A 70,171-nucleotide genomic window follows, 5' to 3' on the forward strand; every position below is an offset into this window, starting at 1 on the left:
GTGAGCTTGTGCATGTGTAGGAGGGTGTACACCCATGTGAATGTGAGTGTCTCTGTGTGTGTGTGCGCACGTGTGTGTGTGTGTGTGTGTGTGTGTGTGTGTGTGTGTGTGTGTGTTTAGAAGATACATAAGATCCTCAGTTCTCAGCTTCCTTGAAATGCCCATGATCCTCAACTCCTGAGGCTTCTGTTTCTGTCTGTCAACCTTTGACAGCACCAACCAAGGACATGAGACCCAAAGTGATGTTTTTTTTGGGGGGGAGGGGCTATATCCCAGAAAAGAAGGGACAAGAAACCATGAGGCCCCACAAGCAGATCAGCCTCTGCAAGGGAAGGTGATATAGGAATTCCAGGTAGCTGTCACCAACAATAACATCCCTGTCCTGGCAAATGAACTGCTTATCCAAAAGCAGCAAGAGCGAGGACTGTCTTTGTATGATGCCACCCCAACACAGCTATCCCAGAAAACGAAGCAGCAGCTGGCCTTGATGGTGGCCAAGGATGGAGAAAGCAGCTGGCTTGTGCATGTCCTACTTGATATTGGAACCTGCATCATAGCCCTTCACTCATGGAGTCAGGCTCAGACCTGGGGCAAGATGCTCACAAGTGACTCTAAAAGTGACTGGGCGGGCTGGGAGGCAGGGATACAGGTCCAGGCCTGGTGGCTCCTCATCGCTGCATCCCCTCACCTTTCAGCGATCATCTGGAGGTAGGGTTCAGGTCTTGGAGAACCCTGCTAGAGGCCCTGTGAACAGCACCCAGCATATCGTGGCTGTGTTTTGGATTGTGTATCAGTTACTTGTCTTATTGATATGAAAAAATACCCTGGCAAAAAGCAGCTTAAGGGAGGGTCCATTTTGGTTCACAGTTCCAGGGTAGAGTCCATCATGATGGGGAGGAAGTCATGGTGGCAGGACGCTGTTTCCATAGTCAGAAAGCTTGCTCTCTTCTCTGCATGTAGTCCAGGACTCCAGCCCATAGAACAGCATTGCCCATATTTAAGGTATACTTTCCCACCTCAGCTAACCTAATCTACACAGTCCCTCACAGACGAGTCCAGAGACATATTTCCACAATGACACTAAATCTCATCAAGTTGGCAGTCAAGATTAACCACCACAAACTGTATCGAGCCTCTCTGGAGTCTTGATTCTCTAGCATTTCCAGAGACCCCCATGTCGCAACACTAAGACCCTTAGACCTCCTTTTCCTCCACACCAAGCAGATCAAAAGCTTGGTCCACCCTGAAGGCCCTGTTACTCATCTCCTGGGACCTCCTGGCCACTCACAGAAGGGTGACCCAAGCTGTTGGTCACTTCAGTCACATCTGTCAGTGTGGAGGTCTGAAAAGACTCAGGAAATGTGAAGTTCTCCCTCTTCTGGGGTGATGCTATTCTTGGCTGTCAACTTGACTATGTCTGGAATGAACTACAACCGAGAAATGGAGGGCACGCCTTTGATCTGCATCTTGAAGCAGGAAGACCCAGGCTTTTGATCCAGATCTTGAGGCTGGATGACACACACCTCTAATCCAGACCTTGATGTGGGAAGGCACACCTTTAATCTGGGCCACACCTCCTGCTGGAAGCCTATGTAAGGAAGTGGAAGAAGGAAGAGTTTGCTTGTTCTTCGCCTTGTCAGCACATCCGTTCCTTCACTGACATTGGAACCTCCCTCTACAGGACTCCAGCATTTACAGAAGGCCAACGAAACACCCAGCCTCGTGAGACTGAGCAACTGCTGGATTCTTTCCATTCACAGCTAGCCATTGTTGGACTGCAGCCTGTAAGTCATTCCAATAAATTCATATACATACACACACACACACACACACACACACACACACACACACACACACACACATATATATATATAAGAGAGAGATCTTCTACAAGTTCTGTGACTCTAGAGAACCCTGATTAATACAACTAGCATTATTTTATTTATTTATTTACTTCCTTACTTAGTTACTTTTGGTTTTTTTGAGACAGGGTTTCTCTGTGTAGCCCTGGCTGTCATGGAACTCACTCTGTAGACCAGGCTGACCCCGAACTCCACCTGCCTTCTGCCTCCCGAGTGCTGGGATTAAAGGTGTGTGCCACCACTGCCTGGCTCATTTTATTTTTTAAATACTTGTTCTTTCTTCCTTTCAAGGCTTTGCTCTCCCCACCCCCACAGTCCTGCGCTGCTTCTTCCTACTGTAGCAGCCCAGTGGCCTTACCTGGGGGTCAGCCTTGGGGACCTGGGTCTATCGGTGACTCACTCTCAGGAGCCAGTCTCCCCCAGGGGTGGGTGCCAGCCCCTCCTGACTCCTGACTCTTTGAATACCCTGAGAGTCTTCCCTGAGGAGAAGGTTTCAAAGGCCTAACCCCTTCACGGGGTCCTGTCTCCCTTCCCAGTCCATCCTAATTTCAGTCCTCCCTCCCTCCCTCCCTCCCTCCCTCCCTCCCTCCCTCCCTCCCTCCCTCCCACACAGCTGTGCCAGGGAGAACGGAGGAACTCCCATCATCTTATCCCAGCACTCGAAGCCCGGGTCAGACCAGGTGCTATCCATAGGCCACATACCTGGGGCCCTTTGCAGAGTCAGGGGTGACCTGGATGCCAGAAAGAGCAATCTCGGATAGAAGCACACCTGGGAAATGGAAGCGTTCTAAGCCGTGTTCCAGCTTCTTCCTCAGGCTGAGGGGTTCATTTAGTGCACACACACGGTCTGCTTGGGGCTCCCGCTCAGGCCGTAGCCTCGGTGGATCTCCCCGTTCACATCCGTTTCCCTCGGCTCGTGCGGAGCCTTGCTGTAACGTAAAGCTCCCTTTCATGCCTCAAAGGCAGCACAAAACCTGGCCCTCGCTTCTGGATTCTCTCAGCTTCCGGGGCCTCAGACTGGTACTTCTCTCCCTGGGGGTCAATATGGGAGCTCAGGGAGCCCTGGCCCATGGCACTGACAGTTCTCATCTGCCCCAGCCTGGCACAAGTGGCAGGAAGATGCTACTCCTCAGATGGTGTAGGTGGTGCCTGCCGCCTGGCGCTGCCGCTGAGAGGCACATGGGCTGTGATGAGGTTGGTGGGGGCTGGGGCTGCCGATCGAAGGCGGAGGAGGGCGAGGAGGAGCGAGGCAGGAGGAGTGACAGGTGGGAAGCGGATGGAAGATTTGGAAACAAATCAAATTTCCAGTCGCCAGGAAATATATCCCCAGCCACAGGTAGTCTGCGGAAGAGAGTCGGCTGCCTCCCAACTGGCACCTCAAGGGGCAGGCGGGGCGCCTCTCACAGCTGCCTCACAAAGCTGGCAGCTGTGCTGCTGTGCCATGTGGAAGGAGCCAGTCCCTGGGAGCCACCCACGCCAAGCTGGTGTCAGCTGCAGGAACCCACATATGTGGCACTTGGATATTTTTGCCCTGTGAGGCCTGGCATTCATGGCTTCATGGGAAAGGCGTTCTGGCAGGATTGGGGTCTCAACATGCCCATGCCAGGGTCTCCAACCCCAAGTCAGTCCCACACGGTGCCCTGTCTACCACATGGCCCTGTAGGGCTGCTTTGTTTACTCACACCTCAGAAGAGGCCGGCCATGTGCTGTATGTACTGGAGTAAATGTAGTGTCAGGCCCTCTGTGGGTTCCTGGAACATGCCCAGAACCTTCTCCAAGCCCAGGCAATGGGGTTGTGTAGAGGAAGTATAGACAATGTGGACAGAGGGGATGTGTAGATGAGGTGTAGACATGGACAGAGAGGCTGTGTGAGTGAGGTCTTTACATGGGCAGTGGGCCTTGTGGGCTAGGCATGGATAGAGAGAGAGGAGCCAAAAATGGAAATAGTCAGAGCGTGGTCCGTGCTTCCAACCGCCTGGCTTTAAATCCTGGCTTCTGACTAGCCAGTTCAGTCAGTTTGCTGAAGCTGCTCATAGAACTCAAGGAAATGTCTACTGGTTTATTTAAAAGGAAGTAAATCTGGATAAGAAGGCCAGCTAGACAAGAGAGATAGATAGGGAAAGGGCTGGCAGTGTCCCTGATGCAGAACTTCGGACTCTACAGTTTGGGTATGCCAACCTCCAGGGTGTTCAGTTGCCCACAGGCTCCCCTCTCCTCTCCTCCTGGGCTTTTATACAGACATCATAGTCTGGGCATGACAGAACCATGGGCATGTGGAGGTGTGGCTGGGCAAAGGGAGAGCTAACCCCTGTGCCCAGCTGGGGATACTCAGCAAGGCTTGTCTATCTAGATGCTTCTTGGGGACTTGAGCTTCTGTGACCTGCTTGAAGAAGAGAAATTCTAATCTCTAATTTCTATGACTTGTTAAAGAGGTGGCTATGAGTCAGGGACCACAAACAAACCCAAAATATAGACATCTTATCCGAGTTCCCATTGCTCAGGACACTGACAAGTGCGTTAGGAATCCCACACCAAACCCAACACCAAAATCCTCAGCTTCATGACGGTGTGAACGAGTTTGAATTCGGTAGAAACTGTAGATTTTAGATACTGATCTCTCCCTAGACCAGTCACTTGAAGCATGATGCTCCCTCAAGATGCTGCAAAGCAGCGACGAGCCACGGCCAGGAGAGAGACCACACGGCACCGCTGTGTCCTACCGCTAAGCCACCGTATTTTTAGGTTGTGTGCATGAAGTCTTTTTTGCTAAGACTTTTTTGGAGACAGGGTTTATGTAGCCCATGAGTGGGCCCCAAACTCATGATCCTCCTGTTTCAGCCTCTCAAGTGTTAGGATACAAGTGTGCACCACCAAGCTCAACATGTGGTGCACGCGCGAGCATATGTGTGTGTGTGTGTGTGTGTGTGTGTGTGTGTGTGTGTGTGTGTGTGTATGTGTCATTATCCACACCAGAGGAGGGAATTGGGTATCCTTTATTGTTCTCCACTCATCCCCTTGAGACAGGGTCTCTCACTGAAGTCCACAGAGTTTTCAGCTTAGATGACAACCAGTTTACTGGGGTTACAGGCACACATAACCATGCCCAGTTTTTTTTTTTTACAAGGGTGCTGGGGATCCAAACTCAGAACCCCATGGTTGTGCAGCAAACACTCACATCCTCTGAGCTATCTCCCCAGCCCCCACCCCATCACGCCCACCTAAAATGCTTTATGGACTTCCAAGGGGTTCACTAAGATGTAATCCCACCCTAAGTCAAGGAACCTATCAGTAGCTCTGAGCAGGGGCTGGGGACTTGGATTAAGGTGTCCATTACTTATTGCACAGTAGGAACCAGGTCATGGGTGGCAGCTGCCTTTTGAGTCCTGTGATTTCTTCTCTCCTCACCCTTTGGGCTCATCTGTCATGACCTCCTTGAGTCTGCTTCCCAGCTGGAGCAACCATCGGCTTCAGGATGACCCTGGAGCACCAGTGTCCTCAGGCTGATACCATCATGAACTACATGGTCATCCAAAGTTCTGATCTCCAACCCATCGCCTCTGCCTATTTCCTCCTCCACTTCCTCAGCAAACCCCACGTATCTGCCTCATGGGCTCAGGGTTACCTCACCATGATGAGTCAGAGCCTCAAGGCCCTGGCTATAGCCCATAGTGACTCTCCAGCAGACCTGATTCCCTCCAATTGGTTACTAGTCTCTTTAATTCTAGAAGTTTCCTCTGACCCCCACACCCCCACAGCCTCCCATCCTGTGTACCATCCAGGCACCCTCAAATGAGCACCTTGGCTTCCCTGACACACTGACCTTGTCCTGCCATCCCTTTTGCTAAACATGCTCCTCCTAGCTCCCCATGTCTCTATACTGCTGGCCTTTGGGGAATCAATCCGTCACTTTTCAAATACAGCCTTTCTTGAAGCCTGATTCTTGAACCAAATTGTGTGAGTCCTTACTGCTCTGTGATATCGATTTATAAAGATGATTTGTAACAGAATGGTGCCTGTCTAGTGTTTGCTCTTCTGGTACTGTGTCCTACGTGGGATTCTTTATCCAGGAAGTTCATCTGCCAACACACACAGCCCTCACTGATGGAAGTCTTGCATTACTCCTCTATTGCTGTGTTCACACTGCCTCAGAATGTCACTGCTTACAGGGTTAGGGATATGGCTCAGGTGGTAAAGCTCTTAGCCAGCATGCTGGGTTCAATCCCCAGCACCCCATAAACTGGGTATGGTAGCACATGAAAGTAATCCGAGAGCTTGAACAACAGAGACAGAAGGAGCAGGAGTCCAAGGTCATCCTTATCTTCAGCTACATAATGAGTTTGAGGGCGGCCTGGAATATATGACACCATGTCTTCATATATATGAGACCAAAACTTCATGGGTGAAAATAACAAAGTTATCCTATACAGTTAGAAGCATCAGGAATCCAGGATAACATAGAAGGGCACTGCTTAAGCCTCCCACAAGGTGGTTGTAGGTGGCCTTCAGAGTCCACAGGTGGTGTGGGATTTGCTGGCCAGCAGGCTCTTCATGGAGTGGTGTGCAGAAGCCTCTGGTTTTTGCCAGGCAGACCCTCCACAGGCTGTCCCCGAGTCTTCATGTCATGGATGCTGGATTCCCTAGGCACATATCGATCAATCAAGGGAACAAGAAGGCTATGGTCCCTTCCAGACCTCCCTGGAAGCACACATAACCACTGGCAGTGTCTAGCTATAGATTCAGGTCAGCCCCGTTCCACGTAGGCTGGACCAGCCTGGACACAGAAAGCCCGCAACAGGTCAGAGTCTGTCATGGCCTCTTCTCTTAGTCACCAGGTGCAGGTGTCCCCGGTGCTCCTAGGGCCGGGTTTACCAGGCCACCCGTGCAGTCTCCCCCAGAACAGGCGACAGCGGCTCCCAGAGCCGCCTGCAGAAGGTAATGTGTTCACAGCTTGCGGAAGTTCCCCTCATGAACAAACCCCTGCCAGCCACATCCATGTTGTGCTTCAATCAAGTGAGAAGGTGTGACCCAGGCGCCCCCAGCAGCTTGTGCTCATTAAGCTGGAGGTGCAAAGGACTGAGGGGGAGGGGCTGAGTCCCCTTCCAAGATGCTCCAGCTATGAGATTTCCTTTTCTGGGGAAGGGCAGGTATATGTATGTGGGGGGACAGCAGGTGTCTGGAGTATTGGAGGCATGTGATATGGGGAATGTCTGAGGTCTGGTGTCTGAGGTGTGAGGGGTGCTGTAGAATTACAGAGTCATCTTGACCACCTGAACCCAAGGTGAAAAAAGAGGCTGCATCTTGAGTTGAGCTGAAATTGTCACGTGGCTCAGCCACCTCCTCGGAGGGCGGGGAGGGGGGCAGGTGGGAACTGGCTTCCTGCCCAAGGCTGCAGGTGCTGCTGTCTGGCTAACTCCCATTTATCTCACAGCTGTGGGTAGGTACCGGCCCTGAACCACGGTGGGGAGCCGGTGACGGAGATGACACTTTTCAGCAGCAGTAAGTGTTCTGGTTCCTTGTGATCACAGCCACCCGGGGGTGGGGTTGGGGGGGGGCAATTGCTACATTCCCCACTCTTTCATTTGCTAAGTTGAAGTGGCCATTTAATCCACTGTCCCAGGCCCTCGGTGACCTTGTCTCTGCTGGCTCTTTTGAATTTCTCTCATGAGTTCTCTTGTTCTGTCTCTTCTACTTTCCCTTCCAGAAACCTCAAATCCTTCCCCAGCAGGCCCACCCAGTCTCTTCACTTTGTGTGACCACCTCAGCCTTTTGTCCAGATAGTTCCTTGTTTCCAATCCTCCAGTGGGGAATTATGCTTGGCCACTGGTGTTCCTAGGCATCAGGTCTTAGGGAAGCTCTCTGTTGGAGAATCTTGCTCTTGGTCTTGTGGGACCTTGTACCTCAGCTTTGATGACAGTGGCAGGGGTTGCTTTGGAGTAGTCCTCACGTGGCCATCCCTGTTCTCCGCATTTGCTTTCTGATGGTGTTAGCCTACGTCTCTCATGTAAGTGGCTATCTGGCTAACCCCAAATGACTGTTCATTCCTGACAGCTTGTGCTGTGGTCACTGAAATGTTAATCAGAAGCTTGGGCGATGGGTGGACCTGGACTGTCAGGCTTCCCCTGCAGAGTGACCACTGAGACTCACTACCACCACCATCCTTACCAGTGTGTGTGTGTGTGTGTGTGTGTGTGTGTGTGTGTGTGTGTGTGTGTGTATCTATCGAGGACTATGGGGGTCCAGCCCCTCGATAGTCCCCTCCCAGGGTCCGGGAAGAATCTACAACCAGCTGATAATTAAACTTTGATGAAAAGAAATGAATCTATGTACACGAAACTCCTTAGTCCATATACTTTATTATTCTGTGACAGTTATAAGCTTATATTCTGCTCTCATATTTAGGTCATCTTTAGCCTGATTTCTCTCTACACTTGTCTACGATCCCCTCTAGGTTCTATCTTAATTTCTTCATCTAGTTCTGCCCCTTCTAGGTTCTCATCCACTTTGTTCCTTCCCATATCATCTCCCCTCCTGTCTCCTCTCTCCTCTTCTCGTTCTACTTCATCTTGTTCTTCCCCATCTGGCTCTTTCTCATCTTCCATCTCGTTCCTCTAGTACTCTCCTGTAGCCCTTCAATCTACTTCTTCCCCATCTCAGTTTGTTCCTCTCAAGTTCTTACCCATCTAGTTCTTCCATTCTCTTTTCTCTTCTCCTCTTGTGCCCTGGAAGTCCTGGTATATAAAAGGGAGGGTCTGAGCTAAATTGTGTAAAGCTATTAACGTCCACCTCTCCTAGGCAGTGTACCCTTGTGGAATTTACCGTAAGTCAGGAGACTTGCACGTGGGCTGTTACCATTGTTAGTCCACCTGGGACTAACAATGGGCGCCCACCTGGGTGGTGTTTCCTATAGTCCTTGAAAGTGGCCAAGGGAGATAGATAATCTGATTCCAGAGAAAGCCTTTCCTGAGGCTGTTCTCCAAATACCTGGAATGTGTATGTCCAGAGAGTGATCAGTTTACACTGTTAGTCCTTCTTAGGGGAAAGTCAATTGGAAAAACTATGAAGGCACACATGATTTTCATAACAGAAGACAGCTGATCTATAACAAGCCAAGTAACACCAAAAACTCCTTGGGATTTGGCTTCCTCTGGAGGAATTCCCTGATTCCTCCAGGTAGTGACTTTGCCATAACCAGCTGAGTTCTTATGATATTCCTGCGGCCCGCAGCATGAATCTACAGAAGCAGGATCTCCCTGGAGCTAGAGTGGCAGGCAATTGTGAACTACCTGGTATAAGTGCTTGGAATCAAACCCAGATCTTCTGGGAGAGGGATAGATGCTCTTGACTGCTGAGCCATCTCTCCATCCCGTCTGTCACTCCTGTTTCATTTTTGAGACAATCTTGTGTAACCCAACCTCAAATTCCTAATCCTTTTGCTTCCACATCCCAGGTGCTGGGATTATAGGCATTCACCACCAATCTTGGCTCATACAGGGCTGGGAATCAAACCCAGGGTTTATGCTAACGACTGGGCCATTCCAAACCCAAATCCAGATTCTTGTCAGTCCCCAAGATCCAGGGGTTACAGAAGCTGACTCACATCTCAAGGTCATGTCTAGGTTTCTGCTTTGGAAGTAGACATTTAAGCATAGAAGTCCTGGGGCCTAGGGTGCAAATTCCAATACAATTTCAGAAGCCACCTGAATTGTGTATATGGCTATTGTAAAGACACTGTGTGCTCTCCTCAGAAGTCCACATCCATACTTGGGTGTATACCATCCTTGCCCTAAATCAGTTCTCCCACCAATCAGTCTGTCTGAATGTCTATGCTTAAAACTATGCTAAAACTATGGCTTAACAACCCCAACTCTGCTTCACAGTGGCATCCTGAAGGTCAAGAATCCCCATTTGACTGACATGGAGGTCTGTGAAGCTTCTCGGGCTGCTGCAGGTGGTGGAGCTGTCTCTGGCTTTTCTGCCACTGACAAAAGGACTCAGTTCTAACATTCAGTGTTTTCCTTTACTGTACAGAAAGTGTAAGATTCTACCCTAAAGCTGGCTGTGGTGGCACAGACCTGTAATCCCAATATTCAAGATGCTGAGGCAGGGGGATTGTAATGAGTTTGATGCCAGCCTATGCTATATAGAGAGACCTTGTCTCAAAATAAAGAACAATAAAAGACCCTGCCACAGTTCCTGCGAGGAGGAATTCTCACACAATGTGTGACAAATTCAAAAATCACCTTTAAAATGCAGGCTCCCAGCTGCAAGCCAGGGAGCCCCTCTTCAGGGACCAAGGGATCCACTTATATTCTATTTGGAGAAGATGTTGTCCACAGCTGTATAGTCCTTCCTGCTGCGGCAATGATGGTGCCTATTAAAATAAACATTGAGGGTTGAGAATATAGCTCAGAGTTGTTGGAGTGCATGTGTGAAGACCTGGGTTTGATCCTCACCACTACATAAGCCAGATGTGGTGAGACAAGCTTGTCATTAATCAGCACTCAAGGGGGTAGAGGCAGTTCATCCTTGGCTACATAATGAGTTCAAAGCCAGCTTGGGCTACATGAGACCCTGTCTTAAAAAATAAAAGTTAAAGCTGACACAATGCAAGCAACCCACAGCACTTAATCTATCAGGACAATGGATCCAGAGGTCTGGTGACGACTGTCAGGCACCTGAAGGCCACCCTCTGGCAGTCCTGCACAGACCAGTCTTGGTATGTGAATAAACCGGAACGCTCGAGCCCGGAACTCATTACCCAGGCTATGCACACAGGGACAGATTAGGGAAACGGACACATTTCGCCTGCGGACATTTTTAGGTGTAGGACTCATTCCGGGCTGATCCACCCTCCTGGCTTCTCAGGCCCGTGCCCCACCCCCCAGTGACCCCCATCTGACCCCAGGTGAGCGTGTTGCAGAGAACAAGAAAGGGGGTGTCGAGGTGAGCTGGAGCTGATCGGGGATAGTGGGAGCTGTTGGGCAGCTGTCTGTCATCGCGCGCGAGAAACTTCTGCTGTGTGTTAAACTCATGCCCTTCTCCCAGAGCTGAAGTCTTAGCGGAGCTTCTCCCTTTGATTTGTTTACGCGGAGCACCACGTGGGATGCAAGTTCCCAGAGGCATGGCTCCGAAAGGCAAATGGGTCCCGAAAGCAGACTATGGCGGCGTGGGCAGGACAAGTGTGCCTTCAAGGAAGGCTGCTGGACTTGGAAGCGGGACGGGGAATTTCTCTAAAAGAAAAGTTGTTTTGATTTTCATCCCGGGAGGGAACTTGTTTGTGGCCGACCACTAAGACTTGTGGGAGGCTCCAGATGTTGCTGCAGGAGCACAGGTGAGCCTGTGCTGTCCCTCAAGGGAGTAACTGTAAACGTGAGTGTTCTAAGTGTTCTCCCCAAGGCCAACGTGATTATTGTGAAACAGGTCTCCCTGCTGTTCTTGGACTTGAGATGGATGTAAACATACCTTTCCATGGCGTCATTTTGAAATTTTAGGGGCGCCGGGCGGTGGTGGCGCACGCCTTTAATCCCAGCACTCGGGAGGCAGAGGCAGGCGGATCTCTGTGAGTTCGAGGCCAGCCTGGGCTACAGAGCGAGATCCAGGACAGGCTCCAAAGCTGCACAGAGAAACCCTGTCTTGAAAAACAAAAAACAAACAAACAAAATTTAGGGACAGGGTCTCTTGTATCCAAGCTGGCCTTGAACTTACTATTTAGCCAAGAGTAACCTTGAACTTCTGAACCTCCTGCCTCCACTTTGCCCATTTTAGGTGGTACTGGCAAATGAGGGCTTCCTGCATTCGAGGCAAAAGCACTTAGCAATACACCCCCAGCTCCCAGATGTCTTTTTTAAATGATAGTTTATTATGTAGAATGGATATAGGTTTTAACATCTTTTTTCCTTTTGGTTTTTTTTTTGTTTGTTTGTGTTTTGTTTTAATTTGTGAATGCTACTTTAAAATTGTAGTTTTGACAGTCCTTAAGCCACAGGTATGACATGGCATTCTCTGGCATCCCTGGACCTGCAGGGGATCGGAGGACCATGCACAGCCAGGTGCTCTCAATAGACAGACTTTGTTTTGCTCTGAAGAGCTGGCTCTGATGGGGTGAGCTGGGAGTATGTATCAGTGCTTGGACCAGGCTCGTGCCTGAAGACCAAAGCAGCTTTGGAGGCCTGGGCCAGTCCCATTTCCACGTATGGGAGAGTAAGGCAGTGCCTCAGAGGGGACACGGTAGAACTTATAACAATTGAAGGTGGTCCAGCAATGCCTCCCAGCATGTGCACAGCTGCCCATACAGGGTTCAGTTTGCCCTTTCCCTCTGCCATCCTCCCCGACTGACCCCCCCCCCAGGGTCGGGGTATCCTCCTCATGGCTGTCACTGTTCTTCCTGCTGTGGGCATCTTCTCACAGCACTGGGGCCCCATGGGAACTGTAAGTCTGTTCCACAAGGAGCCTGCTTTGACACCTCAGTGTCTGTGCATGGTAGGAATGCCACCAACCTTCAGGGCTGAGGCCTCTGCCCCAGAGGGCAGCGGTGCTGTAAGGGTCCATGCAGGCGTCTGCAGCTGCATAACCAATGCCTGCTCTGAATCTTGGGGCCATGCTGCTATGTTGCTTTTCCTGGTTAGCCGTGTTGACTCAGCCCTACCACCTCACATGATATGGTGGTGTCAAAAGCGGGGTACACAGAGATTAGTGGAAGCCAGCACCCTGTTGGACCTGCATATTTGAATGTCTGTGCACGATCTGCTTTTTCTGAGGACCGTTGGTTAGTTTCAGTTTAACTAATTACCACTTGTGTGAGCATCCTATGTGCACATCTTTTTGCACTAAGGTCATAGTGTTAACATGGGGGAAGGGTTTCAAGTATTGGTGCTGCTGCTGAGAGGGCTTCTCTCTCATGACTCAAGCTCTTGGTCTCCCCAGGTCTAGAGGCCTAGATCAACACTGCTCTCCCATGGCCTTGTATGTTGTTCTCGTGTGCCATAGTCTCTCGGGGCAGCTCTTCATCAGGAACCCGGCCCTCGGGGTTCCTTTGTACAGCTCCCTGGATGCTGATGAGCTCCCACACCTGGGTGAAGGGCAGGGGCTACTTCCCCAGCGCTCGGCTCTCCAGGTGCTTCAGGAGAGTCGTGCCATTTTGGAGGCTGTGGTGTAGAATTGTGGGGGAGGCTCCTGGTGTCTCACACACAGCAGTTCTTCTGTTTGAGTTCCTCTGTTTTCTGTTCCCTTGTGCAGAGACAATGGCCGAATACCAAATGTTTTATCCTTCCCATTCATCCAGAGCATTCTGAGACATCTCACACTCTAACCCACAGGAATCTGGCCACAAGTCTTTAATTCTGAAATTCCACACAGTAGGTCTTCTCTTTGAGTTTCTCTTGGTTTTGGCATCTCCGACTGTAAAACAGATAGAGGAGAATTTGTTGGAGTGAGACTTAAAGCTTCCTCATTTACTTTATGCTCCCTGACTTCTGGAAGCCCACACGGTTGTCAAGTTCTTGGCTTCTCTGGCCTAACCTTGTATAAGTGGAAATCCGGGGTGTGAACAGGCCAGGAGCTCTGAGCCCTTGTGGAGGAGCGCGGAGAGCAGCTGTGGACCCTCGCTGCCTCGGCTAGACTGCAGGTGTTCTCCAGGGGCCAGTGTGCTTGAGAACTGACATGTGCAGAGCCAGTGTGCACAGGGCCTCCAAGCAGCCATGAGCTAGACTCCTGCACAGAGGAGTGAGGCCGAGTTTCCCTGCTCTCTTGACCAGAGTGCCTGGCTAGAGGAGAAAGTATCTAACCCCGGCAAGGAGCCAGGGAAACAAAGTCATACCCAAAGATCTCGAGCACAGAACAAAAGTTAGTTCTAGGAGTATTTATTGATGGAGAATTTGTTTTGTTAGATAAATTATTTAACTATTAAGAGAACAAAGATGTCCTAGTGTGGTGAAAACATACCTTTAATCCCAGCACACTGGAGACAGAGGCAGAGGCAGGCAAATCTGAGTTTGAGGCCAGCCTGGCCTACCGAGAGAGTTCCAGGACAGCTAGAGCTACATAGTGAAACTCTTTGTCTTTAAAAAAAAAAAAAAAAAAAAAAAAAAAAAAAAAAGAATGGGCGGGGTGGTGGTGGCACACGCCTTTAATCCCAGCACTCGGGAGGCAGAGCCAGGCGGATCTCTGTGAGCTCAAGGCCAGCCTGGACTACAGAGTTCCAGGATAGGCACCAGAACTACACAGAGAAACCCTGTCTCAAAACAAACAAACAAAACAACAAAGCTACTTTTAGTACCAGTAGCAGATAATGATGTGTTGGTTTGCCCCAGCAAGTTAATGAACGAGAGAAGCTGTCAGGGTATGTGTCAGAGAGAGCATGCTAATGGAGACAGACCTCACAGAGGGAATGCTACATGAGGTCATTCTGTGAGATGTGGAGGGAACAGAAGGGAGGTGGGGCAAGGTATGGTCATTCTTGCCTTTGTCCTTCTCCTGGGCCTTCTAGGATAGTTCGGGCCTCTACCTTTCACCCCAGAGAGCGCCAGCTGTTATGTCTGTGGGGGAATGTTAGACACATGGCCTGGGACGCTGGCAGAGGTCTCCTCAGCAGGTGTCTTTATTGACCTCTAGCACCGAGTAATGTCTAACATTCCAGCGCCTAGTGCCTCTGTAAGAACAGGTCGCAACACCGTCAGCTCACCATAAACTCGGTGATGAGTCACTTCCTCCGGCTCAGTTACTCCTGCCAAAGCAGGTGTGGCCTCTTGTCTCCTAACTGTGATTGGGGAGGCTGTTCTGATGAAAGCCGCAGTGATTGCTGGGTAGGTGTAGCAGAAGCCAGAGGGCCTCAGTGGAGAGTGATGTGTTCTAACTGCTGGGGGCCAATTAGATTGGGGATGGGGGCTATCTTCTCGCTGCCAGGCGCCTAGGCAGGGATGACATGTGACATGAGGGTTATAGAACCAAAGGAAGGGATCTTGCTACTAGCACTGGGAAGCAGATCTGGAATATTGGGTGGCCTCTGGACCTGTTAGATGCCATATGCAGAGCCAGTGTGGAAGTATGATGGCCCCTCTGTGTTGTCCTGGAATGGACTTCAGGGTCCCCAGAGGTGATAGCCCATGGAGCACCCCAACAGAACTAAGCAGTGACATCTCCCCCTCCCTGGGCACTCTTTTCTGCTTATTTCAGTTGTAATTTAGTAGTGGTTTTTGAGAAGACAGACTGAAGAGTTCTCTTTCAACCTAAAGGGGAGAAAAGAAACAAACTGATACTCCCTGGCCTGTGACCTTGCCTTCCTAAAGCCCTGCTGGGTTGCAGTTCCTGAATGGCTACCCTTTGGGGTGTGCTGGCGAGAAGCGGCAAGGGTGTGTACCAGACTTTTTCTTTTGGGCCACCAACCCGCTCTCAAATCATGACATGGAGACTTCATGTTAATTAAGCATGCTCGGCCTTAGCTCTTATTTTAATCTGTTTTTCTTTATCTATGTTTTGTGTTGGGGCTTTTTTTACCTTTCTTTCTGAATGTCCTGCTTTCCTGCTTCTCACATCTGGCTAGCTGGCGGCTGCCTGGCTTCTGGCCCCAGGCCTGTCCCTCTCTTTCTCCCTCATTCTCTTCTCTCCAGCCTAGATTTCCCCTCCTACTTAGTCTCTCTGCCCACCAGCCCCGCCTCTCCCTCTCTGCCTAGCTATTGGCCATTCACCTTTTTATTAGACCAATCAGATGCCTTAGGCAGACAAAATGAAACAGCAACACAATTTTACATAATTAAACAAAGGCAGCAGAAACAAATGTAACACACCTTTACACAGTTAAAGTAACATTCTCAGCAGAAACAAATGTAACACACCTTTACACAGTTAAATATTGCACAACAAGGGTGCCTTTTGAGTCCCTGTGATACCTGCTTCTACTGACTAGTGATTTTCCAGGCTCAAAATTCCCAAATCTCCTATTCAGGATTTACCTTAAGTATATTTTATTTGGTTTTCCTAACTTAAAATTATTTGGAAATTTTGCATGTTTTTGAAATCTTTAAAGAAACTAAATAAAAAGCTAGACGCTTTTTAAAGATGTTGTATGATTAGGAGTGTTAGCCTCTCTGTTTAGGGGGTGCTACGTTAAGAGTTTCTGCAGCCTTTTGGGGTGTTTGGAGGGTATATTTTAAACCTTGCTGTGGGCAGGGTTTGGGTGACCCCGGCAAACGCTCACACATTGCACTCTCCTCCCCAGCCCAGCCCAGTGGTTTGTTGGTGTGATGCCACCCCTCTTGACGCTGCCCTTCAGGCGTCTCGTCTGGTCCCTGGCCTCCAGTCAGCTGGCTCCCAGAAGACACAGAGGACATAGCCTCCTGCATACAGCTCCAGAGGCCCGCCCAGATGGGAATGCCCCAGTGTTCATCCGCGCCCTGGCCTTTGGGGACAGGATTGCCCTTATTGACAAACATGGCCGTCACACCTACAGGGAGCTTTATGACCGCAGCCTTTGCCTGGCCCAGGAGATCTGCAGGCTTCGGGGTTGTAAGGTTGGGGACCTCCAGGAGGAGAGGATTTCCTTCCTGTGCTCCAATGATGTCTCCTATGTTGTAGCTCAGTGGGCCTCCTGGATGAGTGGTGGGATTGCCGTCCCACTCTACTGGAAGCACCCTGAGGCCCAGCTGGAGTATTTCATCCAGGACTCCCGGAGCTCTGTGCTCGTGGTTGGCCAGGAGCACCTGGAGCGGCTAAGTCCAGTGGCCCAGAGGCTGGGAGTCCCGCTTCTGCCCCTCACGCCTGCCATCTGCCATGGAGCAGCCGAGCAGCTGGTCCAAGAGAGGGATTGGCGTGACCGGGGTGCTATGATCTTCTACACCAGTGGGACCACAGGGAAGCCCAAGGGTGCCCTGAGCACCCACCGTAACTTAGCAGCTGTGGTGAGTGCTGGGTGTGCTCCAGAGGCCTCTGCTTCCTCCCCTCTCACTGTCCCAGCCACCACTGAGTAGGGTCCAGACATGCTTTGCCAAATGACCACCAAGACTATAGAGTCGCATAGTCAGGCTGTGTGATTAGGTTGGGATTTGTAAGAGCACCCTAGAAACAGGAGCAGCTCCTATGTCGGCTCCTGCCTTGTGAATTACCTTGTATTCAGTCACTTCCGGAACCACCTCAGCAAAACCCATCAGTCACTCACTCCTTGTCTGACTCCGCTCACTTTCTGAGAAGTTTGTGTATGTACAGTGAAGTCTTCTGTGCAGTAGAAGCAATAAAGGAACATGAAAGCCAACACACAAGGAAGGCAGCAAGTGATCCCGGGCTCTGGTGCGGCCAGCATCCTCGGATGGTCCAGGGAACACGAAGGAGCCTTGTCCACATGGCTTCTCAGTGAGAGCTGAGGATACGCCTGGACATCTGCCTTGTGACTCCTGTTACAGCTGAGTGGGTGACCAGGGTACAGGGACCACAGGTAGGCAGCTATGCTAGGCTGGTGCAGGTTCAAACCTGAACTCTGCTGCAATCTGTCCTTTGCAGGGGACCCTGCTGTGGGCAGCAGTACCAAAATCCCACCTCTGCCTTCCACAGTGTCTGCAGAGCCTGTTCCTGGGCTTTCTAGGGTCTCTGCAGTCTCGTTAGGTGTCTGTGTTCCCTTCCCGTGAGAAGTGGGAGAACCCAGTTACTTCCCTTCTTCAGAGCCACAGAAAGGAAGGAGCGAAGAACCCTCTTTATTCCCCCTTCTCCCTCAGGATCCCCGGGACCACGTGTCTACCCGTGCCATGCCCACACCCTCTCATCCCTGGTCTTAGGCAGTGCTATTTCCCCACAGGTGACTGGGCTGGTCCATACATGGGCATGGACAAAACATGACACGATCCTTCATGTCCTCCCTCTGCACCACGTCCACGGCGTGGTCAACAAGCTGCTCTGTCCGCTCTGGGTAGGAGCCACCTGTGTGATGCTGCCGGAGTTCAGTGCTCAGCAGGTGAGTCGTGACCCTGGTTTTTTAGCAGCCCAGTGAATTTCTGTGTGCCCCGCGACCAGTGACTACAGGTTGGAGGGTTAAAACAGCATACATTTATTCTCCCAGCTGCCTGGTAGAGCCAAAACCAAGGTATTGGAGGGAGTTCCATCGGAAGGTTCATGGAGGTCTCTGCATCTTTCTTCTTATGGCTTCTGGAGGCACCTGCTCCTGGGCCCGAGGCTGCATCTCCCCATTCAGTGCACCTAACTCTAGTAGTCACCTCTCCTTCATGTCCCCAAATCACTGTGTGTCTAATCAGCATTATTTCCCTGCGTCTAGACCCACAGCTCGATGCCCTCTACAAGTTCAGGGAACAGGACATGAGAAGCAGGCTGTCCTCTGTCACATCTTCTCTGGTTCCACTGCAGAGGAACTCCTGCTGGAGGACCCACAGGAGTCACTCCCCCCCCCTTTCCAGCAGACAGGCATCAGGGACATGGTGTTGGCCCTGTGGAGGGGAAATGACAGTGAGTCCATCATCACTGAGAGTGGCAGTCTCCAGAATAGCAGCTCAAGGACACTGCATTAGAACAGGCTGGGCTCACACTGTTAGTGACTTCCACTCTGGGAACTGGAAGGAGCAAGACTTCACCTTTGTTCTGGCTCTCGGGACCTTGGCCTGTCAGTGTAAGACACCAGAACCTCTGGTCAGTCTCTGCAAGGTGAAGATGGTTGGGAATTGGAGGATTGAGGAATTGACTTTTTGACAATCTGGAATTTTTAATTCATGAGCCAGACTCTGCCCTTGCCTGAGATGATAACATGATACTATTCAGTCCTGTCTTGCATGCCTCATACTGATTATATTGAAATAAAAACCCAACTGGTGAGAAATTTAAATGTTTTTATATGAAATCTGATTAGAAATTTATTAAGGGGTAAAATGGCAAAGTTCAGGTGAAGCTTTTTGGGTAAGTCAACAGACCAGCCTCCTACCTGTGTTGAGCACTGTCCAGATTCCCAAGGCTGCCCCATGGTGTGGCTACAGTTGAGCTAAGGTTGCTTCTGACTGCAGTTGCTTCTGGAATGTTCCTCCTCATAGGCCAGACACAATGTCCCATGGAATGTTTCAGTGTTACAGGAGTCCCTCTGAACTGGAGGCCGCTGATGGCCACATTCATCTCACCCAGGAAACAGCTTCCATCAGTAGGAGAGACCTGAGATGGAGACAGGCTGTGCTGTCTTCTAGCTGCTGAATGCTGCTTCCCTTTTCCCTCTAGGTTTGGGAAAAGTTCTTGAGTTCAGAAACTCCACGGATTAATGTATTTATGGCAGTGCCCACGATCTACAGCAAACTGCTAGATTACTATGACAAGCATTTCACACAGCCCCGTGTCCAGGATTTCGTGCGTGCAGTTTGTGAAGAAAAGATCAGGTGGGTGGAAAGAGCTCATATCCCCCCCACCCCGGCCCCATGAAGCTTGGTGGTCAGCAGGTATAACTCATTCTTAGGGTCTGCCCAGTTCTCTCCCTTTAAATGGTGGCTCTGTGCATACGTGTATGTTCTGTCCTCTGCCTGGATTCATATTCTCTCTCTCTCTCTCTCTCTCTCTCTCTCTCTCTCTCTCTCTCTCTCTCTCTCTCTCTCTCATCTGCATCCCATGTCTGTCTACCCCTGGTACCTCTGTCTCTCACGTCTGTCTGCTTCTCTGCCTGTGGAAGGCTGAGGACTGAACCAACCTCTTCCCTGGTCCTCTCTGACTTGGCTCTGAGACCTCCCCTCACTCTGCCCCTGCTGCTGACTGTCCTGCCTCCCCCCCTCCCCGCTTCGGGACAGGCACTTCTCACAGCCGTGAGCTGAGGCCTGTGGGCTGTTCAGTGGTGTGAAGTTGCCCTTCTCTGTCCTGTGAGCCACGGATATCATTTCTTTCCCAGCTTTATGTCGAAATATGGTTTGCTCACTAGAAGTGATCATAGTGTGGCTTACTTGATCATCACACACAGACCAGATCCACATTTCCAGCAGGTGTGGGCTAGGGCGCTTCTCTTCTGCCAGAGGGACAAGGATGTGGCACATGGGAAGGGGACTGAGGCTGGCTGACGCACTTGCAGGGACAACTCTGATTTAAAACTCCAAGCTGAGTTAGGACAGGGCCTGACCCTGATGTTTCCACCACCAGCTCCAGCTCAGGCTGTTGACCAGGAAGTGATCCTATCTTACTTTGGAGATGAAAGAATCCTCACATGGCGTCAGTTTTTAACAGACGCTCACTGATGCTATCTGAATCCTCACTCTATTCACTCTTAAAGAAAGTATTAAATCCGAAAGAAAGAAAGGAAGGAAGGAAGGAAGGAAGGAAGGAAAGGAAGGAAGGAAGGAAGGAAGGAAGGAAGGAAGGAAGGAAGGAAGGAAGGAAAGAAAGAAAGAAAGAAAGAAAGAAAGAAAGAAAGAAAGAAAGAAAGAAAGAAAGAAAGAAAGAAAGAAAGAAAGAAAGAAAGAAAGAAAGAACTCCAAGCACGACTTATGTGGGAACCCAGCAGCCTGGGTTCCTGCCACACATCTGGGCTCAGGGAGCAGTGCCTTGTATCCCTAAGAGACTTCTGGATTATCTGAGACAAATGTGTTAGCATTGCATTTTCGCTCTGCTCTTACGCTCCCTTTCCAAATGCTTTGAGGAAATCAGAGCCCTGCTTCAGAAGCTGCTGCTGATGGCTGCCTCTCTGGGCCCCTACCCAGGCCTGTCAGCTGAAGCACTCGGGGGCACCCAGTGCTCAGGAACCAGAGCTGGGGAAGGATCAGTAGATCCCACCAGACCCAAAGAACCACAGGCACAGTTGCCGTTTCTGAAATACAGAATCCTCAGCAGACGAATGAGACGTCGGGGCTCTTGTTGGCCATACACCTCTGGAGGAGGATGGGGCTGGTTCCTGCTTCAGTTTAGATGACACACAAAGGACCTTCCTTTCTGCAGGTGCCAGGCCATGGGGTTGTAGCAGAAAGCAGCTTAGGGACTTGAGCACCACCCACCGCCTCTGCCATTGTAGCCTCCAGTTGCCGGTCCCCTCCCCCTCCCTCGCCTCCCCTCCCCCACCCCCGTGTGTCTTCCAGCTTCAGCAGCTCTGCTCACACAGCACCTACCTCCTGCAGTGTTGTGGCCTTTCCTCCATGAGGCACGCAACCATCGCCACCATCCTGTCGTGATCACTTGTTTAGGTTGGTGAGCAGCATCGTAATTATTGGTGGTATCACCAAAGATGCTGCTTTAGCTAACATCCCTTTGAAAGGCCTGCTTGAATTTACAGAAACACACTGAAAAGAAACTTCTTTAAAAACTCACCTTTATCATGACTGTTGAGTACAGAGATGGGAGAGGACCATCCCACGCACCCGGTCTGCGCACTCACAAGGAAGTGTGCGTGCGTGTGAGCTGCCCCCATCAGAGCTAAGTACGCCCCTTGTGGTCCTGCTGCCCAGGCTGATGGTGTCAGGTTCGGCTGCCCTGCCCGTCCCCCTGCTGGAGAAGTGGAAGAATGCCACGGGCCACACGCTACTGGAGCGCTATGGCATGACGGAGATTGGCATGGCCCTGTCCAACCCCCTGACGGAGGCTCGCCTGCCAGGTACCGGCTGCCCCACAGCTGTCCCCTTCCATTCCCAGTGCCCTACGTGTGACCCCCGGTCCACCTGTACTCTGGTGAGAGGGACACAGAGGACACTGTCCTCTGCAGCAGGCTACAGGGCCAGAAGCACCTCCTCGAGGTGACAGCCGCCCTCTCCCCTTGTCCCCTTTCTACCACAGAGCAGAGGCCACAGTTTCATGGGTCCTCACTGCATTTTGAAATGATTAATAATGCCACACATGGTCACCTTGATTTTTAAAGTCTTAGAACCCCGAAGTCAGAGCAGGAAGGATGCTGCTTAGCTGTCTCACTGTGGTGGTGACTCACTCTAGAGGGGAGGCCTAGGCCCCTCCACACCTGGAGCCGAGAACGCCCTAGAGCATCTGCTCCATCGCCATGCATGCCTCCTGACCCTCTGCGAGGAACCCCCGCCATGGAGGATCCTACCTAAAACAGGGACAGTGCAGTCACCTCACGAGGAAGCTGAACCCAGGGTGCAAAGTGTCTGTGTGTGTGTGTGTGTGTGTGTGTGTGTGTGTGTGTGTGTGTGTGTGTGTATGTGTGTGTGTGTGTGGTTCACTAAGTTGCCACTTGGAAAACTTGTCCTGTCACAGACCCCCATTAGCTACAGTGCTTAAAATAAAGACCCTGAAACTATAAAGTGAATTCTCAGGAGAAAGGTGTGCTTGGACATTGGCCTCATTCCTGGGTGTGGTGACCTGTCTGCTCTCCACTCTGTTCCTGCTGTTCACGTGTTGGCCCCAAGGCACGTGAGCTCGGGGGCCCCCAGGCCAGCAGCAGAGTGATGCTTCAGCACAGGGCATTGCCCAGGAGTGGGGGGGCTTCTGGACACATCCCTACCGGCCAGATTCTGTCTCACCCTTGCAGGAGGAAGTGTAATTAAAAAAAAAAAATGGGGCAGCCCAGTTTACAGGGAACCCCACCCGCTTCCACCTCCGCCCTTTCTGGGACGCACCAGTGGCCTGCGTTAGTCAGTTCCTGCACACATCCAGCTGGGCGGCCTGCTCTCCTCGACTAGGCAGGAGCAGTGAAGAGTCCACCGTGGCAGTTCCAGGCCATATGAGCAGCAGCGAGTGTCTCTGGTCGTGCAGCAGCAGCTACCATAGTGTGTCAGTGAGGTTTGGGCCGGCCTTTGGCCGGCTGCTCACATGCACCGTTTGCCACCCTCCGCACATCTTTCCTTGCAGTCACCAAGCATGTGATCCACTCCCGACAGTGATCCCAGTGTCCCATATACACGAGGAAGCATGTCCCAAACCCAAGCATGCAACTATCCAATTCCTACCTCCCTTCTCGTTTCTCACAGGTTCTGTGGGGACCCCACTGCCAGGAGTGGAAGTACGCATCGTCTCAGAAAACCCGCAGAAGGGTTCTCCCTACATCATCCACGCAGAGGGAAACGAGAAGGAGACAAAGGTGAGGTCATCTTTTAGGGGTTCTTCCCCGCCGTACCGGGGGCAGCCTTGGACAGGATCGATGCTGAAGGCTGTGACTGGGGTTATAGGCTAACGTGTCTGGGCCTCACCCATGAGAGTCTGCCAGTACCCTCCCAGGAGGGAGCTCAGCCTGGATGTATGTGCCTTGCTCCTAATTGCTGGTTCCAGCTCCTCCCCATAGCTCTGTCCCTGGGGGACATCCAGAGGGGTCATGTGGGATAGCACAGCAGTAATTCTCACAGACTGGGCCTGTGGGAATGTTGAGCTGTCAGGTGCTGGAGCCACCTGGAGCCCTGTGTGCTTAGGTAATGCGATGCTTCAACTCCAGGAAGGTGGTTCTCAACTCTATACATGACTCTTAACTTAGCAAGCATGGACAAGAGGAGGATGCTCTCTTCTCTCATTGAGGATTTTAAGAGCTAAGAACTGGGGGACTTTCGAGATGGCTCAGTGGTTAAGAGCACTGACTGTTCTAGAGGACCTGGGTTCAATTCCCAGCACCCACGTGGCAGCTTACAACTGTCTGTGACTCTAGTTCCAGGGGAGCTAATATCCTCACATAGACATACATGCAAGCAGAACACTAATGCACATAAAATAAAGACAAATAAATCATTTTTTAAAAAGAAAGGAAGACGAGCTAAGAACTGATCGTAAGGAACCTCAGCCAAAGAGAAGTTTAAGATTCATAGGAAATGGAATTTTGACCTGAAAGGCAATGATTATCTCAGAGACTGGCTGGGTGTTAGGTGCTGTCACCCTGGGAAAGGCGAATGGGCAGGGAGTCTTGTGTCCTCCCTTGCGTCCCTTCCTTCACCCTGCTGACGTCTTGCTGGCAGGTGCTCCAGCACTCCCTGGAGTCCACCCCTGCAGAGGTAGCTGTTAAGGTCTTTGTGGGCCTGCCCTTACTAACCTTAGCCTCCACCAAGGGAAAAATGCTTGCTGGTGTTCCTGAGAGCAGGCGAGTGGGACCTGGTGGCTCTGAGCTTGTCTGAAAAGCCAGTGATGTCATGAAATGTTCTATTGTCCCAGGAACACTTCTCACCCCTTCCCTGGTTGGGGGTGGGGGTCCGCAGTCTCTTGCCTGCCCTGGAGCTGTCTCAGTGCCTTTCTCTGGACTCTTCCTTCTGTGGTCAGCCTTCTCTGAAGGATCACCTTCATCCCCTGACCTGACCAGATGTCTTATCTCCCCTGACCACAGGCCTCCTCAAGCTGGCCCAAGAGTCCCCCTTAACTGGCCCTGCCTCTGCCGCCCTACATGTTGAAATGTCTGTAATCACCACACTTTCCCTGGCTCTTGAGCCTCTGTCCTGCCCACCTCACCCTCAGCTCAGGTAGCAATGCACATTCAGGCCACCTGCCTCTGCCCGGCTTGAGCAGTCCCAGGCCTCTGTGCATTGATGGATTCTGCCAGGGAGGGTAGATGGAAGGCTAACAGCTACGTCACAGCGACTCTTCTCTCTCAGGCGTCCTTAAACAGTGGGCCTCAGGAACACCTGCTCTTTGGAAAACGGCAGAATCATTGTGAGGACAGGGTGGGTCGGGGCAGGAAGGACAGCTGCGTGAGGGTGAGATGTGGCTGCTTAGCACCTATACAGCAAGCTGCTGCTCACCTGAACCACCGTGGCTCGCATTTCTTCGGCTGATGCTGTCTGCAGAGACCTCTTTCCTGAGACACACTTAAAACTGAAAGGATCGGCAGCCAGCCTGGGACAGCTATACTCAGGGCTTCAGGGATGGGGGTGGCTCGGATAGACTCTGAGAGGTAAGAGGGGTGCGTGCCAGTGTAGGGTTATCATGGGGCTAAGATTTATAGCAGCTGCTCTGGAGCCCCAGAGCAAGTGTGGGCCCTCATTCCCTAGAGATCACCAGCCGGGCCCCCTGGATTGAGAGTCCGAGATGCCCTGAGACTCCACCAGATGGCAGGCAGAGTGGATGCTGCCAGGGCCAAGACGAGTCTGCTCTCCTCCAGCAGTCATGCGAAGGGCACGGGCCCGCTCTGGCACTCAGTGTCTCCCCCCAGCTGGCCGGGGGGCCCACATCATCCAGCTGCACTCCAGTGCCTGGAGCTGCCCTCGTGCAAGGGCACTGAGAACCCGCTCGGGCACCTTTGGCAACTGAACCCTGTTGTGATGTCGTGTCTGGTCAGGTTTGCTTTTGGCTGTCACGAAAAGATGGTTCTCAAGACTTGAGAACCAAGTCTGGCAGATGGCCGCCAGGCCCTTGTGCCTGAAGCAAGAGGCAAAGCCACACACCTGTGGTATCTGTCAGTGAATGGAAAGCGCCCACAAAGAGAAGTGTCAGGTGGGGGCAGGAGGATGCCCATGTTGAGATCTCACCTCCACACCTAGGCCTAGATTGTATGGGCTCGTCCACGGCCACAGCCCCCCATGGGGTGTCTGCTTGGCCCCAGTATTGTCAGTTCTGAGTCTGTTATCACCTTGCTGATGGCTAACTGCCTTCGACATCCTAGTCCACCGTTGGGAAACTGGGTTCCTAGCTAGAGATGGTAACGATGAGAGAGAGAGAGAGACTCTGTCTCTGTCCTCTGTCTCTGCCCATGCACGTGTGTGTACATGTGTATGTAGTGTACAATACACAGATACTCTCAGCATTTTGAGCTGAGTTCATACATAGACACTTTGTTTGCTTGCTCATACTTATAAGTCGTAAGCCATTTATCTGTGAGGCTTCCAGAACCTGACTTTAAATGTTGGGATTTTTCTCCCCCTAATAAAAGCCCCACTTGTAGTCAGTGATTTGTGCCCGCTGTGCCCACTGTCCATGTGTGTGGCATGGGGGACATGCATCTGGGGCTGCTGCTGGTAGCCTGAGAATGTCAGCCTAGCAGGTGGAACTTCCTGTGGGCACTGCCCACTGCCTTCTAGAAGGTACTTTCTACCTTTGTTCAGGGCTGCAGCAGGCATCTGCCCGTATAGTCCTCTGTGCTCGACCTCAGGGTGTGTGGCCTCGGCCAGGTGCTGCCTTTACAGGGGACTGATATCCCGGCCCCTCTGGCCCGGGATGGCTTCTGCTCTGACCGTGCATTCCACCTCACTGAACCAGCTGTGGCTGCTGTGATGAGAGACGATGCCTTGTTGGTGTGACCCCTCATGAGCATGCTGTTCTGTGCCGCATCCCGAGCGAGCAGTTGGAAGATGGGATGCTGTTCCTTTGAGTATGTGCCAACGTGTGGCATTTTGACAAAGTCAGATTCTCTGACTTAAAAGTTTATGACTTTGGACTTGGGTGACTCAGTGGTCGAGTGCTTGATATGCACAGGCCCTCAGTTCCACGAGTAGTCACATAAACAGCTAAAGCCTAGGACTTACCTTGTGCTCACCTCGAAGTCTCTTCATACCCCTGCCGTGGTTAGGAAAGATCAGATCCGTGGTGAGGGAAAAAACAAACAAACCCCCTTACCTTGTCCTAGTCTATCTCGGAGACAGAGGACAGGCCTGTTTTCTGTGGTCAGTGAGGCCGTGTTGTTACTTTGAAGGGGCCATCCCTGTCAGCCTGCTGAAGGAGCTACATCAGCTGGCATCCTCTGGGCACTGGAGCCTGGCAGGAACACTAGGGTGGTCACTCGTGACTCCTTGCTGTGGATTCCCTGGCCTTTCTAAACTCAAGGATCCTTGAGGATACAGGCCCCTAAACCAGCAGCTGCCTTAGGTCTCCGATCCTCAAGAGCTTATCCAGATATCAGCCTGACACCGTTACAATCTCAGGAGGACTCTGGGAGGAGGGGAGGGCGGGAGTGGCCTGTTCCCGATCTAGGCGGCGGTGTCAAAGCCTAACAGCTCAGGCTGTGAGTTGAGGCTTTCTTCTCTGGATAGTGGCCCTGTGCACCATCCCATTTGAAGTGAGAGGAATGGGCCTCTGGATCCTTCAGAAGGGAGCCAGTAGAAGAGGAACACTCACTACATGGCAGGGGTTCCCAAGCCTGGTCCTCATGCCGGAGACCGCTGCCTCCTCACCTCTCCTGGAGCCTAGTTAGCTCCCTAGCCCACCGCCCTCGGCTCCATGCGTCATAGCCAGTGTCCCACGTATCTGCCTCCCGGCAGCCCGGCTTCCTGAGTCCCGCAGCTTGGGCAGGCAGTGAGGCTCTGGAGGAACACTGCCTGCCCTCCCCCCTGTGGACAGGGCTCCCTCTAAAGTTATTCAGCCTTCACAGGTCCCTCCGAGTGGAGGCTCGCGGGGCTCCCCGAGCCTGACCCCCGACTGTTGAAGAGGTGAATGCTCCTCCGTGCGCTGAGCCCGCTTTGTTGGCCCTGATGCATATTTCATGGGCCTTGGCTCTCCAGCTGGCTCCTGCTGCAAGCCCTGTGAGTGCATCAGGCTTTGTCTCTTTATTTATTTATTTTTTATTTTCTCAAATTGCTCGCTTCCATGAGAGCCAAACACCAACCAGCGACAATAGGGGTCTATCAACAGATAAATGGCTGCACAGCTGTGGATAATGCCACCCTGTAAGCAGGGCCTTTACACGGAGCTGCTTCTCTTGCTGAGGATGCAGCAGTGATAAGGGTGGGCTGGGGGCAGCAAACTTGCTTCTCTAAAAAAAATTAATTAGCTCATCACTTCTCCACACGCAGGCCATCGCTCTGGTCAGCAGACTGCTCTGTTGTGCCCTCTCGCTGTGGCCCTCCCCACTTCCTTTCCTACCTCCTCATCTCTGCCCTCTGTCCTGATGTGCCAACTGCTGCACCTGCCTCATGTGGAGGGGTCAAACATGGGCGTCCTTTACCTAACAGCTCTTGCTTCAGATGGGGATGACCACTGCCAGGCTGTGTGTCCTGTGAGATGTGTGTACTTAGCCTCTCTACACGGGGCTATTTAGGAGACAGCTGATCCCAAGTGAAGAATCTTCAAACCAAAAAGCAGGTCACTTGCAACCAGCTTGGATGGCAGGCAGCTTAGCTTCTCAGCGCCGTCCCACCCCCATGTTTATGAGTGTTTTGTCTGCATGTCTGTCTGCACCAAGTGCGTGCCTGGTACCTGTGGAGGCCAGAAAAGGACTTTGGATTCCCTGGAACTGGAGTTACAGACAACTGAGGACTCAACTGGCTTGTTAAGAATCCAGCCCAGGTCCTCTGGAAGAGTTGCTAGTGTTCTTAACTGCTGAGCCGTTTCTGCAGCCCCGATCATTTCTCCTGAGTGTGGGGCCTGCCTCCCCACATGCCCTTGGAAGGAGTGCTTGGAAATGGGAGGCCCTCGGGGAGCACCCTGCCCCGACTTTTCTCCTGTCGCCTCAGCCCTCTCCTCTGCCGGCACTGTCCTGAGAGCCTCCAGCCCTGCTGATTCCCTGGGAACCGATTTCTCTCCCAGGATCTCGGGGTCTCCCTGCCGTCGCCCCCAAGAAAACAAATTATGTAGTTTAGTACGGCCTGGGCCTTGATTTTAAAGTACTTCGCTGAGGTGTGATTCGTGTACGGTTCACCCTGTGAATGCCCTACCCAGTGGTCCGTAGTGTTTGCACAGGGTTGTAAACCTCTCCCTACTCACTCGCCTCCTGGGCCCCAAGCTACCGCTGACCTACTCCATTCCCTATTTATTTCCTATTGTTTAAATAATGTCGGTGGATACGGAAAACACATTTGTTGACATTCAACATCGCTTGATGGACAAATTCTGAGCAAATTAGATAGAAAAAGGACGTTCCTCAACCAAAAGTCCACATCCTACAAACTGCAGCCAGCGTCCCCTGAATGGGGAGAAGCTAAAGGCCTTTCCTTTACAGTCTAAATCAAGTATAACTGGTTTTTGTTACTCATCAGCACAATTCTAGAAGATTTGGCTCAAGTATCAGATACAAAAATAAAAGCTACCACACCTGGAAAGGGGAAAATAAAATTATCCTGTTTACAGGTGATAGGAAATTATATATACACAACCCCAAAACACTATCAGATCTAAACAAAGTCAAAAGTTGCAGGATGTACAATCAGCATTTCCATACACTAATAGCTATCTAGGAAAAAAAAGTCAAGAAAATAATCCCAGTATAATACCATTTAAACAGTTATAAACTAGCGCCACTGAGATGGTTCAGCAGAAGCAGACACTTGCTGCCGAGCCAGATGACCTGAACTTGATCCCCAGGAGTCATGGTGGAAGGAGAGAATTGACCCCTACCAGGTATACTTTGGCTTTCCCATGTCTACCCATTCACCCAATTAAATAAACTACTTGGAAATAAACTTAACTAGGGAGGTAAAAGATCTCTACACCGGAAACTGTAAAACATTGATAAGTTGAGAAAAGCAGGGCTGGAGAAAATGCTCAGCTCTTAAGAACATGGCTGCTCTCGCAGAGGACCTGGGTTTGGTTCCCAGCACACACATGGGAGCTCACAACCGTCTGTAACTCCAGTTCCAGGGGATCCAACACCCTCTTTTGGCCTCTGAGGACACTCCAAACTTGTGGTGCACATAAGTGCATGTAGACAAACCCTCATACATATACAGATAAATGTTTAAGCCCATACTTAGAGAGATACTGCTTCTAGTTTTTTAAAAGTTCCAAAAAGACGTTTTAAGAAGAAGACTGTGTCATCAGTAAATGTTGGAAAAACCAGATGCCCACACACAGAAAAACAGAATCAGAGCAGGGGTGGGGTGGGGCTACACACCTGTCGTCACAGCACCTGTGAAGCCAGCTTGGGCTTACGTAGTGAGTTCAAGGCCAGTCTGTATTGCAGATAATCCATAGATATTGATAAAGGAACTATTTATTCAGAAATTATTTTGGGGAGAACAACTCACTGAACAGAATAGGCAAAATCGTCAGAGTCCTGGAAGGCTAATATCCTGTCCCATGCTGTCCCTACCTCCTGAGTTAGTCTGCACCATCCAAGCCCACAAGGGAGAAGAGGGCCAGGTGTACTGCCCCTCATCTTAAGCTAGCCCCAAGGCCACACCCTAGGGGCTGGTACTTGAAGGTTATAGGTGGAACAGGTACCTACTATAAGTCCGAGTCACTTATTGGGGTGCTAACTCAAAAACAAGCAAAGATCCAATGAAACCTGACTGTATGAAAGAACCAAGTCTAAGTGACAGGTTCTTAAATGCAGCATCAGAAACTGAAATGACTAGAGGATGGGATGCTCGGTAACAGTGGTTTAGGCAGAGATGATTGGATACAACTTCAGAAACAGCAGGCGAAAGCCAAAGTCAGTTGCTGGGATCCGGTTAACTAAGAAAGCTTCTGCCAGTGAGGTGATGGTGAAGAGATGGAGGACAGAGTGGGAGGGAATACGTGGGAACCGTGCATGTGACAAGACCGAACATCTGGGGGTGTGCTCAGAGCAAGGTGCCTGGAGAATGGCTCCTCTGTTTATTACACACCCAATAGAAATCTGGTCATTGTGTGAGGAGGGTTACAGAATGCATTGCCTTCCTCTGAGCACATTAATGTCGTACACATTGAAAAAAAAAAAAAGGACAAACATCTGAAATCTAGAAGGAACTCTGCTCACTGGCAAGGAGGTAAGTAACCCTGTTGAAAGAGGTGAAAGACCCGAATAGACACTAATTACAAATTGATATCCATGTGGTCAACAAGTATGTGAAAATACTAATATCACTAACTGTCAAGGGAATACAAATGAATGCCTAAGTAAATGCCACTCTTCTGTGTTAGAATGGCAGCCATCAAAAAGACAAAACACAGCTGGTGAGGATGTGAGGGGACCCGTGCTCACTGTGGGATCGTAAGTTAGTATGTTCTTAGTCATTCTGGAAAGTTTTTTTAAAAAAGGACTAGATCCAGCACCTATGTCTGTCTGCCAGGGAGGCGATGTGTTTGCTACAGCACTGTCCACAGTAGCCAGTGAATAGCATCAGCCTCGGTGTATAGCTCAATAAAGAGGACGTGGCATGTGTGCACAGTGGAATACTGAGGACCATTCGGCCTTTGAAAGGGGGTACACTGGGCATGCCAGTGAATGCCCATATGTTGAATCCTGAATTCCAAGTCTGTCTGGGGTACATGGTGAGACCTGATCTCAAGAAAGAGGGAAGTGCTGTTATTTGGGGAAACATGGGTGGTACTGGAGGACATCCTTAGCCAGATAAGCCAGGCATGGAAGGCTAACACCCACTGCTTGTGGAATCACAAAAGCAGATGTACATGGATAGAAGAGCATGGTGGGAAAGGCGGGGAAGGATGGAAGATGCAGGAGGGGAAAGTTCCAGAACTGAACACTCAAGAAGCTGTCATCATCCCAGAAGGTCAGAGCAGGAAGAGGTATCATGAAGGGACCTGAGGTGACATTTAGGAATGGGATGTCTTGTGTGGGTCCCTGCCTCCTTGTCATTTGCCCTACTTCTGGGATTCCAGCATCTTCCAATGTGGCTCAGCCACAGATGGACCACGCAGTCCTGAGTGTACATGTATGTAGGAGTCAGGTCGGGCTGTGCCGCATTTGCAGCTGACGGGAAAGAAGGGGCCAATGCTGCTGACAGCCTCTGGCCAGCAGCACAGCCCGGAAATGGACTGGGAATCCAACTGCTTCCCCATGGGTGAAGTATTTGTTTCTCGTGGTGGCTAAGCATGGTCCAACTGTGACACCGTAGCAAGGTTGTACCCTGAGACAGACAGTAGCCCAAATCCTCCCAAGCACAGTTAGGACTGAGGGCATCTGTCTCTGTGGCCTTGGACATGGTGAACCTGTTTGAGGTGTCTGAGGAGAGGGTTGAGCTCAGTCTTGGGGAGCTAGTGTCCTAAGGACCCTGACTCGGCTGTGTCTCTGGGTACCGATGCGGTGATGAAAGCTGGTTTGACACCCAGGGAGCGATACCACACATCAGGAGCCCAGAGCATCCATGTCTGAAATCCAAGTTACCATGGCAGATGAGCCACAGCCAGATTTCAGAAATGCAATATGTTGAGAGTTGGGGGGGGTCAGACATGTATCTCGGGGCTAATAAGCTGGTATGCTTCCTCTGGGAATACGTGTCTATTGTTTCTTACTGTATGGAAGCAGAAATTAAGATTCAAGGTGATGTCCTGGTTAAAGGTCCCCGTCCCTGCTGCCTGCCCACCACATGAGCCAGGCACTGATCTGGTGTCTTTGGGTGCCATTGTATACCTAACTGTGGAAGGAACATGGCTTTGCAAGGTTCAAGTTCTCACTCTTTAGATCTTAAAGTCACACACAGTAGGATTACAGTGATTGGTTTCCTAGCCACAGGAGTGCAGTGACTCCGGCGTAGAGCAATGCCTTCTGTTACTGAGTTAGCAGAGTGTGTATTATTTTGTTCCAGTCACACAGAAATCACACAGTGAGTTTTAAGCAGGTGATATTTACTATCAAGATCGGCTAAACCATGGTGACTGGGAGAGCCGCTCTAAGACATTAGAACTCAGCAGGGTCCCTAGGGAAGTGTCTGGAGGGGAAGGTGGGGTGTGGTAAGATAGCTGCCCACTGAAGAGGTGTCGAGGATGGCTCCTGGTGCCACGACACAGCAGATGATGAATCCGATGGCATTATTGGAATGTATGGGTCTGCAGATGGAGTGAGGACAGCTGGGTGAATAGGAGGCCTGAAATGGCCATGCTGTGAGGTTAATACATCAATAGCGTACAGCAGCAGCACCCAGAGCCTCTACCGAGATGGGAGGTTCCTTCCAGCACCCAGCCCAGCTCTCCATTCAAGTCGTTTCCTCCTAGACATCGTGTGTCAAACACTGACCAACACAAGTTGTTTCCAGACTTGGGTTGTAATGAATAGTTTTGATGAATGTTACTTTTGAGATCCTGCAACTAAGGAACTCTTCCTCCAAGTTAATTGCCTGGGGGGGTATTGGGGGGGGTGATGCATGGTGCAGCACGTTTGGGAGCTACCCGAACCGTTCCTGCAGAGGGTCTGTGATACTTCACCTTCCCACTAACATGGGAGATTCTGTCTGTTCTGCCAGTCCTCCCAGCCTTTGATACTGTCCGGACTTTGCCCCCGACCACTGCTGTAGATGCTGGCAGCTTCTAGCACTTGTGTGTAGTCTGCTGTCCAGCACATGCTCAGATCCCGTGGCTAAGGTGCCGTCCATCCGCCTTCACAGGCATCCACTTACCTCCAGCATTCTCTCATGGCCGCGCTGTGCTTCAGGTCATTGTAGAGCGTTGTCTTCCTGATGTTAGGGATGTGTTGTTGTCGTTCCCTGCTGGTGTGTGTCACCAGCGTTTGAAAACCAGACCTGGGGAGAGAACTGGGTGTGGGCACGCGTGTGGTCTTGCTCTAGTAGACGTTCAGCCTGTCCTCATCATTGCAGAATCAGAACAGGGTTTAAGTGTTCTGTCTGGGTTACATGATTTGCCAGTTCTCCCATTCTGTGGTTTGTCTTTTAATTCTCCTCTGTTGTATGGATCCAAGTTTTAAATGTTGATCGAGCCTACTTTATTTTTTCCATGGCTTAAGCTTCCCTGTGTGGGGTCTGAGCTAAAGGAGTCTTCCTTAGGTTTTCTGCTGAAAGCCTAGTTCAGGGTTAAGTCCATGTGGTATCTGGGGTGAGTTCTTGCCTAGTGTATGAAGAGGTAATTTTCATCTACGGTTTTCCAGCTGGTCAACTGTAATCTACTGAGAAGACCACTTTCCTCACTAACTTGCCTATGCAACCGTGATGAACGTCAGTTACCCACACTTGGGTGAATGTGTGGACCGTGCCAGCACCATGCCATCTTCATTCCTTTGGCGGGATAGTGAGGCTTAACATCGGCGTGTGGTTCTAGCAGCTTAACTCCTGTTTTCAAAGTTCCTTTAACTACAAATGTCAGTTTTCAACTTTAAGTTTTGCAGTGCTGGGGATCAAATCCAGGGCCTGTACCTCCTCGGCAAGTGTTCCACCCCTGGGCTATTCCTCCCGACACTCTTGCACATACCCGTGTTTTATTTGCATGTAGGGGTGCACACATGCATGGCATGCATGTGGAGATCAGAAGAAAACCTCAGGTGTCGGTCCTCATCTCCCGTCTTGCAGGCTCCTCTTGGGCACTAACTTTACTCCGAGACAGCTGCCCTGGAGCCTGCAGGGCTCCTGTTCCACCTCTCGTCTTGCTGCATGCGTGGATTACAGACACACATGACCACATCTGGCTTTTACGTGGGTTCTGGGGATCCAGACTCCAGCCCTCACATTTGCATGGCAAGGGCTTCTCCGATGAGCCATCTTCCCAGGCCCTCAGTCTTAGAACTGGCTGTCTGTACCTACAGGAAGTCATTTTGGGTTCTTAATTGGAGTCATATTGCACCTGTGAATCACGAGGGGAGAACTACCGATTACTACGTCCCAATCCGTGAGCATGGTATTTTTCCGGTTCGTAGCTCTGACCTGTCTTGTGTGGGGGCCATCCTCAGCAAACAGCTGCTGAGCATGATTTGTCAGACATGCTCAAACGGTTCTTACCTTTCCTCTTCCTTTTCTTATCTTCTGTTTCAAGTAACACGGGGCTGCAAGTGCTGGTCTCTAGCTGTTCATCGCTAGTCTGTAGAAATACAACTCACTTGGGGTGGGCATGCTCACATCCTCTAATAACCTGGCTGGATCCACCCACTAGTTCAAGGAGGTTGTTTGATTGATTTTGTAATATGTTGGGGATTTTCACATAGGCCATCACGTCTTTTGCAAATAGGAGCCTTTTATTTCTTCTTTCCAAAATTTTATTTATTTCTTTTTCTTGCCCTATTTCCCTAAATAGGATTTGCATTACTGGCCGGGTGGTGGTGGTGCACGCCTTTAATCCCAGCAATCGGGAGGCAGAGCCAGGCGGATCTCTGTGAGTTCGAGGCCAGCCTGGGCTACCAAGTGAGCTCCAGGAAAGGCGCAAAGCTACACAGAGAAACCCTGTCTCGAAAAACCAAAAAAAAAAAAAAAAAAAAAAAAGAAAAGAAAAAAAAAAAAAGAAAGGATTTGCATTACTGGCTCTCATAGAAGCAGGAAAAGTGGGCATCCTGGGTGTGTGTGTGTCCGTTCCTGTGTGTCCCATATATGTGACACAGCATGCATGTAGAGGTCAGAGGCAACTTGTGAGAGTTGGTTATCTTCTATAATGTGGGTTGTTCAGGGAGCAAACTCAAGTCCTCAGGTTTGGCAGCAGGATCCTTCACCCACCAATGCAGCCAGGCTGGACACATGAGTTCTAGGCCAGCCTGTACTACAGAATAAGACGTGACTCAAGCACTAAAAAAGTGGAAGGATCATACTCGGAAAACAATGAGATGTAAAGATTAGTGGACACACTAGACAGCAGCCTCATCACCGCCAGCTCCAGGCATTCCCTCCTAGCTGTAACTATGTGCTGATCTGACATGGCCAGGTTCCACAGCATGACCACAAACAGAAGCTCCATGGTAAAGACGAGTAGGCTTCATGACAGTGCCAGAGTGGCCACACGGTCTGCTTAACATCTAGGAATTCCCTTGGTTGGTTACTCTGAACAAAAGCTGTTGCTGCCCAGACGCTGTACTGGGGTGCTGGTTGGGTCGTGCTGGCAGTGTTTCACAACTTCTGAGGAGTACACAGAGATGGGATTCAGGAACAGTGTTTAAGAGTGGGCAGACACTGGCCTCCACCTTGGGGCCCGGGCCAAGGACAGGAGGAGCCCTTGGCTCGGGCCTGATTGAGGTTCACTCCCTGACAGCTGTGATTTTCCAAGATTTTCAACCGTCTAATTTCAAAAACCATTTGGTCTCTGATGTAGGTGGAAGCCACTCGCCTGCTCTGACCCACATGTCTCCTCCTTCTGCAGGTGACCCCAGGATTCGAGGAAAAGGAAGGAGAGCTGCTAGTTAGGGGACCCTCTGTGTTCCGAGAATACTGGGATAAGCCAGAAGAAACGAAAAATGCTTTCACTTCAGATGGCTGGTTCCGAACAGGTAGGAGCAAGCTCTGAAGTGGCAGAGGGGACTGCTCTTGAGGGAGGTCTGCTCGGTGTGGATGTTTCTTGGTCTGTGTGTTCTAGAACCTCCCACTGCAGGCAGAGGCTGTTTGGAGACTGCCGTTTTGACACATTTGTGGGTGCCCCCGCTTCCTGCAGGCTATTGGAAAGAAGGTCTAAAGGCTCACTGCCCTTATAAGGAGCCTGGAGCCCTTATCCCCAAGACGTAGCTCCTACTCTGTCCCTCTGCCAGCTGGCCACATTGCCATAGCCTTGTTGATGCCCCATGATTCTGCACCTACTGCCCCTGAGGTCAGGACCTCCTCTCCCTTTTGGGTATGCCGCCGCTCCTGTCCACCCACACAGCCACACTCTTGCACTCTGAAAATCTCCTCTCCCTACGTTGGGGTTGGAAGCAGGTTCACTCACCATTACTTGTTTTGGTTTGGTTGTTAATTTGCATATTCTAGTTTGGTCTCCTCTGTGTGGTCTGTGGGGCTCATGGGTGAGTACAGTGGACCCAAGCAGGCTGGGAGACACACAACATATACTGTAACTTCCCCACCCATGTGTCTGTTCTCCTGAGACCCCCTCCTCATCCTGTGGGAATCCCATGTCCTGAGACAGTATGGCCGTACAGCTGTGTCTATCTGCTGGTCTGTTTTTTACCTGGAAGTTCATCAACATCACATGACTTACTGCCCTCAGGATGTCAGGGTTCTGGGAGTTTTTCCTTTTGGCCCTTCTGTATTTCTAACATTTTTGTGTACATGGTTACTTTTCTAGTTCTTAAGGTAATACTTTCTGAAAGGAAAGGCCTGTTTCCCATGTGACATCCTGGCCATTGTGACAGAGATAGTTTCACCCCATGCTCTTTTGGGAAGCAAAGCCTTGTGGGGGGGGCCTGAGTGGGTACTGTGGCTCCTCTGAGAGAGGGAGGTCTGGAGGTAAGGAAGCAATCTATACGTTTGCCAAATGTGACCCTCAGTCTGGTGGCCCCGGAACATGTGTTATCCCAGCTACCTTGGGCCAGTATACTCTAGACAGGCGGGGGCATCAATCAGACACCTTCAGGGAGTGCCCAAGGTAGAGACCCACGAGCTCCTGAGCCTGCCCGCCACTATTCCAGGGTGTCACCAGCTCAGGGTAGGGGAAGCTGATGTGATTATATCGGTAGATCAGTGATGGCACGCATATAACCCACAGCTCCCCGGTGCTCCTCTGTAAACACCCTGGTTAATGCCAGCTGTCTGGGGGAAACAAACCTCCCGCTATTGTCCCTCAATGCAGTGTGTAGGAAACCCTGCTTTTGAGAGAATCCTGCTTTTAGCAGCCCCCTCCAGCAGCCTTCTGAATAATCCCTGTGGGAATCCCAACTTGCTTTGTGGTCACCTTCTTGTGTTTAGGTTTGGGTAAAAACGCTGTGTTCTTCCCTTTAAAAACACAGGGAGCAAGCCCTATAGGCTTCACTGATGCCGGGACTCATGGAGCCCTGGGGTGCAGCAGGAGCCACGTGGGCAGTGAGCACTCCGGGTGGGCCTTTCTGCCGAAAAGGAATAGCATGCATTAATTATTGTAAAGAGATGTCTTCAGGAGAAAACGATTTTGAAATTCAGTTTAATTTCATTGTAACGTGCTGCAAACAGGAAGGGAGTGTGTGTGTTTAATTGGCTCTCGGGGGTAAGGCCGGGAGCTGGCAAGCCTTTGTCACAGGCCATTAGCGATACAGACTGCATAATGAGAGCGTGCAATCAGCTCGCAGCTGCCGCTCCTACGGGGAGAGCATGATATTAAGTAGAAATCAGGATAAATTAAACTTAACCCTTTCCCTAGCTGTCCCTCCTGCCACTTGGATTGTGGCATAAGCTGGAGAGAAAACTGTCCCAGGCTCTTGGGAAGGGCCTTATCCCCAGCTCTCCCAGGTCATCCTCGGGGTTAAGATGAGAGGATGGGGTCACCCACCTGATCCCTAATGCTCCCACCTTCGCCACCCTACTTCTGCAGTTCTTCTTGCCCCAGAGGATGTGTAGAGAAACTCACAAGGTTGGTGGCTACTCAGGAAGGAGCAGAGGCCTCCCTCGCTGCCAGAATTAGTCCTCCTAACTCTGAGACGCCCAACAAAACTGTTTGGAATGTGTGGCCTACCTATGGCCCTGTGATTCTGGAGCTGGGCCCAGGCAGGCCGTCACAGGTGAGCCTGGAGTGCAGAGTTAGACTGGTGGTGGTGGGTGAGAGGAGGAGACAGCAACTCTTCTGGGGTTGGTTAAGGACCACCAAGGCTAAAGAGCAGGGTCAGACCCCTACAGGAGAGTGGGTAGGATCTTAGGAGCTATGAGTCACTGCCATCAGTGTGCACGTTAACATGTACGGTTACTAATACACCAGCAAGGCGGGGCCTTAGAGAACTGTCCCCTGATCTGAGGAGAGTCACCAGGGACCTCCAAGCTACCGGGAGAAAGAGAGAGAAATGCACTCGCTCTTCCAAACGGGCCTTCCCTCTACAGATACCCCACCTCCAGATTTTGTACCCTGCCTCCATGTGTGTCCAGCTGTTGGGGCTCTGCTGTTGTCCGTTTTGTGTGGCTAGCTTTGGGGGTTTTGCCCTTCCATGTTGATCGACACTGGACCATCGTGTACTTTTGGAGGGTTGGGCTGCAGAATGTCTTAAACACATGGCTTTAGATGGTTTTCAGATGTAATCTGTTGACTTTTACCCATGCCCTCCATAGGACTGGTAGTACTGTGAGTCAGGGTCTGTGAACCCCTGAGTCCCCTCTGCAGACGACAGAGGCTGGTTGTTTGCCTGCAGGATTGGAATCAGCCAAGACCCGGGCTGGGAGCCAACCTTGCCTTCCTGCACCATAGTAACTGTACATGGTGGGCAGTCTGTGCTAGCGTGCCCATCAGGAGAGCAAGGCCTCAGCAGGGAGGGCATGAGGTAGCAGAACCCCAGAGGCACTGGGTGTCTTAGGGGTTGGAATCCTCCAGACAGGCTGTGCTACCCCTAACGTGGATTTCCATGGGGACGTGGGACATGCAGAAGCCAGAGCTTAGCCTGGAAGAGGCCACCCCCGATGATGACACTGTCCACTACTTACCACATACCTGATGTGGGCCAGGATAGCCAGGCAAGGGAGTCACACTACCCCATCTGCACTGCCGTCTGGGCCGAAGGATCCGTTTTCTCCTCTGCTCTCAGCGTGTGCCAAGTTCTCGTGAGGTTCTGTACGTGTTTGGTCAGGTTAGTACCAAGTGCTGCTGTGAGGCCTCCCTAGCTCTCCTTAGGCTTCTCCAGCGTGACCTCTAAAGGTTAGCATTGATGTATTGGAGAGCTTTAGGTTTTTTAATCAATTGTCGATTGATCAAGCCCCAATAGTCTTCCCATAGACCCTCAGCATCACAGTCAGTGGAGGCGTGTATAGGTCTTCCTTTCTGACCACTGAGCTCCCTACTCTTGCCTTGCTGTGTGACTATCACCTGGGAGGATGAGAAAATAGCAATACCTTCCTGGCTGGTGGAAACGAGAAAAAGGAGGTCACCTGGCACCCTCTGTGCTTTGTTCCCAATGGTAAGTCCCTGGCCTCAGGTGCAGTGTGTGGACCAAACAGGCCGGGGACCACAGGAAGGTGGCCTCATCACCCTGGTGCCAGAACGGTATGAGTACTAACAGAATCTGTCCCTGGTTTGTTCCTATTTAGTGAGCTGCGAACTCTAGGCAGGAGTTTACAAGCTAAAATCTGAGTTATGTGCCTGTCCATGGCTTAGACTCTCCCAACCCAGCCAGCCCAGAAGATTCAAGACTCCAGGATAATGTTAATGTGAAAACAAAAAACCACTGCTGCTTCCATCCTCTCCCCCAGCCTTGCTGGTGGATTCTGGGATGCCGACCCCCATTCCCACATCATGAGCTAGTATTGCCACTTGGTAGCTCATACTCTGCCATCCTCTGCTGGACCCTACTCCCAAAATGGTGCCCACAGCCCATTTAGTCCACAGGTATTTGCTTGGTTAGCTCGTGCTGGTGATGCTACCTGCCTGTGCCGGAGAGGCCAGGATCCATAGGTCTCAGGTGCCTACAGTTTCTTCTTGAGGCCCTGCTCTTTCCCAAGGCATCTAGAGGCCTGTGATCAGTATACACTTGTGCGTTCTTTCTTTGCTTTGTGGCGCTCCTGCTCTACAGTTCTTGATCACCTGGTGCCTGTCTGCCTTCTGGCATTCAACTTCTTAAATATAATTTCTTCTGCTTGTTCCCTAGTTTAGCATTTATGCCTTTAAAATCAAATAAACTATAGTTAATTTTGTCTGAGGGTTTCCTAGCTGGGTCTGGTCTGCCACTGTCCCAAGCAGGTTTGGGTGAGGTTTAGAATCCTGGGAAGTTATTGCATCTGTTCTGCTTTTATTCCTTGCTCTTTCTAATACCTCCCTAGGTTCTGCCCCCAGGCTCAGGTCTCAGAGGCTTTCTGCTTTGGTGCCAGTGACAGCTGGCTCCCCTCTGCCAAGGTCACAATACCTCCCCTTCCCTGCCTCAGCCACCTCCTCTATCAGACCGGAGAGGCCCAGGTGGGATTGAAGCTGCTGGGAGACAGAACTGGCAGATGTGACAGAGCAGCCACAGGATAGGTAGTCCTGGGTCCCCAAAGCTTTGAGGACCAAAAGCCCAAGTATAGGATGCCACTCTGCAGCTGCCTGTGGATGCCTGGCATCATGCCAGACTAGCAGCCCTCAGTCCTCAGCAGAGTGGACGCCGTGCTATTGTTTATAGGGTCCCTAGCCAGGAGAGTGAACTGACCGCAGGAAGTGCTTCCCTCAGGGAAGGCTCCTCAGGGAAGGCACTGGCTCCTACTCTATCCTTGCAACCAGAAACCGAAATCCAACTATCACAGGTTTATTTTCAATTACAGTTTAAGGCAGAGACATGAACTAGCACTGGGTTTGAAAGCAGTGCATAAATCCATGTAATAAGATTTTATTGATCGCATGCTGTTTCTGTCGGAACAAAATTCCCTCGATGCACACGTCAGGTCAGACCAAGGAGGCACATTGGCAGGAGGCTAAATCCAGATCAATGCATTCTGACAAATATGTTGTTATAAAAAGTAAAAGTTACTTAACTTGTTTGATGTGCTCTTCAAAATGAAGACTCTGTCTTTAACTCTCGGCCCAGCAGCCTGGTGTCTCGGGTGCTTGGGGCTTCTCCCCTGCCTGCTTGCCCTAGCCTCCCTGTCTTTAATTAATAATTGAATTAATAATTATTTAATTTGGCCCTTGGTAATGGGGTTGTGCTGAACAGGCCAGGATAAGCTGGAGGGGCCAAAATGGCTCCACACTGAGAGGTCTAAAGTCAGACATTAGGTGAATTTCTAAGGGATTAGCTCAGGACAGTAAAATAGCAGGAGGCTGCTTGAGTCTGTGACATCCAGGAGATTTCCTATGAATGAACTAGCCAGAGATAGGGCAAGAGCAGGGGATGGAGGGCAGAGGCACAGTAGTGCCAGGAAGAAGGAACACAGCACCGTGAGCAGCTTAAGGATGACTGTGCTGGAGATCCCAGCTGGCAGTCTCCTGGCAGGACCTCAGGACCCTGGGAGGTACCCGAGCTTTCTTCTGAGACAACAGGAAGCCTTCTGCCCAAGGGTACAAACAGGGTAAGGATTTCTGCCGAAGGATGCAGAATGACCAGGATGAGCCAGGCTCACAGCCTCCTGATATCCTGGCATAGACAGCTCAGCCACTGAGGCAGCCCGACTGAGTTAGGCTGCAGTCATGGAAGATGGACCTCAGCCCCATGCCAATGGAATCCGCTTGGCATCCCTCTGTCATGCTAACACTAAGTACAGCTTTCTAATGATGACAACATCCCCTCCCTCCCAGAAACCTAGTGGCCTGAAGAGTATGCCCCCTCCATCTCTGCCTTGTGGGTATTGTGAGCAGCACCATGCTCCTTTTTAGAGGCAACACCCTTCTATATTCCCACCCAGGAAAGGAAGCCAAGGAAGTAGTTACCATCTTTTGAAACCTGGAGATAGCCCAGGACCCAACACAATGAGGCCCCAGGGCACATCTAGAGTAGTTCTTATGTGGAGCCACGGATGCTCAGCATATGTGGAGTGAAGACCCAGCACAGTGCCCTGGAGCAAAAGCAACTCAGCCTGTGTGGTGGCCGGCAGTGGGAGGACCAGGTCCTGCTTCTGTCTCCACTGGGGACACCACCATCCAGATCGTCTCCCATACACTCCCGTGTACTCTGTGAATTCCCAAACTTAGTTTTTATGAGGACGTGGATGCTTGGTGTCCCCTCTGTGCCTGGAAGGTACCTGTGTTAGCAGCATTACTGGGAGGGCGGAGTTAATAATAGAGCCTCTGGTTACGGCTTACCTTCAAATCTTGGCTTGGCTATCCTTTCTAAGCTTGAGATCTGTCCACAGAAGCCACCCTGGATAACCTTGGAGGCCACACCGGGGTTTCCCCTCTGCCTGATGCCATGTTATTTACAGTTCGTAATTTCCTACAGTCTATGAGCCCTCGACTCCAGCATGCTCTGCTGGTCCTTCAGGCCTTTGAAGGCCGAGGATACCAAGTGGCCTAGAGAAAGTAGTGTCCCTAAGACTCCTGGAGAGAGTAGTGTCCCTAAGACTCCTGGAAAGAGTAGTGTCCCTAAGACTCAGACAGTGACAAGAGCAAAAACATGGCTGGAGCCATGGAGGTGCCACTGTGCCATGCTGCAAAAGGCACGGGACCCCTCTGGTTGGGGTGTTGATGGGAGGCCTAGGCTGCTTGTCCTGCCTCAGACTCTGCAGTGAACATGCCCGGTCAGCAGAATGGAATCCAGTCGTCCAAGTAGAAATGGAGGCCTGGGCTGGGTTGCTCCTGTGAGCACTGCAGAAGCCTGGCATTTTCTCCTCCCAGCCATCACCTGGGCATAGGCACCAGCTGTAGAGATTTAGGCTGTCTCGATGGCCAAGGTTGATCAAGGCCAAGCGCACCCCAGTGGCTCAGACTCCGTAGTCGGCATTGTCAGAGCTGTGAGAGCATGCTGGTGTTGAGGTCCTCCGGACTGTAGGAAATCATGAGCTCTAAGCAGCATGGCACTGGGCAGAGGGAAACCCCGGGGTGTGGCCTCCATAGTTACACCCCAGAGTGGGTCTATAGACAGAGCATGAGGTAACATGTAAGTTTATGAAGGATAGCCAAGTCAAGGATGTTTGAAGTCACAGGCAGAGGCTCCATTCTTAACTCCATCCTCCCAGGAACGCTGCTAACACGGGTACCTTCCAGCCAGAGAGGACACTAAGGTAGTCAGACACTGGCGCCCATCATCCTACAGTGTCCCCAAGCCATGGCAGCTACTGTTGCCGGACTCAGGAGGTGGCTTTGCAGAGCTGGTGTCCTCAGAGGGCACCTTGCATCCCCATGACAGGTGTTTGCGGTGGAGCAGCCCGGCCCTCTGCACACCCTTCCATCGGCACCATAGCCTCTGTCCTCCAGTCCTCCGCACCCCAGCCTTTCGCCCAGAGAGCTAGTCACGCGCTCTCCCCTCTCCGATCCACGGCATCTCCTCCCTGAGGAGCAATCAGCCTGACTCCCCAAATGTGTGATCCTGTATGTCACACGCAAGAGCCAGTCCTCAAGCGCTGGCACTGGGTCCACCTAAGAAGAGACTGTGCCCAGCGATGCCCAGATCTCTTTTCTCAAGAGAGAGAGGAGCGGCCTGGGAGCCCAGCCTCAAAGCAGGAACTTGTGCGTGCAGAACTCTGGGGCCCCTCAATGCCAGGCTTCCACCTCACTGTGGAGGTTGAGCAACCTGATAGCTACAGGGTAGGATAATCCAGTGGAAGACTAGGCTTTCCAGTCTGAGGGGCACAGCTGGACCCAGAGCTACAACGGGGATGGGATCATGGAGGGTCCCTTAGGACTCAGGACAAGCCATGTATACCCCATAGCCCACACCTGGGTCCTCTTCCTCCAGTCAGTACCTGCCCAAGGGGCTATCCTCATCTAGGCTGAGGCCATCCATCCAGCTCTTCTGCCACCTGCTACATCCAGAGCTGCCACACTGGAGAGAGAACTGCCCAGTGCCAGTCCTTGCTCCAGGGGCTAGCCTTCCCCCTCTACCATAAATAAGCCCTGGGCTCGTCCAGGCCACCCATCCATCTTGTTTAATAGACTGGAGTGTGCCCTGTACTGCAAGTCCCAGGGAGTAGTAAGGTGATGGATGGTGCCTTCCCATGTCGGACTACGTGATGTATAATGAAATATTTATGATTTATTCCAGCTAATAACCCACAGGGAGTGCAGGGAGCGTGTGAACAGACATCTCTGCTGTCAGAGCTGCCGCTGACATCTGCATGCCGACACACAGTCATAATCATGCAAATGTGTGTGCATGGACATGCAGGCGCACTAATGTGCAGACACACACCTCCCCCACGCCATTGTGCAGGAGGGAGCCTCAGCTGGAAATACAGCCCTGTGTTCTGGCCTGCTCCCTGCTCCTGATACTGCCCGTGTTTCTGTGGGGTCCCAGACTCCCTTGTGAAAAGAGCCAAGTGGGACAGTTATTTTGCTTAGGGAGAAAAGCACCGTTGCTATTTGGGGGTGGTGGGAATCAAGAGCAGGAGGACGTTCGTCACAGGGTATCCCCGTGTCAGAGAAGGAGCTGAAAGTGACCAGGACCCACCCATGGTAGGATGGCAGAGCTATGTGGATAGGAGTGGAACCCGGCGGGAGGGTGCCCTGCGTGTATCTACGTGAAGCTGTGCATGGGTTGTGTCAGGGTCAAGGCTTCTGCTTTCCTGCTGTAGTTCATTCTGAGTCAGAGTCATAGGCAATAAACCGCTTGCTGCTGTTTTCTGAAAATACCACACACTGTTGCCCTTTTCTCTGACAAAAACATGGCCCACACTGGCTTACAAGTTCAGGGTATTTACAGACCCCAGAGGCCCACTGGGTTCCTAGCATGCCATGGATTCTGGTGGGCTCTACTCCCCACCGCTGGCTGTGAGGCAAGGTGCTGGTATCATAGGGATAGAGAATGGAGAGGGACACATGTCGTCAGCACCAGTCCCCACAGGAGGTGGGCCCGGACACTGGAAATAGTGGGTCTCACACACATGCATGTGGCCCCCGAGGACTCTTGTGGGTGGTGATCAGGATCACCAAGGTCTCCTGTGTTCAGGTACTCCCAGACTGTCCAGAGCTATCACAGAACCCCCTTTTCTAGGAGACACCGCTGTGTTCAAGGATGATAGGTACTGGATCCGAGGGCGTACGTCAGTGGACATCATCAAGACTGGAGGCTATAAAGTCAGCGCCCTGGAGATTGAGCGGCACCTGCTGGCCCACCCCAGCATCACAGGTGAGTGAATGGTGACCTCAAGACGCAGTACCACCTTTTCTACTCTGTTAAGTGTTGGCTGTCGAGGACCCTCTTCTACCTGCTAGGAGGGATCCTGTGAAATAAATGTGTTCCTGCTCCCTCCCTGGCCTTCAGCACACAGGATCCTGATGGCAACCCCGGGCTGCTGCCCGCTATTCCAGAGGGGCCCACAGACCTGGCCAGAACATACACCTGCTCTGCAGATCAAGCAAGAGCAGGCTGAGCCCCTGGAGACGCCGCCCCACTCCCATGAGGGACACTCCCAAGGTCTTGCTCCAGGTGCTTGGGCATTGCATTAACTGCCTGGCATTACCCACACATGCCTGAGCGCTATTCAGCCTGTAGTGGTCGTCAGGGCCTTCCAGGTATCCTCAACCTGTTCTGCTGTCTTCAGATGTGGCTGTGATTGGAGTTCCGGATATGACATGGGGCCAGCGGGTCACGGCTGTAGTGGCCCTTCAAGAAGGACACGCACTGTCGCACAGGGATCTCAAGGAGTGGGCCAGGTAGGGCTAACGGGCTGTTGTGGGTTCTAAGGTATCTAAGGGAATGTCTTGGGATGGGAGGATGGGAAGGGCCTGTTCAGGAGCTGGGAAGCAGGGGTGAACCATTCCCGATTTTGGAAATGGGGAGGAAGAAGCTGAAAAGGTCGGCAAGGTGGCCCCTAAGCGGCTGTCTTTCCTCATTAAGCGCAGACCTGGAAACAGGAAAGGCCTCCACCTGCACACTGGATTGGGAGTCGGGAGTAGTCTGAGGCAGAGATGTGTGTTTCTCAGCTTACAGATAAACCCCACAGCATTGTGAGGCTGAGGCCCCTCACCTGGCTAATCCAGCGCTAGACTGAGCAAGAGCCTCTCTGTACCCTGCCAAACTGGCACAGCCCGCCACAGAATGGCCTGGGCCCAGCAGCCTTTTCTGTTCTGCCCTGAGGGTGGCCTCATGCCTCAGCCTTTCTGTGGAGCCTCCACCGCCTGGCGTACCACCCCTAGCTCTCGGTGTCTGTGGACTGTGCCCGCAGCTCCCTCCTCAGACCCAGGGTGGGGCACTTTCCAGCCCATCACCTGCACTTGCTCGTCTCGTTTTTTGTTTTTCGAGACAGGGTTTCTCTGTGTAGTTTTGGTGCCTGTCCTGGATCTTGCTCTGTAGACCAGGCTGGCCTCGAACTCAGAGCTCTGCCTGCCTCTGCCTCCCGAGAGCTGGGATTAAGGGCTTGTGCCACTTCCAACATGCTGGCTTTTTTTTTTTTCCACCCTCATCCTTTGTGTTAGACTCCAGTGTCTCTCATGTCAGCCCCTGGTGGGTTCTGATGTCCCCCCAGGACCCATAGGACGGAGGGGCTCACTGAGACCTTCACAGCTGGGTAGGCCACCTTGATCTTCCACTGTGGCCCAGGAGGATACCCCTGGGTTTTAGATGGGAGAAGTTCTCTCCTTTCTGCTGTGTCTCCCCCTGCCCCACCCCCACCCCCGCCTTCTTCTCTTCTTCTCGGCGTAGGACTATTTTTGGCTGCCCAACAAGACTTCACAAACAGCAGGAGTCCTTGTTTCATCAGGGGCCGCACAGCTGGGCAATTACCGATTCCCCTGGATTTGCAAAATCACAGTTGGAGCCTCTATGGCTTAGCAGAGGCAACAGTCTGCTTGGCCGCTCGCTCGCTGCTTTGATTAAACAATTACTTTCTTGAGAAGAAAAACACCCAGGCATCCTCTGCTGAGAGCCACAGTGGTTGCTGGGTGGAGGTCCTACCCTGGCCTGGATTCCTTAGGCCATGGCCCGTGTCCATGAGTGCTTCCCCTCGTGGCCTGTCTCTAAGCTTCGAGTTGGGCTCCTTGCTTGGGTGTTCATGTTGAGTATAAGAAGACCCTGAGGTTTGGAGCATCCTGGGAGTTGTGGCTGTGTACAGCAGGACAATGCAAGAAAGATGGTCAGACATGGGCAGAGCCAAGTTGCAGACTGCCCACAGGGAATTGCCTGCCCCTCAGATGTCGCCCCCACAGTGGGAAGCCTCCCCACACGTTGTTTCTTGGGGAGGGGTCCTGAGGAGATATCCCCACTTTTAACCCCCACACCTACCCACTCCCCAGAGAACAGTGTCTAAGCCTCCTCCAAGTGCCTCCTTCAAGGGAAGGCTGGCCTGCCACTGGCAGAGGCCTTGAGGCCCAGGTGTTCCTCTCCCTCATGTGGTGTCCTGGCCATGCCTGGTGGGTGCTGCTTGCTGCTGGTGACCCACACTTTCTCCCCTGGAGCCCTGCTTGCCATGCCGTCTCAGGACACAGTGCTGGGCTGTCCAGTTACCGCTAAAGAGAGGCAGGTGGGGAGGAGAGACAGGAGTGCTCCTCCTGAAGTTCCAGAAAGAGACAGTGTCTGGAGAGGGAACTAACGGAGCACCAGGGTTTCTCCATATTGATTGAAAGGGAGAGTTGGGCACAGTGGCTCACACCTGTGATTTAGACATTGAGGTAACAGATGTGGGAGCGTGAAGCGTTCAACCCAGTCTTGGCTACATAGCAAGTTCAAGGCCAGCCTGAGCTGTGAGATGAGAGAGATTCAGGAGGAAGCAGAAAGAACCCAGGTGTCGCTGTTATCCACAGAGTGGGACCTCACAGCAGCCCAGTTTTCTTGAGGAGGTGCCTCACAGCCTCAAGTGTGTCCTTGGATCTGGTAGTACCAGAGCTGACCCAAAGCCAGAGGCTGAAGAGCTGTGTCTGTGAAGCTGAGTTCCCAGCTGAAAACTTTACCACAAAGCAAACACCTGGCCCAGAAGGCTCTGTCAGCAAATGATACTGAGCACCTCGGGGGACCTGCCACAAAGTGCATACAAGTCCTTTCCGGTGGGGAGGGACACTCCCAGCTGACTTCATGGGACCCACGACCCAGCTACCAAAACCAGACAAGAAGCCCAGACCAGTTTCCTGTCAGACAGACACAAAATGCTTAACCAAATGCTGGAAATTAGGTCCTATTCACAAAAGAGCCAACACATCATGATCGTGTGGCACTTATACCCGAAGTGTGAGGTTAAACATTCAGACGCCCGTCCGCGTGGCGTGCCGTGTTTACAGAGGGAAAGCCGTGCAGTCTTTTCAGTTGACACGGAAAGAACGTCTCCAGATCCCAGTGCCACTTGCAGGAATTCGCAGCAGCACCAGAGAGGAGACGTTCCTGAGCTGAGGAAGGGGTTCGGAGGACCACCAGCAGTCGACTGGACATTTCCTCCCGTGTTCAGGGCAAGCGTCCCCACCGCCTCTTCCCAGTCCCACGCAGACACACAGTTATCCGGACGCTAACGTGTCTGTTACTTGGGATGGGGCCAGAAGTCCAGCCCGTGGTTGTGCTGTGCCTCCCTGTCTGGTACCGGGTGCCAGCTGGCCACTTCAGCCCATGGTAGAGGTTTGTACCCAGTCCCCACGTGACACTGCACACTGGACCTCCCTGTAAAAAGCTGCCCAGTTTCTACATAGAAATACACAGGCCAGGCAGGCAGGACAAACGGAGAAAGACGGGGCGCCAGGAAGCAGAGCAGGACCAGAAGCCACACAGAGGGGAGATGGGCCCCTGCGAGGCCTGGGATCCCTTCCTTGTGGGGTCTCCAAAAGGAGCCCTTGGGGTGAACATCATAGGGAGTAAAGCCAGTCCAACCAGAAGTGGGGACACAGTCCCACAGTGGGCAGAGAAACAAGGCCCAAGTGCCACAGGGCACCTAGCTCTGCTGGGGAGTCTGAGCAGTGGCCACTGCAGGTGGCCAGAAAAGCTGTCACATGAGTCATGAGCATGTGCAGGTCTGTAGCGTAAGAGCCGGTGGGGTTCAGACAGGAGCACAGTGTGACACAGAAGGCCATGAGTGGCCTACAGTCTAAAAAGCGCATTTGAACTTAAACGGCACGTGCAACCCTGGATGTATCACTCACGACCCTGGGTAAAGTCAAGACCAGTTGCCTCTGGTCAGTGGAACTTGAGGGCAGCCTAGGATTCTACTCCAGGCCTTACACACGATCTCTGGTTGGGTTGTCCATGTACAGGAACAGGAGAGCATCTGCAGGAGTCACCTGTGGCTGGCCCATGTGGCCTTTGGAGTACATCCCTACCTCAGTGCATCTGAGACTCTGACCAGGACTGCAGCTTTTTTCCTACCAAAAGGAATGTCCCCTGTCTGCTGGTGGCCCAAAAGCTACTTCTCTGTAGTTAACCATGCTTGTCACCTACGGGGGCCACTCTACTGTGCCAGAGTCACCTTTGGAGGGAACAACAATAGGCAAGCCTGTGGTCAGTTCCCTCCAGGGCAGGACAAGACCAGGCAGGATGAGCAGAGCAGGGGCCTCGCTGCCGCCTTCTTCCCTGGTTCCCCCCTCTCCATGTCCACATCCAGTCACTCTGCTGCCTCTGACCTGACTTTGCAGGCCTTGGAGCCGGAGGGAAGAGGATGGTTCTCCCTGCAAAGGGCAAGGTGGCCTATCCTGTTGCCACCCAACACAGAGTCAGGGTGTGAGCCCACCATGACTGCTGGGTATGTCATGCCTACATACTCCCAGGCCGGGCAGTCATCCCAAGCTGTGCTTGTCTCTGCAGAGGTGTCCTGGCACCCTATGCCATACCCTCGGAGCTCTTGCTGGTGGAGGAGATTCCACGGAACCAGATGGGCAAAGTGAATAAGAAGGAGCTTCTTAGGCAGTTCTACCCCTCGTGACCAGAGGAGCCAGCGGGCCAAGGCCGGAGGACAGCAGACACCCCCTGATGATCATGTGCGGTGGGCCCTGCAGCCGGCCCAGAGATCCTTGAATGGAAACAAACCCCTCTCCTGCAATCAGGTTGACCAGATTCGAAAACACTGGGATGAAATCCCCAAGTGAGGCTTCCCCCGCCCTAGTTGATTGTTCGAGCTCGGGTGACCCTGACCACTGGCTGTGCCCATCCTTGAGATCACTGATGTGTGTCGGCCTCACACGCACAGGAAGGACGTGGCTGTGGCCAGCGTGTGGCCAGCTCCCCGGTGCCCAAGGCTGCTGACTCTCCTAGGGGCAGGTCCCAGAGAGTCAGGCCATGCTGAGGAAGGAGATGAAATAAAGACAGAGGACAGTGCCCTGTGCTTCCTGGCTGTGACCTGCAGGTTACATGTCTGCGTGTACATATCAACAGTCATCACAGCTCCCAGTCCACACAGGATGCCAAACCATAGCGCCGGGTGGAGTCTGCAGTGCCCCCCACTAGGATTCCTGCTGCTGGGACTATCACCCCAGAACTGCGTTTAAAGTCCTTGTAGCCACCCAAGGCCATCCCCCAATGGCCCGGAAGCCTGCCTTCCTTGACCCTGCCTCACCCCAGTTAGGGTCTTTCTGGTCCTTCCCTCTGCTCTCTCCCCTTTGCTGCCTTCTCACCAAACTTCCCTGCCGTCCACATCCGAAAGCTTCCCTGACCTCCATCCTCCAGGCCCACGGACACCTTAGTGTCCTGCCAGCTTGGATGTGTGCACATGTGCCCTCAGGCCACATGGAGAAACAGTGTGCTCCCTCCCTCCCTCCCTCCCTCCCTCCCTCCCTCCCTCCCTCCCTCCCTCCCTCCTTCCCTCCGCCCCCCTTCTCTCTCCTCTCCTATAATTGTTGAATGGAAGCCGCTCTGGCCCCAGAAACCAGGATGCTTAAGGACCTGTTGGACGTCTGATCCTCCCATAGGCCAGTCCATTCTGGTGGCTGTGTTCCCTAGGGTCGGTGGCAGGATTCCCAGAGGATGCCTGGGCAGCCCATGGGCGCCACCCTGTGCAGCCTCGATCCGCAGCATCACTCTGCATTAGGCCGTCTTGCTCAAGGAAACAGCACAGCTGTTACCGAGCCCAAACCTCTGGAGTCAAAGGGCGATGCAAAATGGCCTCGGGAATGGTGGGGGGTGAGGCTGACTGTAAGCCACAGGCGTGGCCTAAGCAAGGTTGACTTCTGTGTATTACCTAGACCCCAGAAAGGAAGGGAAGAGAGGTGCTGTGAAGGGGTTCCTCATGGTCACAGGCAGCTGCTGGAGCTCAGGCTGCCGTCCTCCAAGCTGCCGTGAAATGTCCCTCCCAGCCCCCGGCTTCCCTGACTGCCTTCAGTATCTCCCCTGCAGAAGCCAGCGTCACCCAGAACCTACTTTCCAAAGCAGACGTGTCACAGGCCCGCCCAGACCTCAGTCCCCACGCTTCCCGAAGGCACTCTCACAGGGTCACAGGAGGAGGCACCCCTGCTCTGCACACCTGCTCTGTTGGCTCTTGGCCAGACAGTGAAGCCTTGTATGCCCGGAAGTCGGAGGGCAGCCAGGCCCTCCCCTGGTGAACTGAGCCTGAGAAGACAGTGGGGAAGCCGGGGGGCACTGGTCCCTGCAGGCCCTCCCCCACATCCTCATTGGTAGTGCAGATGTCTGGAGCCCTAATGTGGCCCAGCATAGTGAAAGATGCTGTGGGACCATCATGTAGGCCTGAACCTGACGCTGGAGGCCACAGCAGCTTAGTTCTACAGAAAAAAGAACAGCCTAGCCACAGGAGAGCTGTGGCTTCATGCACGTGTACACACACACACACACACACACACACACACACACACACACACACACACACACACACACGTCTCTCTTGCCATTCTCTGTATGGCGCCTTCAAGGCCACTGCAGATTGTTATCTAGACACGGCGTCTCTGGCCAGAGTGGGAAACATCCACTGTCACGCTCGTCACAGTCCTACGGTGCAGTGGTGGTGGCTCGTGGTCCTTGTAGAACCTTCTAACACCCAAGGAGACTCTTCCCCAATATCTGGCCCCTGTTGTGTCCCCACTGTGGCCATGAGCAGGGGCCACCCCCACCTGCCCTCGTGGAGCCGAGTGCCCTTGCCAATGTCTACCGTGTGGTCAGTTTAGCTCAGCAAATAGATCGATATCACATTATCCCAATTCACCTTCATAACTCTTAAGTGAGCAGGAACAGAGGGGAGACAGGGTCCCTGGAAATAAATAGCCGTGGAGGCCCTTTGTGATCTATCACCTGGAAACAGTGGCAGCGTCCCGCGCCAGCGGCGGACAAGGTCGTTAATAAAGCCCAGGAAAGCGCTGTCAGCCGCAGTGAAGGATGGCCACAGGTCAGGCACGGGACCTGCCTCCTCCTGGGGGGGTACAAGACACCATTTGTGACCTGAGCCCTCCTCAGGGGTGGGCAGTGAGTGCCGCCCAAGCAGACACACTGATGCCCCTGTCTGTGGGTGCGTTTGCACATTGAGAGGGGCACCTCTGGCCTCTGCTGCGAACGAAGAAGCATCTGAAAGTTGGAAAGTGGTTGTCATAGTCTAAGAGAGGACCAAGGTGTAGACTGCAGTGCTCAGGCCCAGAGCCCTTGGTGGTCTGCCTCCGTCTATCCTGGCCACCTCCCTGGGCCCCCCCGCCCCGCCACCACCTTTCCTACTTGCCTAGGGCATTTGTGTGTGAGCAGAGGTCCCAGGTGAACACCTATGGATGTTCTGGTGTGTGTGTAGGTGGGACCCATGGACACTTGTCCCTGTAAAAGTAAGCATGTGTGGGTGAGGCTGGTGCCTCTGCACACTGTCACAAGTGACCGTGTTTGTGTTCAGGCTTTTAACAGGAGTCTTCCTGAGGACTGTGGGTGTCCCATGGGGTGCTCAGGTTAGGGTCCGGGTCAGGCTCAGCTGGGTCAGGCACATCTGCATGACCCATCTTTGGTGGCCATTCCCCACTCGCTGGCTCCTCTCTGAAGCACAAGAAGGTCATTGACTTGCAGGGTGTAGCCCCTAATGACAGGCTGATCATCTGCAAGGATGATAGACCATTAAGCTGTCAGTGTCTCTCATCTCAGGCTCCCCCCTCCCCACCCCCGGGGGGGGGGGACCAGCAACAGCCAGCAGCCACATGTCAGTGCCTCAGCCATGTTCCCAAGCACCTGCTTTAATAGGAAAGAGCTCTGTCTTAGAAAAGGACAGAGCTCCACCAGGCTGGCTGGGTCATGCACACATGCCAACAGGCACGCATGTATATTGAACATACATAAAACACATGTACACACGGGTGTCCACAGACAACGCAGTTCTGGTCTCAGAAATGTCTCCCTGAAAGAAATAGCTGTTTCAGAAGCTCCGGCAGCCGATGTCGGCGGGAGCAGGGTTAGATGTCTGGAGGAAGGTGTGGGACTCTGCAGCTCCTGACAGGTCATGGGGTCCACAGGACATCTCCAGTTCTACATTGACCCTGCTTCTAGACACCTGCTCCTGCCCCGGAACAGCAAGCCCACCCAAAGCCAAGAAAAATCACTCTTTAAAAGGCACTTTAACCACTGTGGAAGGACCGGGGAAGGAGTGGCTGACCCTGCATGTCTGCCTCCCCACACGAACCAGTTTGTTGAGTAGGAGGTTGTTGCTATATTTCCTTTGGTCATCTTCAGGAAGTGAGACCCATGAGACTGGAGAGATTGCTCAGTGGTTGAGAGCACTGGCTGCTTTCCAAAGGTCCCAGGTTCGATTCCCAGCACCCATACGACAGCTCACAACTGTCTGTAATCCCAACTCTAAGGGATACAATGCCCTCTTCAGGCTTCTTTGGGCACCAGGCATGCACATATGTTGGGCACAGGCATAAGTGCAGGCCAAACGCTCATTAAAAATACATAAAATAGCTGGGCAGTGGTGGCGCACGCCTTTAATCTCAGCACTCAGGAGGCAGAGGCAGGCAGATCTCTATGACTTTGAGGCCAGCCTAGGCTACAGAGTGAGATCCAAGATAGTCAGGACTGTTTCACAGAGAAACCCTGTCTTGAAAAACCAATATACACACTCGTGTGTGTGTGTGTGTGTGTGTGTGTGTGTGTGTGTGTGTGTGTGAAACTCAGACTTCGCTGGTGACATGGAGGTCCAGTTGGTCTGTAGGTGGAGCAGTATTGAAGTCAGCTGCCTCCCTGCCTGGGAAAGATGTCTTGTGTCTTGAATGCTGACAGAGTGTGATCCCACCAGCACTCCATCCACTGTTCCTGGGATGAGTCCAGTGCGCCAAAGGACTTCATTCATACATGATGGGCTCCAGCATGTCTTTGTAAAAGCAGGGCTTTTCTGTGGCTCTAGGAGAAAGTAGAGGAATTAGTGGAGCACGACGATGTCTAACAGTGAAAATATTTGATGTTCAACACTTAAGGACGAATTATAAGCAACAATAGGAAGGAGGATTGGCATTCAGTGTACTGTGTGACTGTAGCAGTAGAGGGTTGTTTTGGCAATGTTGTAGGAAAGATCATTGGGGCATTTCTACAGGTGAATGCTCACAAGGAGGTCTGATCGTGTAGCTCAGTTGGCAGAGTACAAGTCTACCATGCCCAAAGCCCTGGGTTTGATCCACCTTGGCACAGCATAAAACCAGACAGGTGTGGTGCTATATATATGCCTGTAATTCCAGCACTTGGGAGGTGGAGGCAGGAGCATTGCTCTGAGTTCAAGGTCAGCAGACCCTGTCTCAAATAAGGGAGGAGGGAGGCAAGAAAGAGAAAAATAGTCCTAACTGATTGTAGCAGGTCTTTCTTTGGATGGCCAGCTCCCAAATCATGACATGGAGACTTCTTATTAATTATAAAAGCTTGCCCTTAGCTTAGGCTTGTTCCCAACTAGCTCTTAAAACTTAAATTAACCCGTTTATATTAATCTATGTTTTGCCACATGGCTCATTACCTCTCCTTCATTCTGCATGACTGACTTGCTCTGAGTCTCACTGGTGAATCCCACCCCTTTTCTTCCCAGCATTCCTATCTCTGCCCAGAAGTCCCGCCTAGCCTCTCCTGCTTAGCTATTGGCCATTCAGCTCTCTATTAAACCAATCAGAAGATGCCTTGACAGAGACACATCTTCACAGTGTACAAAAAGATTATCCCACTGATTTTATTGTACCTTAAAATTAAAAAATATGAAAACAAAGCTGGGTAGTGGTGGCACACACCTTTAATCCCAGCACTCTGGAGGCAGAGGCAGACAGAACTCTTGAGTTCAAGGCCAGCCTGGTCTACAGAGCAAGTTACAAGTCAGCCAGGGCTACACCAAGAAACCCTGTCTCAAAAAAAATAAAAAACAAAAAAATAAAAAAAGAACTGTAACTGCCTTTTGTGTTTTTTAAATACCAACTTAATGCATGAAGAATTCACTGGAGAGGCCATGGAGATGGCTCAGCAGGTAAAGGTCTTCTGTCAAGGCAGAGGACCTGAGTTCAACCCCAGAGAGAAAGGACTCCCTGATGTCGTTCCTATCACACATGCCCTGTGGCACGTGCACACACACATACACATAAATAAATATTTTTAACTGTTTAAAAAATATATATGTAATGAAAGTCTGGGCATAGTGGCATAGTCCTTTAAACCCAGCACTTGGGAGGCACAGGCAGGTGGATCTCTGTGTGACCAGGCCAACCTGGTCTACATAGTGAGTTCCAAGACAGCCAGGACTACATAAAGAGACCCAGTCTCAAACAAACTATATGTATGTATGTGTATATATATATGTATATATGTGTGTGTGCGTGTGTAATTCATATATATATATATATATATATATATATATATATATATATATAAAACATTCCTTTAAATTATCATGTAACCTAGATGTTTATTTTGCTAGTTCCTAGTTCCTAGTTATAATTGTGGATTTTTTTTAGTATGGCTATGGTTGAGTTGGTTCCAATTAGAAACTTTACTGATTTATTCTTTAAATAAATAAATAAATATGAAAATGGCCTTATATAACCCTGTATACATTTTTTAAAGGTTCCCTTATGGAACCCCACTACTTGGTAAACTAATTTAGATATATAATTTGGGGCTGGAGAGGTGACGCCACAGCTAGGCACTTATTCTTACAGGGGACCCAGCGTTAGTTCCCAGCACCTACATGATGGCACACAACCATCCATAACTCCAGTTCCAGGGTACTGGATGCCCTGTTCTGACCTCTGTGGGCACCAGACGTGTGTAATACACATACCTACATGCAGGCAAAACACCCATACACATAAAATAACAAAGTGATTCTTTTAAGACTAGCCTATTGAATATGCCTGTGAGGTCAGACTCCAGCCAGTGTGGAAAAGACACGGTCAGTTCCTGTCTGTGTTCACTCTTCCTGGTGCCCTCTTGATCAAGGGTAAAGTTTGCTCTGTCCAGACAATTCCGTTGGAGTAGTCTCGTCTCTTTGTGACCCTGAATTTACCAATTCCATTGGAGTAGTGGTCTCTTTTCTTTGTGACCCTGAACTTATTTCTAACAAAGCTTCTCTAAACAAAAAGCCTCTAGGATTCTGATTGGACTTGCAGAATTTATAGATTAATTTGACTAAATCCAATCCTACAAGACCACACCCTGGAGCCCACACCACACCTGTCACACGTTCCTCTGGGTAGTTCCTGTCTTCAGCCTGTCAGCAGCCTTTGGTGGACCCGGAGTGAGATGGTTTTGTCCTTCATTTTTAACTTGGTTACTGAGTGCTCTGGGATGGCTTGTGTTGATCCTCAGGCCCCCAGCCTGAGTCCTTTCCTGGTTTCTTCTCTGAACTGTCCACAGTTCTGTCCCCTCCCTTACGGCTTTCTTTCCTTCTCTTACTGCATTGCTGAAATAAAGCCTGCAGCTCCTTCCTCCTCCTCCTCCTCCTCCTCCTCCTCCTCCTCCTCACCTTCCTTCCCACTACCCCCACCACCACCCCAACCCCCAACCCCACCCCACCCCACCCCGCACAGGACCCTGGCACCGGCCAGCTAATCTATGGCTGCTCCGAGGACTGCCATGCTCACTGAGCAAGCACTGAATTCTGTTCACATTGTCGCCATTAAGGTGATTGGACCTAGAGGTCCAGTTGCTTTTGGGGACTTCCTGTTGCAGACCCTCCTCCTGGAACAACCGTACAGGGTTGCAGGTGTGTGGGTGTGTGAGGGCAGAGCTACCCTGTTGGCTCTGACCGTAGCTCTGCAGGATCCTATTTCCAGTTCTAAAACCCAGAAGGCCCTGAAAAGCAACATTGTTTGGGTTTTGTTTTAGTGTTTCTGTTGCCTGCAAACTCATTTCCAAAGAAAGCCTAGTTGAACGCCTGAGGCTCCATCTGGTCCTGGACCCCACTTGGTGAGAATCTTTGCAAGTCATGCTGGGAGCTACAGTATGTTGGATCTGGAAGCAACCCCAGACCCCGCTGGGTGTCACATTCCAGGTGGCGAATGTGCCTCTGAGACAGCCGAAAGTTCAGAATCTGACACAGACTTCTCGCCGTGGGGTTTGGATGCAGGATGCGGGACTGCTTTTAATCTGAGGTTTTGCAGGGGAGTAAACTGGCCTCTGAAACCTCATGACCTCTGTCTGAGCTCGAAAGGAGAAGAGTGGGGTGTCAGGCCCCAGATTCCATTTCCCAGGGGTGAATTCCACGTGAGCATGTATGGGTCTCATGCAGGTTTCAGACTTGTGGGCATGAGGTGGCTCAGGCCTCTGTGTCTGTCTGTGTGTCCTGTGTACCTTCCTCCATCTTTCGGGAAGTGTCCTGGTTGCTGATCTGTGGTCCATCCTTCTGGGTGTGCTCGGCACTCCTGGGAGCCCAAGCTGAGCTGGTGCCAGCCTCAGTTCCCAAGAGTATGGGACCTGCCACACTGTCACTGACTGTCACACACACACATACACACACGGGGGGGGGGGGAGGAAAGGAGAGGGAGAGAGAGAGACAGAGAGACAGAGAGAGGGGGCGGGACACTGTTGTGAGTTGTTTGGGAACAAACTTCCCCTCTTAGCATTGTGAACTTACCTCTGGATTCCAGACCTTTGAGAAAAGCTCCTCTGCCCTAAGAGGACATGTTCTCTCTGACTGGCAGTGGACCTGCAGGACCTGCAGTGCCAATGTCTGCTTTACTGACCTGACCCCACAAAGTGACCACCACAGAGTCCACAAGACTTTTTCTCAGCCATTTGGCAACCCCGAGTTCCTGGCCCTCTTGTCAATTGCTGTGTGTCTGAGTGGACGCTACTAACTCCTCCCTCCACCGCACTGCTGGTCCTCCTTCCATCCACTGCACTGCTGGTCCTCCCTCCACCGCACTGCTGGTCCTCCTTCCATCCACTGCACTGCTGGTCCTCCCTCCACCGCACTGCTGATCCTCCCTCCACCGCACTGCTGGTCCTCCCTCCACCGCACTGCTGGTCCTCCCTCCACCTCACTGCTGGTCCTCCCTCCACCGCACTGCTGGTCCTCCCTCCACCTCACTGCTGGTCCTCCCTCCACCTCACTGCTGGTCCTCCCTCCACCTCACTGCTGGTCCTCCCTCCACCGCACTGCTGGTCCTCCCTCCACCTCACTGCTGGTCCTCCCTCCACCTCACTGCTGGTCCTCCCTCCCTCCACCGCACTGCTGGTCCTCCCTCCCTCCACCGCACTGCTGGTCCTCCCTCCCTCCACCGCACTGCTGGTCCTCCTTCCCTCCACCGCACTGATGGTCCTCCCTCCACCGCACTGATGGTCCTCCCTCCCTCCACCTCACTGCTGGTCCTCCCTCCACCGCACTGCTGGTCCTCCTTCCCTCCACGGCACTGATGGTCCTCCCTCCCTCCACCGCACTGATGGTCCTCCCTCCCTCCACCACACTGCTGGTCCTCCTTCCCTCCACCGCACTGTTGGTCCTCCCTCCACCGCACTGCTGGTCCTCCTTCCCTCCACCGCACTGCTGGTCCTCCTTCCCTCCACCGCACTGATGGTCCTCCCTCCACCGCACTGATGGTCCTCCCTCCCTCCACCTCACTGCTGGTCCTCCCTCCACCGCACTGCTGGTCCTCCTTCCCTCCACGGCACTGCTGGTCCTCCCTCCCTCCACCGCACTGATGGTCCTCCCTCCCTCCACCACACTGCTGGTCCTCCCTCCCTCCACCACACTGCTGATCCTCCCTCCACCGCACTGCTGGTCCTCCTTCCCTCCACCGCACTGTTGGTCCTCCCTCCCTTCGGGTTGGCACTTAAGTAGTCCATCTTTGTACTTCTCTCCCCCACCTCCTGCAAGGCGTGGTTCAGTGTGTAACGGTATTCCTGGTTTTAATCCGGTCTGATAAACCATGTCTTAGTAAGATGAACCATTTGTTGTGAATGCCAGTGAATTGAGACCCCTGTCTTCCTGCTTATGTCGTACAGCCTCTGCATTTTTTCCTCCCCGCTTATTTAGAAACTATAAATTAAGCTTATGTTCTCTTAGCAAGAGCCTTTAGATTTTCTAGGTACAAATTCAGTATGAAGCGGCCATGTCTCCTCTTATGGGACCTTGCAGTTGTTCACTGAATGGAGCTCCATGGCCATGAGGCTGGACAGGCTTGACTTTCTGTGGAGTGACCTCTGCCATCTTGGTGCACTTCCTTTTTTCTTTTTTTTTTTTTCGAGACAGGGTTTCTCTGTGTAGTTTTGGTGCCTTTCCTGGATCTCGCTCTGTAGCCCAGGCTGACCTCGAACTCACAGAGACCCGCCTGACTCTGCCTCCCGAGTGCTGGGATTAAAGGCGTGCGCCACCACCGCCCGCCCTTGGTGCACTTCTTAAAGTGTCAGTTTTGTATTTTGGTTTTTGATTTGCTTCTGTTTTTTGAGACAGGGTCTCGCTTTGTAGCCCAGGCTGGACTTGAACTCTCAGCCCTCTTGCCCCTGCCTCCCAAGTGTCCATTTGTTTTGTTTGACAAGAAGGGACGGGCTTGTTTTCAGGTCCGCAGTTGGGAAGGAGCGTAGTGTGTCGCTGCCTCCGGGCCCAGGGGTCACACTTCACAGACAGCATGGAGAGGTGCGTGACCGACACCCGAATCCACACCTTTGTCCCCTCACTCAGTGCCAGCTCCTGCCATCCGGGACTGGCACTGCCCTCGGCCCTTTCAGTAGCCAAGTCAGTGGCTCTGTTTCCGGTGGTGCATTTGAGACACCCCTTGTCCTGGCCACAGCAGTGACCCAGACACAGGTGGAGACCATCCCGGTGTCTGCCCTCCCCACGTGGCTGAACAGGCCTCTGGATGTCCCTGCCCCCTCCTGAGTGCACTCTGGTGGAGCTGGAGGTTGATGCTCAGGCCGTCTGTGACCAAAGGCCCAACAAGAACCCACCCCACGGCCATTTTAATGAAGGCCTTCGTTTGCACATTCATTAGGACAGGAGAGGGAGGAGCTTTGGGGAGAATCTTGACCTGCTGAGCCCCAACCACCTTCTGTGACCTTCCCGCATACTATGGGAACACAGGCCACCAAGTCCCTGCCACCAAGCTGCAGCTGTCAGAACCGTTCCAACCAAAGGCCACCCTGCCCTGGAGGCCTGAGGAAGATGGCAGGCGCCTGACTGAAACCTTAACTGGTGTGCTCGTGGGGAGACCCTGTGTGGGACACCTCCATGAGGGAGTCCTATACAAAACCTCTCCTTGGAACCTCTCCCAAACACCCCTCACAGGCCCCTTCTCTGTGTGAGACTCCCCTTTTTAGGACCCCCCTCCTCTGCAGCACATCCACCTCGGGACCCCCCACTCTACAGCACATCCACCTTGGGGACCCCCACTCCTCAGCACATCCACCTTGGGGACCCCACACTCTCCAGCACATCCACCTTGGGGGCCCCCCACTCTCCAGCACATCCACCTTGGGACCCCCACACTCTCCAGCACATCCACCTTGGGGACCCCCCACTCTCCAGCACATCCACCTTGGGACCCCCCACTCTCCAGCACATCCACCTTGGGACCCCCACACTCCTCAGCACATCCACCTTGGGGACCCCTCCTCAGCACATCCACCTTGGGACCCCCCACTCTCCAGCACATCCACCTTGGGACCCCCCACTCCTCAGCACATCCACCTTGGGACCCCTCCTCAGCACATCCACCTTGGGGACCCCCCACTCCTCAGCACATCCACCTTGGGACCCCTCCTCAGCACATCCACCTTGGGGACCCCCCACTCCTCAGCACATCCACCTTGGGACCCCCACACTCCTCAGCACATCCATCTTGGGGACCCCTCCTCAGCACATCCACCTTGGGACCCCCCTACTCTCCAGCACATCCGCCTTGGGACCCCCCACTCCTCAGCACATCCACCTTGGGACCCCCCACTCCTCAGCACATCCACCTTGGGGACCCCCACTCCTCAGCAATCCACCTTTGGGACCCCCCACTCCTCAGCACATCCACCTTGGGGACCCCACATTCTCCAGCACATCCACCTTGGGGACCCCACATTCTCCAGCACATCCACCTTGGGGACCCCTCACTCTCCAGCACATCCACCTTGGGGACCCCCCACTCTCCAGCACATCCACCTTGGGGATCACACACACACTGCAGCACATCCACCTTGGGGACCCCCCCTCACTCCTCAGCACATCCACCTTGAGGGTCACTCACACACTGCAGCACATCCACCTTGGGGACCCCCCCACTCCTCAGCACATCCACCTTGGGGACCCCCCACTCTCCAGCACATCCACCTTGGGACCCCCCACTCTCCAGTACATCCACCTTGGGGATCACTCACACACTGCAGCACATCCACTCACCCCGAACACAAGTCCACCAGACACTGACACTCATCAGACAGGCTGCCGCAAGACTTCAGTCTGGTGTGAGGTAACGACCCAAGGGACTGAGGTAGAGATCAAGGAGGAGACAGGGCCACGGCACAGGGACTTGGGAGAGGATGTGGCCACAGAAGATAGAGGTGTCTGGCCCAGCAGTGGTGGCGTACACCTTTAATCCTGGCACTCGGGAGGCAGAGGTAGACAGATCTCTGTGAGTTCGAGGACAGCCTGGACTACAGAGCGAGTTCCAGGACAGCCAGGGGTACACAGAGAAACCCTTTCTCAACAAACAAACAAAAAGCCAGAAGACGGAGGTGTCAAGGCTGGGTCCGGGATGGGTACACACCTACTACAGAGCCAGTGCCTCGCCCTTGGCCCCAAGGTGACCTTGGCTAACACTGAGCGAGCCTTGTGGTGAGACTCTGGTCTGGCACTCTTCATAGCAGCAATGAGAGTCCAGGAATGGCAGGAGGACCCTGCAGTGACTTAGCTACTGTCCCCTTGGGAAAGACACGTGCTTTGGGAGACAGGATGGAACCCAGAGCCAGGTATGGGAAAGCCAACCCCAGAGAGGTCAGCTGCCCATAGGAGGGCAGGAGGCAGTGACCAAGGAGAGTAGCCTGGAGGCAGCCAAAGGGCAGGTTCCCGAGGTGTGCAGGGACCTACAGAGGAGTCTAGAATGTTCTACCACTATGGAGGGTCTGGCTACAGGGCCACTGAAGGAAAAGTGAGCTGGTGGTGGGAGGCGCCCTGCAGGTGGGTGCTGTGTGTCTCACAACCATCTAACCTGGGCAAGGCATAGTGAGGGGTGGGCAGCCAGATGGGGCTGCACATCTGGCATTTCTAGCAGAGGGGCAGTACAGGCCCAGATGTGGTCCAGAGGGTCTCCTCAGCAGACACCAGCTCCAGCACTGTCCTTAACCTGTCTCTGTGAACTCACGGCCAGCTCAGCCTGGAACTCTGGACCCGGCAGGAGGCTCCCACATTTCCCCGCATGCACCTGTTTCCTGGCTTCTGCCAGTCCACGTCTGTGTGGAAAACAGAGCAGCGGGAAGGGCCATGGCCCCTGAGGACCAATTTCCCCCCATCTTCCTCATGGATTCAGCCTTCTTCTTGGACTCTGTGGCTAAAAGGGACACACAGGTGGGTGCCCTCTTTCCAAGCTGTGAGGCAATCCCATGAATCCTCAGGGGCGGCCAGCTGGAAAGCATCCAGATAGGGGTGGGGGACAGCAGCAATGTCTCGTCAGCTAAATGGGTTCTAGTCCAGAGACTGATTCTATCTGAATGGTCATTAATGTGATTTATTTGGCTGCTCCAGATTCTTTGCTCCCCAATTTGTCATCAGTCCTCTCGGAATTGCCTGAAAGACAACAATCCCGGTTCAGAGTGGAGACGGTTGGAAACAGGACTACCTAGCGTGGCTCAGGACCCCCGTGCACACCTGTCCCTTGCTCTTTGCTCTCGGAGCAGCTGGGCTGGGAAAGGTGGTAAGACAGGAAGGGATGACCTCTGGCCTTTCTACACAGTCCTACTTTGGCAGATGAGTTCCCTCCCCCCTCAACCCCAGTGGTGCCCAGGTCTCCCCAGGGGAGGCCTGTGAGGTGACCTCAGCCAACACTAAACTTCCCTGACAACAGGAAGCAATTACCGTGGCCACTGGTGGTCATTACAACATCCTGGCATTGGAGACTCAGGATGCCAGGCTTTCAACTGCTGCTCCAGTGCCATGGCCGCCTATTGCCACACTCCCTGCCATGATGGCGATGGTGAAGGACTCCTACCCCTCATAAACCATAAGCCCCAAATAAACCCTTCTATTAAGAAAAAAGAAAGAAAGAAGAAAGGAAGGAGGGAGGGAGAGAGAGAGAGAAAGAAAGAAAAGAAGGAAGGAAGGAAGGAAGGAAGGAAGGAAGGAAGAGAGAGAGAGAGAGAGAGAAGGAAGGAAGGAAGAAAGAAAGAAAGAAAGAAAGAAAGAAAGAAAGAAAGAAAGAAAGAAAGAAAGAAAGAAAGAAAGAAAGAAAGAAAGAAAGAAAGAAAGCAGAGCAGTGGTGGCCCACACCTTTAATCCCAGCACTTGGGAAGCAGAAGCAGGCGGATCTCTGAGTTGTGAGTTCTGAGTTCGAGACCAGCTTGGTCTACAAAGAAAGTTCCAGGACACAGAGAAACCCTGTCTTAAAAAAATAAACAAACAAACAAACACACACCCAGTTGCCAGCATTTGCAGCAGCCCCCAGCCAGTGCTCTGGCTGTCTCCAGCTCTTGGTCCTGTAGCTCCCTCACCACACACACCCAACAGCCATGGTCGGTGGCCTGTGATCACAGCCCTTGGCATGGCCAACAAACTAGATTGGGAGGTATGCCATGAGGGCAACAGCCCAGCCACTGAGCTCCCCGTGGCAATGCCATGAGGGCAATCCCTGTAGCAATGCCATGAGGACAGTAGCCCAGCCACTGCGCTCCCCGTGGCAATGCCATGAGGACAGCAGCCCAGACACTCAGCTCCCCGTGGCGTCCCCAGCTCTAGGTCTACTCTTGCTTCTCTCTGACCACCTGCCCACCAGTCCTGACTCGAGGCTCGCGGCCACTCAGGAAGTCTGCAGAAGCAATTCCAGCTGAACCAGAGGAGTGGGGTAAGTACCTGCCCTCTGCACCTCTACCCTCTGTACCCTGCCCTCTGCACCCCTGCCCTCTGCACTTCCATCCTCTGTACCCCTACCCTGTGTACCCCTGCCCTCTGCACCTCTACCCTCTGTACCCTGCCCTCTGCACCCCACCCTCTGCACCCCACCCTCTGCACCCCTGCCCTCTGCACCCCGCCCTCTGCACCCCTACCCTCTGCACCCCTGCCCTCTGCACCCCGCCCTCTGCACCCCTGCTCTCTGCACCCCGCCCTCTGCACCCCGCCCTCTGCACCCCTACCCTCTGCACCCCTACCCTCTGCAACCCTGTCCTCTGCACCCCTACCCTCTGCACCCCTGCCCTCTGCACCCCTACCCTCTGCACCCCTGCCCTCTGCACCCCTACCCTCTGCAACCCTGTCCTCTGCACTCCTACCCTCTGCAACCCTGTCCTCTGCACTCCTACCCTCTGCACCCCTACCCTCTGCACCCCTACCCTCTGCACCCCCATCCTCTGTACCCCTACCCTCTGCACCCCCGCCCTCTGCACCCCTGCCCTCTGCACCCCTGCCCTCCGCACCCCTGCCCTCTTTCTCTCCTTGGACACCAGCGTGGGGTTGAAGGGATGAAGGACAGAGTGGCGGTAGAGGGAGGGGCCCCTGGGGAGGAGGATCGGGCAGGCAGGCCCCCAAGCTGAGTAGAAATGGCCTGACCCTGCACAGAGCTGTGCATCCCGAAGACCTGTGGCTCGTGAGGAGGGGCTGCTGTGACGCACTCAACCACGGGCTAGATTCCCAGCCCCTAGCTCTGCCTGCCGGGAAGAAGCCACCCAACCCCCACTTGCGTTTCTGGATTTGGCCAAAGGTGACCCACCTGTTCCCAGGGAGGGCGGCCAGGTTTCACCCAAGCCCAGGCCCCATGGCCACAGCTGGAGGGGTTTGGGGGCAGTGACGTGGTGGTGGCCTTTCTTGATGATCACTTTTGCTGGGGTGGGTTTTCCCATCCAGTGCAGCCTGGAGACCGCCGGTCCAATGTAAAAACTGCTTCACAACTGGGTTCCTCTGGAGACCAACCGCACCCACCGGACACCTCTGCCCTGAAGCACTGCTTGTTCGCTTACTTGGACTGGCTTCCAGATCCGCAGCGCGCGCACACACACACACACACACCACACACACACACACACACACACACACACACACACACACACACACACACACACACACACACACACACACACACACACACACACACACACACACACACACACACACTGTGGCCACATCACATTTAAATCATAGTAAGACCTGTGATGAAAGAAAATCCTCTGGGCCCGAGCTGACGGAGCAGGAGCACTAGGTTGGACAGGTCCATGTGCAGGGCCCCAGAGCAGATGTGGGACCTCCATGCCTGAGAGTTAGGAGGACAGGTGTGAACCAGGTGGAGACAGCAGCATGCAAAAGCCCATCCCCAACCCCCACCCCTGGCCTGAAGACAAGGGAAGCTACAGGACCAGGTCCTTGCCTTCCTCTGCAGAGTCTCTAGAGCCACACTGCCCCCTGCTGCTGCTAGTGGGCATGGCAGGAACCTCTAGGCTGGGGATGTCTCCTCATTCTGGTGGAACACAGCCCCCAAGCACTTCAGATTCTGAGCGGGAGCCAGCTTTAATCTGTTGACGCTTCTGGCACCAGACAGGACACACAGGAAACCAAGTGAGCTCAAGGCTGGGCCTCTGCCTGGATAGGTACCCTGCCAGGTGGGGAGGGCAGGTGTGGCTAGTGCCAGAGCAGCTGGGCAGAGGGTGCTCTGAGGTTTGGAGCGCAGGAAAAGCCCTAAGGGGCTGCCATCCATCGGAGCACCCTTGTCCTAACCCATGTAGCACTGAGACTGACCCCGGGTCCTCAGAGATGCAGGAGCCTGCAGGGGCAGCCGCATGCAGTCTGGTGGCTCCTCTCTGCTCCGCCCACCTGTCTGTCCATAGATCTAGAATGGTCCATACTTTTTTTTTTCTTTGCTGGTGAAGATTGACTCCAGGGTCTCATGCATGCTGGGCTAGCCTCTACCACTGACACAGCCCCAGCCCTTGGTTACTTTAATTTGACACAGTCTCACGAGGTTGCCCAGGCAATCCACCAGTCTCCACCTCTTGAGTAGCTTCATATGCCACCACTTCAGGCCCCATGTCTTTTTAATTAGTTGATTGATTGATTATATTGGGGAAGGGGTGAGACCAGGTCTCACTCTGTAGCCCAGGCTGACCTTCTACAGGATGGCCCCTGTGGCTATCCTGTTCTTCCTTTCCTTCCTCTTTTCCCATGCTTCTCCCGGTGCCTCCTCCCTTTTACAGGAACATGGAATTATATAGGAGATTTAAAAAGAAACAGCTCGTGAGACTTATTTATGGTCCAGGTGGTGAAGAACATAAAATTGAGTTCTCACTTAGAGTGGTACACGTGATGGAGCGTGGTTTCCAGAATGCCCAAACTAGGTTGACAGTGTCACCTGAACTGGAGCTGCTGGCCCTTCTCACTGCCTTCCTGGCAAGCCACCATGGCAAGCCCAGGACGGATCACACCACATTCCTAAGCCGCACACACCTGGGGTTGCCACAGGGGCCAGTGTGGGAGCTGGCATCACCAGCAGAGGCAGGAACCAGGCCAGAGAAGCTCAGGCAGAGCTGGGAGATGTCAACAGGCCGAGCCCTGGGGAGGAGACTCTGCCAGGCTGATGGGGAGAAGGAGAGTCTTCAGGAGCCATCTGAGATGGAGCTCACACTGATGCTAGCCACCCCACAGCTGCCAACATTCCTGAAAGCAGGTGCCGGGTTCATCACTCGGAAGACCTGCCTCAAAGGCCAAAGGGAAAATGAGGAGGAGCCAACAGCTGGAGGCTCTGGTGGGCCCATCGGGGGATTCTAATGGTCTTTGATTTGGACATCTTTAAAGTGTCCTCTGTTCTGGCTTCTCCCGGCTCCCCACCTAGGTAAGGCTAATAACTCCTGCCTTTACTTCCCCTTCACGCCTCTTTCCCAGCACCGGCCAAGGACTTTTTTTCCTTTTGACACCTGGCTGTTACTCCATAGAGCTGCTGATGCACTTTTGGGGTCTCTTAAAGAGGCTCACCGGGGCTGGAGAGATGGCTCAGTGTAGCAGGAATCTTAAAAGTTCTTATTAATAAAATCAAACCCGAGGCCAGTTATTGGGGTTCATGCTGGTAGATCAGAGAGACAGAACAAGCCACAGCTATCTCACCTTGCCAGTTCCTCAGCTGGTCCTGTTTCCTCAGACTGGAAGCTTCTGTGTCCTCATCCCAATGGCTTTCAGCTAAACTGCTGCTAGAAGCCTGAATGCTTAACCAGCCACATGCTTAACCAGCCAAATGCTTCTAGTTTCTGGTCCTCACGCCTTATATATCTTTGTGCTTTCTACCACCACTCCCTGGGATTAAAGGCTGGCTTTCTGGGATTAAAGGCGTGTGTCACCATGCTTGGCTATTTCCAATGTGGCCTTGAACTCACAGAGATCCAGAGGGATTTCTATCTCTGGAATGCTAGGATTAAAGGTGTGAGTGCCACCATTTTCTAGCCTTTGTATCTAGTGGCTGTCTGTTCTCTGACCCCAGATAAATTTATTAGAGTACACAATATTTTGGGGAACACAATACCACCACAGCTCAGTGGTTAAGAACACATTACTGCTTTCCCAGATAGACCCAGGTTCAATTCCCAGCACCCACAGCCATCTGAAGTTCCAGTCCCAGGGGCTTAAACTCTGTCTTCTGATTTCTTTGCACACCAGGCAAGCACAAGGTGCACGGATACACATGCAGACAAAATACCCATACACATAAAATAAATAAATAGATTTTTTAAAATTTAGGTTGTCCCACTGCAGGGGTGTTAACAGCTGCTGCACCTGATGCCCCCGTTCAGCTGGAAGAAGCCAGAGTGGTTGTTCCCCCAATTCCATCTGGCAATTCTGGCTGCTTCCACAGGGGCACGAAGATGATGCAGGAGGTAAGATTTGGATAGGCAGTCTAGGGTTAAAAGACTCCAGAGAAAAATCACCAGTTTATCTCTTGGCCAGAAATGCCCTTGGGCCCCGTGACAGCCTCATTCTTGCCAGGAGCCAGAGATGCCCAAAGTGTCTGAAGGGCCCTGATCTGTCCCTACATGATTCTATGGTTCCCTCTTTAGAGAGGGCACTAAAGTAGCAGTGACAGCCTAGAAAGGTTCTTCTGGTCAAGAGAAGAGGATTTCTGGCCTGGATGGAGACCCAACATTCCAGGTCAGTCACCTGGTCAAGGGACCACCCCAGGAAGACAGGCTCACCATGATAAAGAGATAGAATAAGAAGTTCCTTGTACTAGGGGCCCAAAGGTCCATAAAACCAAACAATCCCCAATCACTTATTTCGGTAATTTTTTTTTTTTTTACTAGAAAGTTCAGAAAGTCAACATATGCTGGATGAGTTTGATGGGGGGAAAATCATTGAGAACGTATAATAAAGAAGAGGGAATTATTAGAAACTGTTTTTTCTCCTATCAATCAAAGGTGGCTAGCCTGCCAAGGGCCAGGATTCCATAAAACTCTCCTGTATTGTGAAACTGTGTGCATGCCTGTTTGACCAACTCCTAGACATTCCTGAGACTTGACTAGCTTTTACACCCTCCCCTTTGAGGCGAGTATGAATTAGCCAACCACATCAGATTGTGAGGGTGCATGCCCACCTGTGTTGGAATAAAACTACGAGAGAGTTCTGCCCTGTGTTCTTGCCCTGGGAGAGTTTAGGTCACGATGCACCCTTCTTTAAAAAGGTCAGTGTGTGTGAGTGCGCGTGCTTGTGCATCTGAGTGTGTATGTACAGCACATGCATGCAGGACCCTTTGGGGCTCAGAAGAGGGTGTTGGAGCTCTTGGAACTGGAGTGGGTGTTTGGAATTGAACCCAGGTCCTCTACAAGAGCAGTGATCACTCTTAATCACTGAGCCATCTTTCCGGCCTCATGGTGTACACTTTTTGCAAAAAGAAATTGCCTTGTCTGGTTTAAAAGAACATAAACACAAAATTGTGTCCTTCAGCTTTTTCAAGAAACATTAGCCCGTCGAGTTAGGGCATCAACATTACCAAACAGTAAAAATGAACCAGTCCAAAGAACAACAGGGTGAAAATACTCTCATGCATCTGGCACAACATTTCTGTGAAAGGAACCTTCCCTATTTTTATAGTATCCAAAACACAGTCTACCAGTCATGCACATACTTGAAGTGTGGCTGGATTGAGGGTATGAATTTTTCATAACTGAAGCAGTCATATATGGCTAGTGGCTACTGATGGTTCATGGGTGAAGCCAAGAGTTTTATCTGGGATACTGCCCTAATACTTGCCAAGAAGTTAAGGGTTGGCTATGGGAAGAGAGATGCTTTCGGTAGATAGAGCTGAAACTCCTGGCTGGTTTTGGAGATGGGTCTGGCACATCTGCCAAGGGCAGGGCTCCTAGGGAGAATTCATATGCCCTTGCAGTTTTCAGAGTCAAAGCCTGGACTTTGGTCACTCAGGAAGATGCCTATAGTCACAAAAAGAGCTTGGGGTTGGGGCACCCATAGGGCCATCTGTGTGCTGACATCGCTGTTGAGGGTGACTTATTTTACATCAGGGGTTCCAGATCCAGAGGAGGGTTTAGAAAGGGCAGCTGAGGGCCCGCGCCCCTTCTGGCCATCTGCAGTTGCACAGGACTCTTTCTTTGTAGAGCATTAAGATCACGTTGTTACTCTCAACCCCTTCGCTGAGATCCAGCCTGCTCACAAAGGATTGGTCTCCTCTGTGAGCAGGCTTATGTTATAGGCAAAGACTGGTCTACACACACCGAACCTTTGCTTGGCCCGTGGTTTAACGCCATAGCTGGCCCAGTG

The 70,171-nt window shown here is 52.3% G+C and overlaps 1 protein-coding gene, 1 long non-coding RNA gene and 2 other non-coding genes across 10 annotated transcripts; 2 read left to right on the top strand and 2 right to left on the bottom strand.

Moving 5' to 3' along the window:
• Window positions 1-10,660: 10,660 nt before the first annotated feature.
• Acsf3 (acyl-CoA synthetase family member 3) lies at window positions 10,661-50,178 on the top strand. Of its 7 annotated transcripts, none has more exons than XM_076572244.1 (10): window positions 10,664-10,767; window positions 16,075-16,753; window positions 17,641-17,796; window positions 19,056-19,210; window positions 21,251-21,396; window positions 22,724-22,833; window positions 35,598-35,724; window positions 44,947-45,081; window positions 45,497-45,608; window positions 49,669-50,178. In XM_076572244.1, the coding sequence occupies exons 2-10, from the start codon at window positions 16,100-16,102 to the stop codon at window positions 49,784-49,786; spliced, it is 1,713 nt and encodes a 570-aa protein (XP_076428359.1). In that variant the 5' UTR covers window positions 10,664-10,767; window positions 16,075-16,099; the 3' UTR covers window positions 49,787-50,178. The 7 variants fall into 7 exon arrangements, with proteins under 7 accessions (XP_076428362.1, XP_076428359.1, XP_076428358.1 ...); XM_076572243.1 differs by having other exon boundaries at window positions 10,673-10,805; XM_076572246.1 differs by having other exon boundaries at window positions 10,673-10,767; window positions 16,080-16,753.
• LOC121829459 (uncharacterized) lies at window positions 17,915-21,248 on the bottom strand. The gene is made up of 3 exons (XR_006072293.2): window positions 21,114-21,248; window positions 18,772-18,992; window positions 17,915-18,283 (listed from the first exon to the last, which is right to left on the bottom strand). It is a non-coding gene; the product is annotated as an uncharacterized LOC121829459 (long non-coding RNA).
• Window positions 30,146-30,274, top strand: LOC121829913 (small nucleolar RNA SNORA11). Its single transcript, XR_006072965.1, has one exon. It is a non-coding gene; the product is annotated as a small nucleolar RNA SNORA11 (small nucleolar RNA).
• LOC121829894 (small nucleolar RNA SNORA72) lies at window positions 33,022-33,150 on the bottom strand. The gene has a single exon (XR_006072948.1). It is a non-coding gene; the product is annotated as a small nucleolar RNA SNORA72 (small nucleolar RNA).
• Window positions 50,179-70,171: the final 19,993 nt, after the last annotated feature.

The sequence above is a fragment of the Peromyscus maniculatus genome, chromosome 5 (assembly GCF_049852395.1).
Source record: "Peromyscus maniculatus bairdii isolate BWxNUB_F1_BW_parent chromosome 5, HU_Pman_BW_mat_3.1, whole genome shotgun sequence".
Taxonomy (NCBI): domain Eukaryota; kingdom Metazoa; phylum Chordata; class Mammalia; order Rodentia; family Cricetidae; genus Peromyscus; species Peromyscus maniculatus.

What these genes read in the sequence shown, in the direction of transcription:
- Acsf3 (XM_042277819.2), top strand. Translation starts at nt 11,174, where the DNA reads ATGTTGCTGCAGGAGCACAG. An exon ending in GACGGAGGCTCGCCTGCCAG is followed by an intron (nt 21,397 to 22,723) that starts GTACCGGCTGCC and finishes CGTTTCTCACAG; the next exon opens with GTTCTGTGGGGACCCCACTG. An exon ending in GGCCCACCCCAGCATCACAG is followed by an intron (nt 45,082 to 45,496) that starts GTGAGTGAATGG and finishes TGCTGTCTTCAG; the next exon opens with ATGTGGCTGTGATTGGAGTT.